Below are 70,937 nucleotides of genomic sequence, written 5' to 3'. Positions count from 1 at the left end.
GGACACCCTTCCGGGCGGCTGATCGGGTTAACTCGCCGATTTGGGGAGGCAGCGTGGATAGATATCCAAGCACCTTCTTGATAGAAGTTATGGGCTCCTTCGCACCAATCACAGCTTTGACGGTCAGCACACTGCCTGTGTACAGCTGTTCCGTCAGCGTATAGATCGCCTTCAGCATCAACACGCTGTCTTCTTGCAGATTGACGACTCTCGAGCCTGTGATTAAAAAACCGGTAAGTTAAACATTGAAGGATTTTGCCCAAGGAAGAGGATAAGATTGGCGAGTTAGGTAAAGCTTACCAAAGATAGCTTGAGTCATGTTGGAAATATGACGCTTTAAGCCGGATAGCTCTTGCTGCACAGTTGCCAGCTTTGCTTCTGCTTTTTCGGCTCTCGTCAAAACTGCACTGTGGTCAACCTGGGTTCTTTCTAACTCGGCTTTGAGTTTTTTCCAGTTCAATCAGAGCCAGCTTATATTTGTCTTCCGACTGAGCTCGGGCATCTTGTTGGTCAACCAAGTTTCTCTTTAAGTCGCCCAGGGCCAGTTCGGTCTGGGCAAGGCTTTCCTGTTTAAAATTTAAAAACAGAGACAAGTCTCAGAATTATTGCAAGGCAATACCCCTGACACTTGGGGGCTAATGTATAATTTTTCGAGGAAAATTATACAGAAATCAAGACCCGGCTCATCATTTTACTGATGACCCGGCCCTTGGGGGTTACTGGTCGCGAAGCTTTTAAAAGACCCGGCGCATCATTTTACTGATGACCCGGCCCTTATTGGTTGCGAAGCTTTTAAAAGACCCGGCTCATCTTTTAACAGAGTTCTTTAAACTCTAGACCTGCATAGTCAGAAAGTTTCGCCTTGGAAGGCCCAGACTCGAGAATTGATGGAGAAGGGGATGTTGTGTGTTTGGAGAGGATTGTCTCTGCCGGCTTGAAGAAACCAAAACCAGTAATGACCACAGCATCTGGGTCATCAGCTGTCGCCATTACGACCGGTGATCTAGGGACATCCGTTGATCCTTTGGGCGACTCAGGAGGGTTTGCTTGAATTGTCGGCTCGTTTTGACCCGGATCCTCTTGAGCCGGAATAGTTTTCTTTGGAGGTTCAGGAGTGGCGTCAGGGTTTGATCCACTGGTCTTCCTCTTCTTTTCTTGCGCCCTAATGAAAGAAATAGGCGTGTTAAAAAATATATACATAAAAGAGTATCATTCTCAAGGATCAGGACAAGGAATTTACCCCGGGACTCGGATCATTGGTGGAAGGGTCGACATCACTGAGTCGCCAGAAGTGGGGGGAGAATCCTGCAGAATTGGTACATTTATAATACTGGCGGGTTAGGACTGTGATCCAAAGCAGCACGAACAATGGTTGCTCACATAAGAAAAGGAGGTACCTCGCTTGGTTTTCTTTTGTTCCTTGTTGGCAAGCCAGGTGTCAGGTCGCCAAAATGACTCCGCGTTTTCCGTTTTGAGGCGTGCTGCGTTTTCTTCAGTAAGAAATTTGGGTCCAAATGGGCATTTGGATGTGAGAGAGGTACTTTTCCACATATTCGCCAGGCCGGCTTAGGTGGAGAAGGAGATGAATCGGAAGAGACGGAAATTACCTCGACAGAGTCTTCCTGGCTCTCGTTATCTTCATTCTGTTATAAAAGAAGCGAGAGATAAGTAAAAGATAAAAAGGTGATGAATGGCGAGTGAAGATGAGGACGGATTGGTACCTCTGAGAGTGCGTCGCCGGCTTGAGATTCGTCGACTTCAGATGGCTCGGCCGCGGCCGATTTGCCTTTGCCTTTGTTTTTCTTGGAAGGCGGCTTAGCACTCTTCATGGCTTGTTTCTTAGGTCTTCTAGACCAGAAATTGTCACCTTTCTGGAAGGGGATATGGCATGAAGTCATGATGACCGTAAACCAGATGAAGTAAAAATTGAGGGCGAGTTAGCTTTGGGTACCTTGGGTGCCGGGTTGATCTTGTAGAAGGGCTTAAGGCCGATTTGGCCGCATTTCGCTGCAGGTTCGCCGGTCAGCTTCCTGATGATGGTGACTATGACTTTTTCTGTCAACGCTGTGTGGAAGTAGCATTGGGGATGATCCAGGGTACCGTCAAAATCGCACATCAGGCCGTCTCGGCGGCTCAGAGGAAGGATCCGCCATTCGACCCAGCAGCGAATCAAGTCAACCCCGGTGAGACCGTTATTCGTCAAAGATCTCAGTTCGGACAGAATTGGGACGAATTCCGACTCTTCTTCCTCGGTGAGCTTGTCAGGGAGCTTGAAGTTGATTGGGAGGCGGCTTGGCCTGTAACCCTGAAGTTTGTTTTCGCCGGCGGGGGATGTTTTCTTGCAGTAGAACCAAGATTCACCCCAGCCCTTGGGATGGCTAGGCATAATGAGCGCAGGGAATGGACTGTCCCGGCGACGCAGGACATTGACCCCGCCGAGTTCCAAACTGGGGCCGTTGTGGAATTCCGTCTGGCGATTCAGGTGGAAGAAGTACCAGAACAGAGGGACGGAAGGCTCAATCCGCAAATAAGCTTCGCAAAGGACTTGGAATTGACTCAGGTTGCTTATGGAATTGGGTCCCAAATCTTGGAGTCGGACGTTCATAAAAGTCAGAGCGTCTCTAAGGAATTTAGATCCGGGCGGTTTAAAACCCCGTTCTAAGTGTTCCACAAACACTACTATCTCTCCTTCCTTAGGGTTGGGTAGGTCTTCTCCCAACCCGGTGCGCCATCCAATGACGTCTTGAGGATCCAAGCAGCCCGTTTTCACGTAATTCGCCAGAACAGCATCGTCAACTTTGGTGGGGAGCCAATCACTCTTGAAAACGGCACCCATGCTACAAATGGGCAAGAAAATGGTATTACGTGTCTCGAGCATTTATTATGTAAGTCGGAACTAGCGTCTGTTTAACCCGCCGAATTGGGAGGCCGGGTTGGATTGATGTGGCGACTTATCGGAGCAGGGCTATTTTCAGAAGCAACGCTACTATGGGTGGTAACATTTATTCTTTCCGAAACACTAAGGGAAGAACGAGGTTTCCAGACAGCTTTTTGCAAACAGTGAAAGAGAAATGGATCTATCCAACAGATATAACAGCTTACGGACGTGGCTAAAACATGAGCGGTGTGTGATCAGGATGGTGACTCATGTTCAAAAAGACTAGTCTGTTGCGAAAATCCGCAAGGGCACAGATGGATAGCATTGTCCGAAACACTGGGTGCCCTAATGGCGCTCGAACTAATCGGTTCAACAGCTAAAATGGCGGCGAACATAGAACTTCGAAGCTATGGCAATGGCGGCGGCAAGAACAAGAACTAAATCTACCTCTAGAGAAGGAAGCAGTGGCCTAACCTGAAGATCTTGGCCGAAGGAGGTTGGTGACGAAGGAGCCTGGCGACGATGATGACGTGCGGGCGGCGCTGGAGTCCCTCGAACGGCGCCGGGGCTCTTCGAACAGCAGCAACTTGCAGGCGGCGCCGGAGCTCTTCGGACGGCAGCGGCTTGTGGGTGGCGCTGGAACTCCTCGAACGGCGACGGTTTGCGGGCGGCGTCGGAGCTTCTCGGACGGCGACGGCTTGCGGGTGGCGCCGGAGTTCTTCGGACGGAGGCAGAGATTGCGGCCGGCGGCGGAGCTTTCGGGATGCGGAGCGTCTTTTCCTCGCTGTGATGATGGTGGAGAAATCGACGGGACTGGTAGGTGGACGGTGTCAGCCCTGTCCCTTCCGCCTATTTATAAGGATGGGCGCGGGGATCGAGGCGCCGTGAGCGGGAACCGTTGAGAAAGACAAGATTCGCCATGATGACATCCGAAATTTTTGGGATAATGATGCGCCCAAAAGATCCGTTGAGATTGTGTTGGAGTTCCCGAAAATCGAGGGCTAAGGAAAATACTGATGGAAAGTGCGTTGGCGACTCAGAGACTTTTTCCGGCACCAATTGGCGAGTTAAGATTTCTGGTGCAAGGAGGAACACAGAAGAGTGAATCGCCTTCGACTAAAATGAAGGTATTGGCATGAAGATTCAAGTCAATTTGGGGCCTAATGTTGGGGATATTGCCTGCAGTTATGACCCGCCAAATATGGGCCGGGTCACTGTTAAGGCGATTCATCCTTTAAGGCTAGTTGGGCCTCTGTCCGGGCGGTTCGAAGTCGCAGGATGGTTATGATTTGTGGAAGGGCTCTGGGTCCGGCAAGACGGCGACTTAGAGACCGCGGTGGTCACGATTTGTAAAAAGGAGGGGACTCTTGTGAACCCTAAGGCTTCGACCTATATATAAAGGCGAGTCTGGAGGGGGAGAGAGAGGTTAGAAATCATCGAGTGCTAGGTTAGGGCGAGTTACGCCTTCCTTGTAATCGAATCCACATCAATACACACCAAGCAGGACGTAGGCTATTACCTCTTCTCGAGGGGCCGAACCTGGGTAAATCGCCGTGTCTCTCCCGTTTAACCCCTTTGAGTCGCCACCAAGGTGCGATGGCTCCAGTACTAAGTCCTTTCACGAGGACATCTGCCGTGACAAAACCACGACAGTAGGCATCAAGACATAAACGATAGAAGCGATAAAACTAGCATGGCAATGATAGTAATGGTATCTGGGGAAATGGTCATCTTGCGTGAGATCCCGCTTGGAAGAAGAACAACTCCGAGAAGTCGGCGAACGAACGTAGTCGAACGGGTCCTCACATTCTGACACGCTTTGTAATGCCCCAAGTGTAGAACCTACCCTTTTTGGACCTACTTCATGTGGGACCACCTTGTGAGAGATTATGATGTTTAAGTTGATACCATGACTTCATGTGTGTTCCTTACTATTTCCTTCTCATGCATGCATGCATAGCATATCATTGCATGCCCTTATCTTGTGTTGTTGCACTATGATTTCTTGTGATGTTAGTAATAAATGTAGGTGGTGATCTTGTGGTTAGCTACCTTGTGATTTCATGTGTTGACGCCATGTGATGATGGTGTGTGGAGTGTAGGAGTGGTTGCTTGGGATTTTCAAAGCTCATTGCAAATTTCAAACCCTTTCCCTTTCCTATTATCTCTTGTTCAAAATTCCATCTTCCCAACAGCAACTTTAAAATGTCTTGTGTTTAGAGGTTATTATGGGGATGATGATGTGATGATGTGGAGTTTTATTTTGGGTCTTGAGGGGGTATATAAATCACAAAACAGTATAATTAATTGTTGTTTTGTATTTATTTAAAAGCCCCCATAAAAATTCCTTTTGCATTTTATTTTAAAAGCTTAGGTATTTTTAGGCCCAGGGACATTTTTGTTTTGATTTTTATTATCAACAGTAGTCCTGAGGGTTTCTTTTCTTTCTATGTTTTTTTACCTAATTAGAAATATCTCCAGGGCTGTTTTCTTTTTTTCCTTATCTGGTGGGCTCCCTCCCACCCAGAGAGGCCCAGTATCTCCTCCCAGGCCCATACCCCTTCGCGCAGCATGCAGCCCAGGAGACGATCTCTTCCTCCTGGCGACGTCACCTCTGTACGAACGCAGCTCCACCTCCCGATCGCCTCCCCTTGATCCTGTGGCTCCAGCGTCTCCCCCGAGGTGATATAAGGTGGAGGGAACCTTCCTCCTCCCCTAGGGTTCCCTCTCCATCTCCCCAGCGCCGCCACCTCCCTCCTTTTCTCTTCCCTCTCCCTGGTAAGCTCTCTGTTGGGTAGAAGCAGAGAGAGAGAGAGAGTTCGGCCGCCGCGTCTACCCCGTCTACTTCGTTGAGCAGCGTCGGCGGCCATGTCCAGGGGCACGGGGATGGTGCCCGCACCCCATTTTCGTCCTCGGTGAGGTCGAGGGTCGTCTACCACGTCGACCAAGAGCACGTCAAGGAGTCGGCTCCGGTGGTCTACCCCGTCTACCTCCGTCGACATCAGCCGGTAGCAGGGCCTTCTCCCGCACGCTTCCCTCCTCTCCGGCCGGCCTCCTCCACCGAGCGGCTCCTCCTTCTTCCCCTGAGGTGAGCCAGCCCTCTCTTCCCTTCTCCCTCGTTGGATCCGACGAGCCGGTTGCAAGAAGCCGTGCAGTGCGGTAGCAGCGTTAGTTGGTGCAGTATGGTGTATTGCATGTCGAGCGCAGTAGCAGTAGGAAGTGCTTCCTCCTCATGGTGCAGCAGCGTAGCGCCTTGTTCTCCCCGCGCAGCAGCAGCAGCGCACCTCCGTGCAGTAGCAGTATCGGCGTCGTTACAGCAGCAGCAGCTCCGGTGCAGTTTCGGAGTGCCAAGCGGGCACCTTTTCCCGTGCTCAGATCGGAAATGGAACCCCTGGGGCCTCCGCGTCCCCCGCCGAGGGTCCTCCCTGCCGTAGTTGGTCGAGAGAGGCGCCGCCAGCTCCCTCTGGTTCGGCCGCCGGCGGGACTCCTCGTAGGAGCAGATAGGCTTCTTCTGTTTCCACAACAGGATAGTGCCAGTCGTCGATCTGTAGCGTGGTGGTAGTGGTAGTGCTGTCAGTGCATGTTGCCTGTAGGAGGGCGTGGGTTCGAGTCCCCCCTCGACACCTTCTTTTTGGGTTGAATTGTTTTCGATTTAGTGATCTGCAGGGAAGCCTTACCCTGCTTATTCCATCTCCTTTGTCAACAGCAGTAGCAGCAGCGCAGTGGATGTGTGTGGTGTGTTGCACCAGGGGCTCTGGGGTTCGAATCCCAGAGAGACCCCAATTCTTTTTCCCTTTTCTTTCTTTCTGTTTTTTTGTTGTTTTCCCTTGCTTTGTTTGCTACTCCATCCCTAGATCAATGGGGAACATATGCCCTTATATATTTTTTTACTTCCCTGATATTTGATGGAGGAGTAAGAGAGAGCATGTATGTAGGGTTCATGTGTGTTAGGGTAGATGTGTAGATTTATGTGTGTGTGAGTGTGTGCTTGAGGGTGAGTGTGTGTGCAAGTGTGTGTGTAACCCTACACACATGCTTGTGCAATTGCACAAGTCCTTGAGATTTAAGCCTTGGTGGTGGTAGTTTTGTGCATGTGAGTGTGTTTCCCTTATGCTTGGAGTTGGGATCTTGCACCATGTGGTGCTAGTGTGTTTGTTGTGTGTGTGAGCCTCACACATGCCAAGGCATGATGTGCCTTGATGTGCACATGAGCAAGCTAGGGTGTGTAGGTGTTGGAATCATGATATGAGTGTAGTTAGTGTATGTACTAACTAGCATGGGTAGGACTAGCTATATGTTATGCTTGACATATGAGTGTGTGTGGACCTTCCCACCTTTGCAAACTATGAACCTTCACATGCCTATATGTGAGAGGGCATGGAGTTTGTGTCTGGGGATAGTTTGGTAGATGTGCTTGTGATGTTGATGTGCATGACACAAACATGGGGTTCAAACCCCCATGTCACTTTGTCATTGTGCACATGAACCCTACCTTTGTAGTTGTTGTCTTAGAAGGGTACATTATGGAGTTGCATATTCAGATTTGTAGCAAGTTTGATCTTTGATTCCATGGAATAGGTGGAGCCCAAGGGCATGAGTTTTTGTGTGATAGTAGTAGGGGTTTTGCTCTACACCATAGTGGTGTCAATTACCTCTTGGTGTTATGTGTGTGCAAACTATGCCTAGACAAAGTGGGCATGTGGCTAAAAAATTCCAGGTTAGTGAACTCTGAAATTTCACAAAGTCTGGGATTCTGGAAACATTTTCTTCTCTTATAGATGAGGATGTGCTGGTCATTCTGTTGAGAACTAGCCTTAGCTCAGTGCTAGGATTTTGAACCTGATATGTTTTTGAAACTTCCTGTCAAATTTCTAATCATTTGGCGTCTAGTAGATTGTGTTTTGATTGCTGTCAAAAGGGCTTCAGACAGAGACAGAAACTCAGGTGCAGGAATTTTCACTAAGTCCCTGAGATCTGATGGTTTTGGGAAAGTTTGTCGCCTTGTATCTTCTAGAGTTTAATTCCTTTTGCTGTGATTCCTGCTGGTGCTTGTAGTGTTCTTGGTGGACAACAGCCACATACATTATTTGTCATGTTTGGAGGCCTGTAGCTATGTTGCATGTAGCTCCCAAATAGCTAAGATGCAGATTATGGCAGATTATGTGGTTTTGTCATTTTGATCAAAGTGTGTGCTTAATTGATGTTGTGGTGTTCTTCCTTGCTCCAATCCATTCATGTTGGGTTGTTACATGTCTTGGCAACCTGGGAATACCAGGTTTGTGCCAAATGTGAGTGTGGTGTTGAATCTTCCACGTAGAGCTTCGTATCTTGTTTCGTTGATTCCCGTTGATCCGTAGCTCCGTTTGCACTGTTCTTTACATGTTTTTGCACTGTTTTCACGAGCCGCATCTGTTCATGTCATTCTCATGCATGTCAAAATATCTTAGTGTACAGTTCTGTACAGAAACTTGCAGTAGTTCTTTTGCTTGTGCTAGTGATAGAAATAGTGGTGCATGCTCAATTTCCATCTCATGCATCATGTGATTGTTGCATCTTGTGGTGCTGCTGTTCATTGGCTGCTATTTTTATGTTGGGTAGCACCGGGATCGGAGAACGAATACGTGGAGTCAGGAGAGTACGTGCAGGACGAACCAGAACCATTCCAAGCTGAGGATATCACAGGCAAGATGATATGACCTTGATTCCATCTCTAGACTTGTTATGTTAGTTTCGTTTCCATGTCATATTGCTCGCTGCCTACCACTGAAATTAAATTGCCTCTTCATATGCCATGAGCCCAAACACCGTACTCCTTCCTAGCAAACTTGTATGGCTAAGTAGGCTTGCTCAGCTACTAATGTTAGCGTTGCTAGTTGCGGGTGTTTTGACTCATGTGATAACATGAGCTTGATATCATTATATTAAATTCTATTATTTATTTAATGCACCTATATAGTTGGTAAATGACGGGAGGCCTAGCCTTTTGCCGGGTGCTTTGTTCCGTTATTACCGCCTTAGTTACCGGCTACTGGTGTTTGATTCCATAATGATCGCTCCTAACACGTTCGGGGTTGTTATGGGGACCCCCTTGATAAATCGCGTAGTGCTAAGGCTTGTCCGGCAGGACCCAACATTGGTGTTAATTTGCTAATAACTTAATAATAATCTGCATAGGGAGTAGCTACCCCGAGGATCTTTAATCAACAAACCCGGTTCAGTGCTCCTCATGAGTGTTGGTCCAAACTGGTCTGCCTGCGGGGCCACCACAAGGAAACTTGAGGTTTGGTACCTGTAGCTAGTTCCATCCGGCGTGTCCTGAGACTGAGATACGCGGCTCTTATCGGGGTCGTCGACACGTCGGGAGGTCCTGCTAGCCTTGTCTGACCTTAGCGGTATATCTTGCGTATAGGAATCCCAGTGAAGCTGTGGGTTCCCCCAGAGTTGAGGTTTTCCTCTAAGGAATCCGACGAGATCACGAGATTCGTGATAGAGGATGCCTTTGCGGCCTGTGTTCGTTTGTGATGGACTAGTTGGAGCACCCCTGCAGGGTTTAATCTTTCGGAAAGCCGTGCCCGCGGTTATGTGGCAACTTGGAATATTTTGGTAACATCCGGTATTAGAGAACTTAAACGTAAATAAATAAAACTGCCAACTGTGTGCGTAACCGTGACTGTCCCTTCGAAGATCTCCCTTCGATCGGGAACACGGTGGGGTTATGAATGCCGTAGGTAGGTGTTTAGGATCACTTAGTGATCAAGTAAATCCGACCGCTAGTGTAGACCACCTTTACTTCTACTTTGCGTAAGTTAGCCACTTAATCAAGCATAGGTTGCTGCAGCCTCATACACTTCATCCTTACCCTACCTAATAACTTGACTAGTTCTGGCACCAAGGTCTTAGATTGCTGAGTCCCCGTGGCTCACGGATTCCTCCGAACCTCCCAGCAGGTACAGGTACCCCAGAGACAGATGATCCCGACGTCACCCAGCTGGCATGGCAGTACGATGAGGAGACAGACCGCCTCTACGTGAACTATCCAGAGGACTGAGGCGTGGTCGTGATCGTGGGCCTGCAGCAGGGTAGCATAGCATTTTCCATGTTTTGTAGTCCGTAGCGGAACTACCTTGATTGTATGTGTGTTGTACTCTGAGTTTAATAAGAAGACAGTTGAATCCCAAATTGTCTACTTTCATTATTTTTGTGCTATGTTATTTGCTTGCAAAACGCTTAGATGCGCTTCTTTCCTATTCGGGGGCCTCGACCCCCAGATCGGAAAGGACAACATCTTGGTCGTTACAAGTTGGTATCAGAGCCTTACGACCATAGAAGCCTTTGTGTGATCGTATTTGGCCGAGTCGAGTCTAGAAAATGTTTTGAGTCGTAGTTATATCGGAGAGTAGGATTCTTTTTTCTCCTCTTCTATGCTCTGGTGAGGTTTCTGTCTTAGGATGTCTTTAACTCTACTCCTTTTCTCGCTCAAATTTTTTTTTAGGATCACGCGGGTATTTGTGAAATCTATATGATTTCGATGTGACGGAATCATGTCCTGGTGCCTCCTATCTGCTCTAAGTATTAGGGGAGTTGAGCTCTAGGGATTATCGCGCACATCGCCATCATTCAGATTTCTGAGTATCTAAGAACGGAGGGTGTTCGTTATTGCTTCAATACGGGTAGTGGTGAGATAATCCCGATGTCCCCAGTTCTGGTGTAGATTGTTCGGGGGTATTACCACACTTTGTATCGTTGTGATCACGAGGATCTGTTGTAGATGAAGGTCCGAGATGTTGGTCGTGTGTTGAAGGATGTGATGCAAGTGATGGGTTAGTTTAGGAGTTGTGTGAAATACTCCTTGTATCCGTGTACCTGATTGCATGACCAGTTATTTCGGGAATTCATAGGTGGGATATCTAGTAGTATCTTATAGGACTATCTTCCTACAGACGCTTGATTGAGGTTTGGGGAAATCTCGGTCATATGTTAGTTCCGAGCAGTTTTAGCTTACACTTGTTGCAGTGGTCCTTATCGGAATTTTGTCGTCTCTTACTTTGAGGATGCACTCTTGCTATGTTGTTCGAGTGCAATGCTAAATTCTATTCAGATATTCTGTCTTTTGATTCAGCAATATCTTCAATTATTCTGTGGACTAATATGTTGTCCGTCTTCAGGATGGCTCCACCAACTCGTCAGACCCCAGCGCGTGAGGATATGCCGCCTCCACCTCCTCCTCCGCCTCCGCCGCTGCCTCCTCCTGTAGAGGCCTGGCAGGCGATGATGGCAGCTACTAATGCAAACACTCAGATGCTGTTGCAGTTGATCCAGGAGAGATCCAATCATCAGCAGGGCAATTTCCAGCAGGGTGGCAATCACTTCGCCAGTCTGAGTCAGTTCCTGTCAAACCAACCTAAGACGTTCACTTCTTGCGACCAGCCGTTTGATGCGGAAGATTGGATCTGTGATATGAACAAGCATTTTGAGTGTAGCAATGTGCGTCCGGAGGACTATGTCAAGTTTGCAACGTTTCAGTTGAAGGGGCAGGCTTCTATTTGGTGGCAGCAGCTTAAGGACTCCAGAGGTGGCAGGGTGATGACTTGGGACGAGTTTTGTCGTGACTTCAGGTCCCACTACATTCCTTCCAGCTTTGTTGAGGAGATGCGTGAGAAGTTCATGCGTTTAAAGCAGGGCAGCAATTCTGTGTACAAGTACAATGTCGAGTTCCACGAGCTGGCCCGTTACGCGCTGCAGGATGTCCCGGATCAGAAGAGCAAGATCTATCAGTTCAGGGGTGGTTTGAAGGAGGATTTGCAGTTAGCGCTTGCTTTGCACGATCCTGAGGAGTTTGATAAGTTCTACAACTTAGCTCTCAGAGCAGAGGCAGCCTTGCTTAGGGTGGAGAACTCCAAGAAGCGCTTCAGAGATTCCAGCTCTTCCTCGACTCAGGTGGTTCAGAAGCAACAGAGGTTTTGGGTTTCTCCTCCTCCTCCTCGGCACTCGCAGCAGTCGAAGCACTCAGGTGGACATGGTTCTTCCCACCCACCCAACCCTGGCTTCCAGCAGAGATACCAGCATCAGAAGCAAGGGCCTCCTCAGATTCAGTTCCGGCAGCCAGCAGATGTCATTTGTCACAAATGTGGGCAGAAGGGTCACTATGCCAACAAATGCACTTCTCAGCTCCGTCTGCCGCCTCCTCCTCCAGGCAAACCTCCAAGCAACGCTCTTGTGAAGTTCAACCCCAAATCAGCTCGAGTCAACATGGTGAATGCAGCTGAGGCAGAAAATTCATCAGATGTGATCATGGGTAACCTCCCCGTCAATGATATTCCTGCTAAAGTATTATTTGATTCTGGTGCTTCGCATTCCTTCATGTCATACCCCTTTGCATTTGGTAATAATTTTGCGACCGAGTTCCTTCCCAAGTCATTGCAAGTTATGTCTCCGGGTATGCGGATGAGCTCTCAGTTGTTCGTCCCAGATGTTTCTGTCAAGATGGGCAATTATGCTTTTCTGGCGTCTCCTATTGTCTTGGGCAAGTCCGACATTGATTTGATCCTTGGTATGGACTGGTTGGCCATGAACAAGGCATCAATTGATTGTGAAGCTAAAGAAGTGAAACTTACCCACTCTTCGGAGGATGTGATTATATTCGCAGCGCGCGATGACACAATCCGCTTGTTCTCCTTGAATGAAAAGGGTGAGATCAATCCCATTGAGCAAGTTCCAGTAGTCTGCGAATATCAAGACATGTTTCCTGAAGAGCTGCCAGGCATGCCTCCGCACCGCGAAGTGGAGTTCGTCATTGAGCTTGAGCCAGGCACAGAGCCAGTGTGCAAACGGCCGTACAAGCTGGGTCCAGAAGAGTTGAAGGAACTCAAGAAGCAACTCGATGAGCAGGAGCGTTTGGGTTTGATCAGACCAAGCTCGTCTCCGTGGGGATGTGGTGTTCTGTTTGTCAAGAAGAAGGATGGTTCGGACCGCTGTGTGTCGATTACCGTCCATTGAACAAGAAGACAATCAAGAACAAATATCCACTTCCGAACATAAATGAGTTGTTCGAACAACTGAAAGGTGCTAAAGTATTCTCCAAGCTTGATCTCAGAATGGGCTATCATAAGATTCGCATTCGCGAGGAAGACATTCCGAAGACGGCATTCAGGACTAGTTTTGGCTCGTATGAGTATACGGTCATGTCTTTTGGTCTGGCTAATGCTCCTCCGACCTTTTGCCGATTGATGAACTATATTTTCTCACCATACACGAATGAGTTTGTCTTGCTCTATCTCGACGACATTCTGGTCTTTTCTGAGGATGAGGAAGAACATGAGAAACATCTCAGGTTGGTGCTTGATAAATTGAGAGAATACAAGTTGTATGCCAAGTTTTCCAAGTGTGAGTTCTGGCTGAAAGAAGTGGTTTATCTTGGGCATATTATCTGTGTCGAGGGCATTAAGGTTGACCCGTCCAAGGTTCAAGCCATTGTTGAATGGGAACCTCCGCAGAATGTGAAGCAGCTTCGAAGCTTTCTCGGTCTTGCCGGATATTGCAGAAGATTCGTTGAGAACTTCTCCAAAATCGCCAAGCCGCTCTCTAGTCTTCTTCAGAAGGGTGTCAAGTATGCTTGGTCTCCAGAGTGTCAACTGGCCTTCGATACACTCAAAGAGAAGCTTATCTCCACTCCGGTATTGGCCCCTCCGGATGATTCCAAGCCGTACCAGGTCTTTTGCGATGCTTCTCTCCAGGGTCTCGATGCAGTCTTGATGCAAGATAGGAAGGTGGTTGCTTATACCTCCAGGCAGCTGAAGCCTGCGAAGAAAACTATCATGTGCACGATCTCGAGCTAGCAGCTGTTGTGCACGCCTTGATGACTTGGAGACATCTCTTGTTGGAGCGTAAGGTTGAAGTTTTCACCGATCACAAGAGACTCAAGTATATCTTCACTCAGCCTAACTTGAATCTTCGGCAAACACGTTGGGTGGAAATGCTCCAAGATTTTAATCCGAGTGTTGAGTACACGCCAGGCAAGGCAAATGTTGTGGCAGATGCATTGAGCAGGAAGGCATATTGCAACAGTATGATTCTGCAACCTCTCCAGCCGGGTCTTTCTGAGTCTTTCAGGAAGCTCAATCTTCAGCTGGTTCCTCAGGGTTTTCTTGCGAACCTTCAGATCTCTCCTACCTTGGAAGATCAGGTCAGAGCAGCTCAGCTACTTGACGCTATGGTGAAGAAGGTCAAGATTGGCGTGGGAAAGAGTCTTCCCAAGTATAAGTGTTTCACTGTTGATGCCAAGGACACTTTGTTTTTCGAGGACCGCCTTGTCGTCCCGAAAGGTGATCTCAGGAAGGTGATCATGGAAGAAGCTCATAACTCTCTGCTCTCTATTCATCCTGGAAGTTCCAAAATGTACCATGACTTGAAGCAGACTTTCTGGTGGACCCGTATGAAACGTGAAATTGCTCAATTTTTAAACGAGTGTGATGTATGTCGAAGGGTGAAAGCAGAACATCAAAGACCAGCGAGCCTCTTGCAGCCTTTGCCGATTCCCGAGTGGAAGTTCGATCACATTGAGATGGACTTCGTCACCGGGTTTCCGAAGTCCAAGAAGGGCAATGATGCTATCTTCGTCGTCATCGACAAATTGAGTAAAGTAGCGCATTTCCTTCCAGTCAAGGAGTCCATTTCAGCAGCTCAGCTAGCAGAGTTGTACACCTCCAGGGTTGTCTCTTTGCACGGCGTACCTATGATGATCTCATCAGATCGCGGAAGTATCTTCACTTCCAAGTTCTGGGACTCCTTTCAGTCTGCTATGGGCCCGAAGATCCGCTTCAGCACAGCGTTCCATCCTCAGACTAGTGGTCAAGTGGAGAGAGTGAATCAAGTTCTTGAGGACATGCTGAGAGCCTGTGTTATCTCTTTTGGCATGAAGTGGGAGGATTGTCTGCCTTTCGCGGAGTTCTCGTATAACAACAGTTATCAAGCTAGTTCTGGCAAGGCTCCGTTTGAAATTCTCTATGGCAGGAAGTGTCGTACTCCGCTCAACTGGTCCCAGACAGGCGAGCGTCAGATCCTTGGCAATGATATGATAGAAGAAGCTGAGGAGATGTGTCGGATCATTCGTGACAACCTCAGAGCAGCTCAGTCCCGTCAGAAGAGCTATTACGATAGCAAGCACCGTGACATGTCGTATGAGCTTGATGATTTTGTCTATCTCAAGGTGTCGCCTATAAAGGGGATGCAGCGCTTTGGTATCAAAGGCAAGCTTGCGCCTCGTTTCGTTGGTCCGTTCAGAGTGGTTGGCAAGAGGGGCGACCTTGCGTACCAGCTCAAGCTTCCGTCAACCTTTGCAAATGTCCATGATGTGTTCCATGTTTCTCAGCTTCAGAGGTGTTTCAAGAACCCCGAGCGCACTGCGCATCTTCAAGATATCGATCTTCAGCCTGACCTTTCTTATCGTGAGCATCTAGTTGCGGTTCTCGAGGCGACTGAGCGCAAGACCCGTAACAAGTCTGTCAAGTTTCTCAAAGTGCAGTGGTCACACCATTCCGATAAAGAGGCTACGTGGGAATGCGAGGATCACCTCCGTTCCGAATTTCCCGATTTCTTTCAGTCTTAGATCTCTAGGTCGAGATCTTTTTTGTAGTGTGGGAGAGTTTGTAATGCCCCAAGTGTAGAACCTACCCTTTTTGGACCTACTTCATGTGGGACCACCTTGTCAGAGATTATGATGTTTAAGTTGATACCATGACTTCATGTGTGTTCCTTACTATTTCCTTCTCATGCATGCATGCATAGCATATCATTGCATGCCCTTATCTTGTGTTGTTGCACTATGATTTCTTGTGATGTTAGTAATAAATGTAGGTGGTGATCTTGTGGTTAGCTACCTTGTGATTTCATGTGTTGATGCCATGTGATGATGGTGTGTGGAGTGTAGGAGTGGTTGCTTGGGATTTTCAAAGCTCATTGCAAATTTCAAACCCTTTCCCTTTCCTATTATCTCTTGTTCAAAATTCCATCTTCCCAACAGCAACTTTAAAATGTCTTGTGTTTAGAGGTTATTATGGGGATGATGATGTGATGATGTGGAGTTTTATTTTGGGTCTTGAGGGGGTATATAAATCACAAAACAGTATAATTAATTGTTGTTTTGTATTTATTTAAAAGCCCCCATAAAAATTCCTTTTGCATTTTATTTTAAAAGCTTAGGTATTTTTAGGCCCAGGGACATTTTTGTTTTTTTTTATTATCAGCAGTAGTCCTGAGGGTTTCTTTTCTTTCTCCGTTTTTTTACCTAATTAGAAATATCTCCAGCGTTGTTTTCTTTTTTTTCCTTCTCTGGTGGGCTCCCTCCCACCCAGAGAGGCCCAGTATCTCCTCCCAGGCCCATACCCCTTCGCGCAGCATGCATCCCAGGAGACGATCGTCTTCCTCCTGGCGACGTTACCTCTGTACGAACGCAGCTCCACCTCCCGATCGCCTCCCCTTGATCCTGTGGCTCCAGCGTCTCCCCTGAGGTGATATAAGGTGGAGGGAACCTTCCTCCTCCCCTAGGGTTCCCTCTCCTTCTCCCCAGCGCCGCCACCTCCCTCCTTTTCTCTTCCCTCTCCCTGGTAAGCTCTCTGTAGGGTAGGAGCAGAGAGGGAGAGTTCGGTCGCCGCGTCTACCCCGTCTACTCCGTTGAGCAGCGCCGGCGGCCATGTCCAAGGGCACGGGGACGGTGCCCGCGCCCCATTTTCGTCCTCGGTGAGGTCGAGGGTCGTCTACCACGTCGGCCAGGAGCACGTCAAGGAGTCGGCTCCGGTGGTCTACCCCGTCTACCTCCGTCGACATCAGCCGGCAGCAGGGCCTTCTCCCGCGCGCCTCCGTCCTCTCCGGCCGGCCTCCTCCACCGAACGGCTACTCCTTCTTCCCCCGAGGTGAGCCGGCCCTCTCTTCCCTTCTCCCTTGTTGGATCCGACGAGCCGGTTGCAGGAAGCCGTGCAGTGCGGTAGCAGCGTTAGTTGGTGCAGTGTGGTGCGTTGCATGTCGAGCGCAGTAGCAATAGCAGTAGGAAGTGCTTCCTCCTCGTGGTGCAGCAGCGTAGCACCTTGTTCTCCCCGCGCAGCAGCAGCAGCGTGGTGCACCGGCGGTGTCCCTGTTGCCGGCGCACCTCCGTGCAGTAGCAGTATCGGCGTCGTTACAGCAACAGCAACTCCCGTGCAGTTTCGGGGTGCCAAGCGGGCACCTTTTCCCGTGCTCGGATCGGAAAAGGCACCCCTGGGGCCCCTGTGTCCCCCGCCGAGGGTCCTCCCTGCCGTAGTTGGTCGAGAGAGGCGCCGCCAGCTCCCTCTGGTTCGGCCGCCAGCGGGACTCCTCGTAGGAGCAAAGAGGCTTCTTCTGTTTCCACAACACGATAGTGCCAGTCGTCGATTTGTAGCGTGGTGGTAGTGGTAGTGCTGTCAGTGCCTGTTGCCTGTTGGAGGGCGTGGGTTCAAGTCCCCCCTCGGCACCTTCTTTTTGGGTTGAATTGTTTTCAATTTAGTGATCTGCAGGGAAGCCTTACCCTGCTTATTCCATCTCCTTTGTCAACAGCAGTAGCAGCAGCGCAGTGGATGTGTGTGGTGTGTTGCACCAGGGGCTCTGGGGTTCGAATCCCAGAGAGACCCCAATTCTTTTTCCCTTTTCTTTCTTTCTGTTTTTTTGTTGTTTTCCCTTGCTTTGTTTGCTACTCCATCCCTAGATCAATGGGGAACATATGCCCTTATATATTTTTTTACTTCCCTGATATTTGATGGAGGAGTAAGAGAGAGCATGTATGTAGGGTTCATGTGTGTTAGGGTAGATGTGTAGATTTATGTGTGTGTGTGTGTGCTTGAGGGTGAGTGTGTGTGCAAGTGTGTGTGTAACCCTACACACATGCTTGTGCAATTGCACAAGTCCTTGAGATTTAAGCCTTGGTGGTGGTAGTTTTGTGCATGTGAGTGTGTTTCCCTTATGCTTGGAGTTGGGATCTTGCACCATGTGGTGCTAGTGTGTTTGTTGTGTGTGTGAGCCTCACACATGCCAAGGCATGATGTGCCTTGATGTGCACATGAGCAAGCTAGGGTGTGTAGGTGTTGGAATCATGATATGAGTGTAGTTAGTGTATGTACTAACTAGCATGGGTAGGACTAGCTATATGTTATGCTTGACATATGAGTGTGTGTGGACCTTCCCACCTTTGCAAACTATGCACCTTCACATACCTATATGTGAGAGGGCATGGAATTGTGTCTGGGGATAGTTTGGTAGATGTGCTTGTGATGTTGATGTGCATGACACAAACATGGGGTTCAAACCCCCATGTCACTTTGTCATTGTGCACATGAACCCTACCTTTGTAGTTGTTGTCTTAGAAGGGTACTTTATGGAGTTGCATATTCAGATTTGTAGCAAGTTTGATCTTTGATTCCATGGAATAGGTGGAGCCCAAGGGCATGAGTTTTTGTGTGATAGTAGTAGGGGTTTTGCTCTACACCATAGTGGTGTCAATTACCTCTTGGTGTTATGTGTGTGCAAACTATGCCTAGACAAAGTGGGCATGTGGCTAAAAAATTCCAGGTTAGTGAACTCTGAAATTTCACTAAGTCTGGGATTCTGGAAACATTTTCTTCTCTTATAGATGAGGATGTGCTGGTCATTCTGTTGAGAACTAGCCTTAGCTCAGTGCTAGGTTTTGAACCTGATATGTTTTTGAAACTTCCTGTCAAATTTCAAATCATTTGGAGTCCAGTAGATTGTGTTTTGATTGCTGTCAAAAGGGCTTCAGACAGAGACAGAAACTCAGGTGCAGGAATTTTCACTAAGTCCCTGAGATCTGATGGTTTTGGGAAAGTTTGTCGCCTTGTATCTTCTAGAGTTTAATTCCTTTTTCTGTGATTCCTGATGGTGCTTGTAGTGTTCTTGGTGGACAACAGCCACATATATTATTTGTCATGTTTGGAGGCCTGTAGCTATGTTGCATGTAGCTCCCAAATAGCTAAGATGCAGATTATGGCAGATTATGTGGTTTTGTCATTTTGATCAAAGTGTGTGCTTAATTGATGTTGTAGTGTTTTTCCTTGCTCCAATCCATTCATGTTGGGTTGTTACATGTCTTGGCAACCTGGGAATACCAGGTTTGTGCCAAATGTGAGTGTGGTGTTGAATCTTCCACGTAGAGCTTCGTATCTTGTTTCGTTGATTCCCGTTGATCCGTAGCTCCGTTTGCACTGTTCTTTACATGTTTTTGCACTGTTTTCACGAGACGCATCTGTTCATATCATTCTCATGCATGTCAAAATAGCTTAGTGTACAGTTCTGTACAGAAACTTGCAGTAGTTCTTTTGCTTGTGCTAGTGATAGAAATAGTGGTGCATGCTCAATTTCCATCTCATGCATCATGTGATTGTTGCATCTTGTGGTGCTGCTGTTCATTGGCTGCTATTTTTATGTTGGGTAGCACCGGGATCGGAGAACGAATACGTGGAGTCAGGAGAGTATGTGCAGGACGAACCAGAACCATTCCAAGCTGAGGATATCACAGGCAAGATGATATGACCTTGATTCCATCTCTAGACTTGTTATGTTAGTTTCGTTTCCATGTCATATTGCTCGCTGCCTACCACTGAAATTAAATTGCCTCTTCATATGCCATGAGCCCAAACACCGTACTCCTTCCTAGCAAACTTGTATGGCTAAGTAGGCTTGCTCAGCTACTAATGTTAGCGTTGCTAGTTGCGGGTGTTTTGACTCATGTGATAACATGAGCTAGATATCATTATATTAAATTCTGTTATTTATTTAATGCACCTATATACTTGGTAAATGACGGGAGGCCTAGCCTTTTGCCGGGTGCTTTGTTCCGTTATTGCCGCCTTAGTTACCGGCTACCGGTGTTTGATTCCATAATGATCGCTCCTAACACGTTCGGGGTTGTTATGGGGACCCCCTTGATAAATCGCGTAGTGCTAAGGCTTGTCCGGCAGGACCCAACATTGGTGTTAATTTGCTAATAACTTAATAATAATCTGCATAGGGAGTAGCTACCCCGAGGATCTTTAATCAACAAACCCAGTCCAGTGCTCCTCATGAGTGTTGGTCCAAACTGGTCTGCCTGCGGGGCCACCACAAGGAAACTTGAGGTTTGGTACCTGTAGCTAGTTCCATCCGGCGTGTCCTGAGACTGAGATACGCGGCTCTTATCGGGGTCGTCGACACGTCGGGAGGTCCTGCTAGCCTTGTCTGACCTTAGCGGTATATCTTGCGTATAGGAATCCCAGTGAAGCTGTGGGTTCCCCCAGAGTTGAGGTTTTCCTCTAAGGAATCCGACGAGATCACGAGATTCGTGATAGAGGATGTCTTTGCGGCCTGTGTTCGTTTGTGATGGACTAGTTGGAGCACCCCTGCAGGGTTTAATCTTTCGGAAAGCCGTGTCCGCGGTTATGTGGCAACTTGGAATATTTTGGTAACATCCGGTATTAGAGAACTTAAACGTAAATAAATAAAACTGCCAACTGTGTGCGTAACCGTGACTGTCCCTTCGAAGATCTCCCTTCGATCGGGAACACGGTGGGGTTATGAATGTCGTAGGTAGGTGTTCAGGATCACTTAGTGATCAAGTAAATCCGACCGCTAGTGTAGACCACCTTTACTTCTACTTTGCGTAAGTTAGCCACTTAATCAAGCATAGGTTGCTGCAACCTCTTACACTTCATCCTTACCCTACCTAATAACTTGACTAGGTCTGGCACCAAGGTCTTAGATTGTTGAGTCCCCGTGGCTCACGGATTCCTCCGAACCTCCCAGCAGGTACAGGTACCCCAGAGACAGATGATCCCGACGTCACCCAGCTGGCATGGCAGTACGACGAGGAGACAGACCGCCTCTACGTGAACTATCCAGAGGACTGCGGCGTGGTCGTGATCGTGGGCCTGCAGCAGGGTAGCATAGCATTTTCCATGTTTTGTAGTCCGTAGCGGAACTACCTTGATTGTATCTGTGTTGTACTCTGAGTTTAATAAGAAGACAGTTGAATCCCGAATTGTCTACTTTCATTATTTTTGTGCTATGTTATTTTCTTACAAAACGCTTAGATGCGCTTCTTTCCTATTCGGGGGCCTCGACCCCCAGATCGGAAAGGACCGCATCTTGGTTGTTATACGCTTGCGGAACTCTATCGAGACGGAGCAACCCGGAAACAAACATTAACACAAATATTCACCACACAATGCTCAACATGATGCACAACCTAATATGATGCATGAACAGATCAACATGCAGGGGATGGCATGGTGATTCACCTCACACAACACTACACGTTAAGTGAAGCTCGATATGCAACGGGTCACATATCGACGAAACTCCACGTTTAATTATTTAATTCACTCCCGATTATTTACACGACAATATTAAATTGTTGTTAACATGGCAAGGGGTGAAGCGGTGATCCTACATGGCATCCTAGTCGGTTAACACGCGGAGCATCGAACGGAGCTACGGCACAAGAGGCATGCAACTCAAGATTATATGCCATGAATGCGTCATGCATGCAAGTTCAAACATCACGGACAAGAAGAGAAAGAAACATGTGTCGCCACGGCGAGCGAGAGGGAACCATGGCGGCAAAACGGAAACGATGCCACGACAACGTTCCTTTCCCGATAACTCGTCGAGATATCATGCCAACTTATAGGAAGCGTTTGCGGGAACGCTAAATAAAGATGGGGTGATCCCGGTTACCGGGTTCCCACGTGTCGAGGGCACGACGAAAAGGAAGACAACGTGCACGGGCAAACACACGGCGCATACATACGACACAACTCATACAACATGCATACGGTTCACGACACGTTCCAACGGTATACCTTCGAAGCGTGCGAATCGGAGGGGTTCGGTTCATAGCGGACGTCATGGAAGTCGTGGAGTTGTGGCACATGGGTCTCGTCGACGGTAGTCATTCGCTTGCGTCGGTAGACGGGCTTCAGCGACGGTAGTCGAACTCATTTCCGAAGATGGTCGGGGTCGTCGAGGACGTAGTTGTACACGGCGATCTTGTCGGTTCCATGAAGGAGGGGATGGCGCACGTGGCGATGACAAGCGGCAGCACAAGCAAGCAATATATACTAGCGTGCAAGCTACGGCACTAGCTAGCTAGCAGGCATGCAAACTACAGCGGCGGCAGCAGGCAACAACTACTAGCAGGCAAGCAAGCAACTAGCAAGCAGTACCAGCAGCATCAGGCAATGATAGCAAACAGCATCCGGCATCCTAGCATCTATCTAGCGACAGCAAGCAACAATCTGCAGCAGCTAGCAATAGCAGTAGCATCAGCTGGCAACTGCTATCAGCACCTACAAGCAGCAACTAGCAGGCAACCACCAAGGCATCAGGCGCAGGCAACAGCAACTAATAGCACTAAGCTGGCAGCAACTAACAACGCGGCAGGCAGGCAAGCAAGAGCAGCAACAGCTAACACAGCAACTAACAACAACATGGCACATCAGGCAGCAGCGGCTAGCAGCCTAGCAGTAACATGCAAGCAAGCACAGCAAAGCAGCGCTGCAGCCTAGCGGCACCAAGCTTTAGCAACAGGCAGCAGCAGCAACGGCTAGCATCAGCAGGATAGCGGTGGCAAGGCAACGGTAGCAGCAAGCATCGGCGGGCACAGCAGCAAAGCACCAGCAACTAGAGGCAAAAAGCAACAACACCAGCATCTAGCAGGCGCGCACGGGACCAAGGCGGCGCGGCGCAGGCAGAGCACGGCAGCGCAGGCGAGGAACGGGCGAGGCCGAGGCCATGGCAGGGCATGGCGGCGCCGGCGGGACACGGGCGACGGGCTGGAGACGGCCACGGCGACGACGCGGGACAAGGCACCGGGGGGAGAGGGAGGGCCCCCGAGGAAAGCGGCGGCAGGGACCGACGGCCATGGCGGGGGTGACCGGCGGTGACCCTAGGGCACGGAGGCGCACGGGGAATGGCGGCGCAGCGTGGGCGCAGGGGGCTCCTGCAGGCGGGCGACACGGCGGGGCTGTTGGCGCGACCGGAGCTAGCGCGGGGGGGGGAGCAGGAGGCCGGCGTCGCGGGGCGAGGGCGAACGGCGCCGGCGGCCACGAGCACGGCGGGGTCGGGGCTAGGCAGAGGAGGGGGATCGGGACGAGGAAACGGGGGAGAGGAGAGGGACGAGGGGAGAGCGGGGGTTCGGCGGCTACGGGAGGAAGAGAGGGAAACGGGCTGAGAGACGAGGGGGGTTGCGCGCTAGGTTAGCAGGGTCCGGCTCGGCCTGCTGGGCCTTGCCGGCTGGGGTGGCTCCCTCTCAACCCCTCTCTTTTTTAAAAAAATATCAGAAAACAATCACAAGAGAAAAATGGTTTTTAACAAAATAAAAAAGGTCTTTTACTCCTTTAAAAAAAATACCCCAACTTTAAAAATAGTTTGGGCATTTTTAAACGAATAAAACTGAAACCTTTTTAGAGAATAAAATAAAACCCTTTTAACAAGAGAATAAAATAAAAGCTCTTTTAAATAAGAAAAGAAAATGATACTCTGTTTTGAAAATAAACAAAAGGAAAAAATAAAGGAAACCCAAGGGGTTGCCCCCACATTTAACAAAGGATTTTAAAAGAAGACGAACGTGTTTTAAAAGGGGTTAAAACCGAAATCTGAACGCAACCACGAAATAAAATAAGAGGGGAGAGAAGGTTTAGGTCCACGGTGCAACAGGGTTTGAAGCGGCTCTGTTGCACCCACTCTCATTACGCCAAGAACAACACCACACACAAGGCACTAACACCCACAACAAGGAGCAACAAGCAACACCGACAAAACACACTTGACATGATGCCATGCATGATGCGATGATGCAAACTGCATGATGATGCCACAAAATAAAATAACCACACGACGGAAACGGAAATCAAGGGGAATCTTCTGGGGCGTCGGTCTCGGGCTGTCACATCACCGCTATCTCTAGGACAGCCTCCACCTCTAGCGGCGACTCAGATCTGTGCAAGCGGCGGCGATGGATTCGATAGTAGAGTTGTTGTTGGTCGTCCTTTACTCAGTGATGCGCCCCCTTCGTCGTCCTCGTGTACAATGCTGGTAAGCAACACCCTCTCTCCCCAATGTTAGGTCATGTTGTTAGGTCGTTAGGCGTGTAGGATCGATTTCCCCGTTGCTCAATGCACCCTCGATGTGAACTAGGTTACGGACGCACGGATGCGCTTGGTAGTTCAGGCAACAGTGTTGATGTCTGTGATTCAGGCATGAGTTGTTCGTCGTGGTGAGATACCTGTCATCACATATGCTCCAATGCTTATGTGGGAACAGGAAAGGACCGCTAATCTGAAGTACATATACAACTACACCGACACAGAGGCTTTATGGATACTTAGAATGAAAAGAGCACCATTTTTCATACTTATCCAGATCTTCGGGAACATGGGGCTTCTAGAAGATAGCATCCACACTAGTGTGGAAGAGCAAGTGGTCGTTCTCGATTCAGGGTTATCCACAACACGTTCAGGAGATCAATGGATAGACCAACTCAAGATACTTCAAGCAAGTGTGGTATGCTATTGGGAAGCTGAGAGGAGAGATGATCAAGTCACCATCTAGCTGGTCTCCTAGCAAGATCCGTACTAGCCCAAGAGGGTATCTATACTTCAAGGTGAGTAATGCAGTATGTAGTTCATTGCTTCATATGCTAGGATTGTTCAAGGTGAGTTTTAAGACAATCTTCTATTGCCATTTCAGGATTGCATTGGGGCAATAGATGGTACTCATGTCACTGTCAGAGTGTCGATGTCACAATCTGTAGCATTTAGGGGGAGGAAGCAGTACACAAGCCAGAATGTGCTTGCTGTTGTTGACTTCAATATGAAGTTCACATATGTGCTGGCTGGCTGGGAAGGGTCAACACATGATGCTAACATACTCAATGACATCATGATTCGTCCTGATGGCATCAACATCCCTCATGGCAAGTTCTACCTAGGAGATGTCGGCTATGCATGTAAACCAGGTGTTCTTCCACCCTTCAGGAAGACCGGGTACCATCTTAACGAGTTCTCTGGTAGGAACTACCCTAGGACTTCACGTGGGTTGTTCAATCTCAGACACTCCATCCTTAGAGTAATCATTGAGAGGGCATTTGGAGTTGTGAAGAACAGGTTCAAAATCCTGGATCAAAAGTCATTCCACCTTTACCCCACCGAGGTTAAGCTTGTTCTTGCATGTTGCATTCTGTGTTGGCGAACGTCGCATGGGAAACAAAAAATTTCCTACGCGTACGAAGACCTATCATGGTGATGTCCATCTACGAGAGGGGATGAGTGATCTACGTACCCTTGTAGACCGTGCAGCAGAAGCGTTAGTGAACGCGGTTGATGTAGTGGAACGTCCTCACGTCCCTCGATCCGCCCCACGAACAATCCCGCGATCAGTCCCACGATCTAGTACCGAACGGACGACACCTCCGCGTTCAGCACACGTACAGCTCGACGATGATCTCGGCCTTCTTGATCCAGCAAGAGAGACGGAGAGGTAGAAGAGTTCTCCGGCAGCGTGACGGCGCTCCGGAGGTTGGTGATGACCTTGTCTCAGCAGGGCTCCGCCCGAGCTCCGCAGAAACGCGATCTAGAGGAAAAACCGTGGAGGTATGTGGTCGGGCTGCCGTGGAAAAGTCGTCTCAAATCAGCCCTAAAACCTCCGTATATATAGGTGGGAGGGAGGGGACCTTGCCTTGGGGCTCAAGAAGCCCCAAGGGGGTCGGCCGAGTCCAAGGGGGAAGGCTCCCCCCCCCCCAAACCGAGTTGGACTTGGTTTGGTAGGTGGGAGTCCTTCCTTCCCTTCCCACCTCCTCTTTTTTTTCTTTTCTCTTTGATTTTCTTTCCTAGGCGCATAGGGCCCTTTTGGGCTGCCCCACCAGCCCACTAAGGTCTGGTGCACCACCCTCATGGCCTATGGGCTTCCCCGGGGTGGGTTGCCCCCCCCCCCCCGGTGAACTCCCGGAACCCATTCGTCATTCCCGGTACATTCCCGGTAACTCCGAAAACCTTCCGGTAATCAAATGAGGTCATCCTATATATCGATCTTCGTTTCCGGACCATTCCGGAAACCCTCGTGACGTCCGTGATCTCATCCGGGACTCCGAACAACATTCGGTAACCAACCATATAACTCAAATACGCATAAAACAACGTCGAACCTTAAGTGTGCAGACCCTGCGGGTTCGAGAACTATGTAGACATGACCCGAGAGACTCCTCGGTCAATATCCAATAGTGGGAACTGGATGCCCATATTGGATCCAACATATTCTACGAAGATCTTATCGTTTGAACCTCAGTGCCAAGGATTCATATAATCCCGTATGTCATTCCCTTTGTCCTTCGGTATGTTACTTGCCCGAGATTCGATCGTCAGTATCCACATACCTATTTCAATCTCGTTTACCGGCAAGTCTCTTTACTCGTTCCGTAATACAAGATCCCGCAACTTACAATAAGTTACATTGCTTGCAAGGCTTGTGTGTGATGTTGTATTACCGAGTGGGCCCCGAGATACCTCTCCGTCACACGGAGTGACAAATCCGAGTCTTGATCCATACTAACTCAACTAACACCTTCGGAGATACCTGTAGAGCATCTTTATAGTCACCCAGTTACGTTGCGACGTTTGATACACACAAAGCATTCCTCCGGTGTCAGTGAGTTATATGATCTCATGGTCATAGGAATAAATACTTGACACGCAGAAAACAGTAGCAACAAAATGACACGATCAACATGCTACGTCTATTAGTTTGGGTCTAGTCCATCACGCGATTCTCCTAATGACGTGATCCAGTTATCAAGCAACAACACCTTGTTCATAATCAGAAGACACTGACTATCTTTGATCAACTGGCTAGCCAACTAGAGGCTTGCTAGGGACGGTGTTTTGTCTATGTATCCACACATGTAAATGAGTCTTCATTCAATACAATTATAGCATGGATAATAAACGATTATCTTGATACAGGAATTATAATAATAACTATATTTATTATTGCCTCTAGGGCATAATTCCAACATTCTGCACAACTCGGTTTTGAAGCGGGTTTTTGATGACTGGTGACTAAGGAGGAAGATGTGACGCCTTGGCCATGGTGTGGACGCATTTGAAAATTATGCCTGAAAGACCAAAAGGATGGGGTGGGCACACACAATATGGCATAACAAAGGCGAGACTCGGATCTGAAGAAGAAGCACAAGAAAAGGAAGCAGCAACAGTAACAGAGGAAGAGGAACAACAACATCAGCAGAAGAGGAATAACAGCAGCAGCAGAGGAAGAGGAACAACAACAGCAGCACAAGAGGAACAACAGCAGCAACAGAGGAATAGGAACAACAAAAAAGGAACATGAACATCAGCAGGAGAGGTAAGAGGTAGAGGAAGAGGAACAACAAAAGAGGAACAACAACAAAAGCAGAAGAGATAAGATGTAGAGGAAGAGGATGCATGATGAACTTTCTCATTCAGCCAATCAGCTCTTAATAATGTGTACTCGTTTGATAGTAGCTAGGATGAACCGTAATTTGTTTAGTAGCTAGTAGTGATACTCAGGTCATGTATGGTAAGGTCACCAATAGTGAAAAATGCTGAGAGCACCTAATGGAGGTTGCAACCAAACAACGTGTGGTATTTGCGCCTGATACAACACGGGCAACGAAACAACAGATCAAAACTAGTTCCTTCATGCAGCTAAATTACATATAGACAACCAATGAATACATATGGTGGTTTTGAGGTTCTTTTTTCCTCAACCAACTCCATCTGAAAATACTATGCAAACACCGCAAAATCGATGCTGTCAACCAAACGCACGCTGATTCCTACTCCCTCTGTTCCTAAATATAAGTCTTTTGAGATGTTCCGCTATAAACTACATAAAAATGTATATAGACATGCTTTAGAGTGTGGATTTACTCATTTTGTTCCGTATGTAGTCTTTAGTGAAATCTCTGTTGAGTAAATAGGCAATTTTCTGAGTAAATTAATCCATGAGATAATTACTAACATGGCATTGACTAGGTTCATGACATACTGATCACGGAGTATACTAGCAAGTACTACGCATATAGCAGAAACATCTACGTATATAGGTAATACTACTAGTGCAGACAGAAACAGGAGAGGGACAAACACATCATACCCTCCGATCGGCCAGTTGGCCGTAGCAGCAGCGGCGGCGGCGGCAGTATCCTCTGTCGTCTTCTTCTCGACTTCCTCGCGGAGACGGTCAGCTTCGATTGGTGAAGACATGGCGATGACGAGGGCGACGCGGACGTAGACGAAGCAGACGGACGGAGGCGAGCAGTCGCGTGATCGCTCCCCAAAAAACTAATCGCCCCTCTCCCGTACAGGAACCGGAGAGGCGAGGTTTCGGAAGCCTGCTCTCCCGTCGACCGTGTACGCGGTAAACGGGACGGAGTCGCCGGCGGCAGCAGCAGTCAAGGAACGAACGCATGAGGCAGATGTGATCTGGTTCTCGTGACGGCTAGGGTAGGCGATAGCCTGCTTATAAAGGCGGCTGGGTGGAGAGACGTGGGCCGAACCCACGTCCGAGTCGGTAACAGCCACGATCCGACGTCTCGGATCGTGCCTTGTCCGTTACGTATTCTTCGTTCCTGACCGGCAAAAATAAGCGCATAGGTATGAGCTCGGCTCGGCTCATTCCCTCAACCCGCAACCCGTGGCGTGGCGTGACGAGGCGTGGCGAGGCGGGCGGCGGAGGAGGAGTGCGCGAGGGCACCTTCTCATCTCACTCTCCAATAGCATGTGGAAGAGAGACCCTTATAAAGGGGTCCAAACTCTCCTCCACTAGCGGGGTGGGACTAAACTCCCACCACCTTGTCAGGCCACCACCTACATGGGCCCTTGGAGATTTTTCTGAAATTCTCTAATGGGCCTAAAGCCCACCTCCAAATTTCAACAATCCCCCACCAGATCTCAAGGGCACATCGTGTTCCCTCGTTCCAATCACTGTTTTAATATACCAGCATTTCAGTGAAGACCTATTAAGGTTGAGCTTCACCTAGAACAAGTAGCTACACCCCTTTACAACTGAACAATGGACTATGCCTTGAATTGTCAGTTTGGCGTAAAGGAGCTTCACCACAAGTCTTACTAATACTAGACTGCCAAAGGTGACCCCTCGGGTGGAGCATATTAGTCACACTCCTTGCCTATTCATGAGTTTACTAGAGATCACCCAAACCTCATAGACTGTGACCAGCAGTCAAGCTCATATAGGTGTGTTCCTCCAAAGATCGCTCTGTAGGACAGCATCTTGCTTACATATAAGCTTTAGAACACATTAAGACAGTAGTCATCCTACCATACAGTATCCGAGAGTATTGCATCTCCAACGGAGTGGGTTAGTAAAGTTACTCTCCTCAGTTCACCACTGGCTTGTTTTCCCAGGTCCTACTTCACGGGATCTCCGATCATATAGGTTGGGTTACTACCATGGCAACTCATGTGGGTCTCATACCCATCTCCCTCGATGCACTATCTATCACAACACGTGATAGCCCTTTAGTAAAGGGATCTGCCAGATTCTTAGCCGTTTTGATATAATCCAACGCTATCACTCCGGAGTTTCTCAAACGTCTGACAGACTTCAATCTCATTCTTATATGTTTGTTGGACTTCATATTGTCCTTTGAACTCTTCACTTTAACAATAACCGTCTGATTATCGCAGTTCATAAGGATAGCCGGAACCGGCTTCTCAACCACAGGTAAGTCCATCAAAAGATCTCGAAGAAATTCTGCTTCGACACCAGATGTGTCTAATGTTGTTAATTCTGCTTCCATTGTCGATCTCGTTAAGATCGTTTGCTTGCAAGACTTCCAGGAAACAGCACCACCCCCAAGAGTAAACATATACCCAGTGGTGGCCTTCATCTCATCAGCATCAGAGATCCAATTCGCATCACTATACCCTTCAAGTCCCGATGGGAATCCAGTATAGTGAAGCCCGTGGTTGACAGTACCTTTCAAGTAGCGCATAATTCTTTCAACAGCACGCCAATGAACATCGCTCGGGTTTGCAACAAACCGGCTAAGTTTGCTCACAGCAAACGCGATGTCAGGCCTCGTTGCGCTAGCTAGGTACATAAGTGAACCGATAATTTGAGAGAATCTCAATTGATCTATAGTTGTGCCTTTAAACTTTCGAATAAGCACACTAGGATCATATGGTGTTTGACAAATTTTGCAGTCTGAATATCCAAAGCGACTCAAAATCTTATCAACATAGTGGGATTGCAGAAGTGTAATCCCACCCTCATCATCTCTCAACAGCTTGATGTTCAAGATAACATCAGCCACCCCAAGGTCCTTCATCTCAAAGTTTTGAGACAGAAAAGACTTAACCTCCTCAATTACTTTGAGGTTGGTTCCAAATATCAGTATGTCATCAACATACAAGCACAATATAACTCCTTCGCCCCCACCATGGCGATAGTATACACATTTGTCAGCTTCATTAACAACGAAGCCAACAGATGTCAGAGTTGTATTAAACTTCTCATGCCGTTGCTTAGGTGCTTGTCTCAGACCATATAAAGATTTCAGCAACTTACACACCTTTCCTTCCTGACCTTCTATCACAAAGCCAACTGGCTGTTGCATATAGATTTCCTCATTTAACTCTCCATTCAGTAAAGCCATCTTAACGTCCATTTGATGAACGAGAAGACCATGAGAGGCCGCCAATGAGAGTAGTACTCGAATGGTGGTCAGTCTAGCCACAGTTGAATAAGTATCGAAGAAATCTTCTTCCTCTTTCTGGGCATAGCCCTTGGCCACAAGCCTAGCCTTGTACTTTTCAATCGTACCATCGGGCCTAAGCTTCTTTTTGAACACCCACTTGCATCCCAATGGTTTGCAACCATAGGGGCGATCAGTGATTTCCCATGTCCCGTTAGCCATGATGGAATCCATCTCGCTACGGACCGCAGCTTTCCAATAATCAGCATCTGGAGATGCATACGCTTCTGAAATAGAAGTGGGATTATCATCCACAAGGTATACGAAGAAATCATCACCAAAGGTCTTTGCAGTCCTTTGTCTCTTGCCCCTACCACGGGCTTCCTCGTCATCCTCCTCAGGATTTTCATCATGTGTTTGTTCATAGTATTCCATAGGAATGACAGGCTCAGGAGTTATCTCAGATTCCTGTCTAGAAGTGCTTTGCATATCTCTCATGGGAAATATATCCTCAAAGAATGTAGCATCCCTCGACTCCATTATTGTACCGACCTTCACGTCAGGTACCTCAGATTTCACTACTAGAAATCTATAGCCTACGCTATTCTTAGCGTATCCCAAATTAACGCAGTCCACAGTCTTTGGTCCAAGCTTACGCTTCTTGGGGATCGGTACATTGACTTTCGCCAAGCAGCCCCAAGTACGTAAGTATGAGAGTGTCGTCCTTCTCTTCGACCACTCCTCGTAGGGAGTGACCTCATTATCTTTTGTAGGAACTTTATTCAGGACATGACACGCGGTCAATATAGCCTCCCCCCACCATGCCTTGGATAAACCCGATGTATCTAACATGGCGTTAACCAAATCAGTTAGAGTACGGTTTTTCCGCTCGGCAACCCCGTTTGACTGGGGTGAATAGGGAGGCGTCCTCTCATGAATAATGCCGTGTTCCGCACAAAATGAATCAAATTCGTTTGAGAAGTACTCTCCACCACGATCAGACCGGACTCGTTTAATTTTCTTTTCAAGTTGATTCTCAACTTCTGCCTTATAGATTTTAAAGTAGTGTAGAGCCTCATCTTTAGTACTTAACAGATACACATAGCAAAATCTAGTGGAATCATCTATCAATGTCATGAAGTATTTCTTTCCACCTTTAGTCAACACACCATTCATCTCACAAAGATCAGAATGTATGAGTTCTAATGGTGCCAAGTGTCTCTCCTCTGCAACCTTGTGAGGCTTGCGAGGTTGCTTTGCTTGCACACATGAATGGCACTTAGAACCTTTGGCTAAAGTGAAAGTTGGGATTAAATCCAGTTTTGCTAGCCGCGACATAACACCAAAACTTATGTGACAAAGACGTGAATGCCAAACTTCAGATTCATTAACACTCGAATGAATATTGTTCACGACTTTATTACAAAAATCTGCAAGAGAAAGGCGGAACAGACCTCCGCATTCATAACCTTTTCCAACGAAAAGTCCATATTTCGTAACTACTACTTTATTAGACTCGAATACCAACTTAAACCCTTCTCTACACAGAAGGGAGCCACTAACGAGATTCTTCTTGATGGCGGGGACATGCTGCACGTTCTTCAGCTGCACGATCCTTCCCGAAGTAAACTTCAGATCGACCGTGCCAACACCAAGAACAGAAGCACTCGCGCCATTCCCCATCAATACGAACCCGTGACCGGTGGCCTGATAAGAAGAGAACAATGATAAGTCAGCACACACATGAATATTTGCACCCGTGTCCACCCACCAATCGGTGGACTGACAAACTGTAAATACAGTAAGTAAATTACCGTACCCAGATGCACCACTTTCATTGTTGCCCACAATCATGTTGGCAGACTTGGAGTCCTGCGCCGGCTTCTTGTACTTGTTTGGGCATTTGTTCGCCCAATGTCCCTCTGAACCACAAGTATAGCAGCCATCTCCCTTCTTATTCTTCTTGAAGGGCTTCTTTCCCTTCTTCTTGAAGTCGGTATTCTGTTGGACATAATTCTTTCCCTTGGGCTTTTGAGAATTGAAGTTCCTCTGATGTACCATATTGGCAGCAGAAGAGCTTTCCACTGCTTTTCCATTGGAGTCCTTTGCTCTCGAGTTCTGCTCAACACTCAGATGGCCGATGATGTCCTCTACTGAGAACTCACGCCTCTGATGTTTCAGAGTAGTAGCAAAGTTCCTCCAGGAATTAGGGAGCTTAGCAATTATACAGCCCGCGACAAACTTGCCCGGCAAATTGCACTTAAGAACCTCTAGTTCCTTAGCTATGCATATTATCTCATGAGCTTGTTCCAATACAGAACGGTTGTCAACCATCTTGTAATCGTGGAACTGCTCCATAACATACATCTCACTCCCAGCATCGGTGGCCCCGAATTTAGATTCGAGCGCCTCCCACAAGTCGTTGGCAACATGCATATGTAAATATGCATCAACCAGCTTATCTCCGATCACGCTAATGACTGCTCCAAGGAATAGGACGGTGGCCTCCTTAAACATCTTCTCATGTTCAGGAGTGATAGTTTCCGTAGGAGTGACACCGGCTACCCAGAACACGTTCATAGCTGTGAGCCATAAGGTGGTTCTCGTTTGCCAACGCTTGAAAAAAGTACCGGTAAACTTATCCGGTTTCAGTGCAGCAGCAAAACCATTACTCGAACAATTCCTACAGAAATTAGGTTTTTGGATTGTTGAGTAAATAGGCAATTTTCCGAGTAAATTAATCCATGAGATAATTACTAACATGGCGTTGACTAGGTTCATGACATACTGATCACGGAGTATACTAGCAAGTACTACGCATATAGCAGAAACATCTACGTATATAGGTAATACTACTAGTGCAGACAGAAACAGGAGAGGGACAAACACATCATACCCTCCGATCGGCCAGTTGGCCGTAGCAGCAGCGGCGGCGGCGGTAGTATCCTCTGTCGTCTTCTTCTCGGCTTCCTCGCGGAGACGGTCAGCTTCGCTTGGTGAAGACATGGCGATGACGAGGGCGACGCGGACGTAGACGAAGCAGACGGACGGAGGCGAGCAGTCGCGTGATCGCTCCCCAAAAACCTAATCGCCCCTCTCCCGTACAGGAACCGGAGAGGCGAGGTTTCGGAGGCCTGCTCTCCCGTCGACCGTGTACGCGGTAAACGGGACGGAGTCGCCGGCGGCAGCAGCAGTCAAGGAACGAACGCGTGAGGCAGATGTGATCTGGTTCTCGTGACGGCTAGGGTAGGCGATAGCCTGCTTATAAAGGCGGATGGGTAGAGAGACGTGGGCCGAACCCACGTCCGAGTCGGTAATCGTGCCTTGTCCGTTACGTATTCTCCGTTCCTGACCGGCAAAAATAAGCGCATAGGTATGAGCTCGGCTCATTCCTGCAACCCGCGTCGTGGCGAGGCGGGCGGCGGAGAAGGAGTGCGCGAGGGCACCTTCTCTTCTCACTCTCCAATAGCATGTGGAAGAGAGACCCTTATAAAGGGGTCCAAACTCTCCTCCACTAGCGGGGTGGGACTAAACTCCCACCACCTTGTCATCCCACCACCTACATGGGCCCTTGAAGATTTTTCTGAAATTCTCTAATGGGCCTAAAGCCCACCTCCAAATTTCAACAATCTCTAAAAAAAACTTATATTTAAAAACGGAGGGAGTACATTTGAATAGTGTGATGGCATCGCACATGTTGATGATGATGGTGTCACCTTCTCATGAGATCCATTCACGTGCATCATTACACACCAGGACAGAATAATAACAATTTTAAAACCAAGTTTTTAGCAGTACTACTACTACCTACTCCATATTAATCACGAGATCGCATCGCCATCTGGGATAATGACGCCCCGGGCCCACCACGGCCAAGTTTATCAGAAATCCCACGTGGGAAGCCCGAGCTCCAGGCCAAGAGCAAGAACAGCAGCCGCATCCTGCCCGATCCCGTCTCCTCCCGGTCCCGTCGCATCATATCACCACAGCCCGAGAGAGATCGATCGATCGAGACCGATCCCATCCGGCCGTAGGAACGCGGCGGCGACGGCGAGACAACCATCATTGGTAAGACGGACGCTTCTTGATTCATTGTCTGTTTCTCTAGGATTGGCTCTTCTTGGATCCAATCCGCGCCGAGCTCGATTGCATCGCGTATACCCCCCCTGAATCTGAATCTGAATCCCCATGTTCATGTTTAATTAATCGATTTCTCGGTGTGCAGGCTGGTCGAATCGAATCTCTTCTTTGGAGCCGATTGGCCGGGCAGGCGAAAAGGGGATCGGTCGGCGGAGCGATAATCCGGTCAAAAAGGCTCCGGCTTTTAGTTAGCGGCGGCGGCGGCGGCAGGCGGCTGCTCTGCCAACGATGGACCCGCAGGTGGCGGTGCGCGGGGGCGACTGGGTGTCGGCGGTGACGCCGCTGCTGAAGCTGCTGTGCCTGACGGTGATCGGGCTCCTCCTCGCGCACCCGCGGGCGCAGGTGGTGCCCAAGGCCACCTTCAAGCTGCTCAGCAAGCTCGTCTTCGCGCTCTTCCTGCCCTGCCTCATCTTCGTGCACCTCGGCCAGTCCGTCACGCTCCACAACGTGCTCCACTGGTGGTTCATCCCCGTCAACGTCCTCATCGCCACCGCCGTCGGCTGCGCGCTCGGCTACGCCGTCGCCCTCGTCTGCCGCCCGCCGCCCCGCTTCTTCCGCTTCACCGTCATCATGACGGGCTTCGGCAACACGGGCAACCTCCCCATCGCCATCATCGGCTCCGTCTGCCACACCACCGACCACCCCTTCGGCCCCGGCTGCCACCGCGAGGGCATCGCCTACGTCTCCTTCGCGCAGTGGGTCGCCGTCCTCCTCGTATACACCCTCGTCTACCACATGATGGAGCCCCCCATGCAGTACTACGAGATCGTCGGCGAGGGCAACGAGATCGAGCGGGTGCCCGAGGAGGAGGAGACGCAGGTCAGCAACTTCAGCCGCCCTCTGCTCCAGGAGGCCGAGTGGCCCGGGATGGCCGAGAAGGTCATGGAGCACTCCAAGACGCCATTCATCGCCAGGATCTTCGCCAGCATCTCGGGCTCCTCGCAGAACACCTTCCCCGACATTGATTTCTCCGAGGAGGGGGGGATCTCCGGCGCCGGCCCTAGCAGCCCAAAGTCTCTCCGGTGTTTGGCGGAGCCCAAAGTGGTCAGGAGGATGAGGGTTGTCGCCGAGAAGACTCCGATTCAGCATGTCCTTCAGCCGCCGACCATCGCCTCGTTGCTCGCCATCATCATCGGCATGGTCCCCGTGCTCAAGGCCTTCGTGTTTGGGGCTGATGCGCCGCTCTCGTTCTTCACCGACAGCCTGGAGATCCTGGCTGCTGCTGTGGTTCCCTCGGTGATGTTGATTCTCGGAGGCATGCTTGCAGAAGGCCCAAATGACAACGCCCTTGGTAAGCGGACCATCATAGGTATAATCGTCGCAAGGCTTCTGATCCTCCCGTGCATTGGTATCGGCATCGTGATTCTAGCAGACAAGTTAAACCTGCTCGTTGAGAACGACTACATGTATCGGTTTGTGCTCTCACTGCAATACTCCACCCCAAGTGCCATCCTTCTCGGCGCGATCGCGAGCCTGAGGGGTTACAGCGTTAAGGAAGCATCTGCGCTCCTCTTCTGGCAGCACATCTGCGCGGTGTTCTCTCTTTCCATCTACCTCGTCGTATATTTCAAGCTGTTGTCGTACATCTGAAGCCTCGCAAAACCGGTTTATAGCAGTCATCATGCGAGGTGATTCCCAGGAAAAGGAGTGCTTGAATGAATTCTCAGCCATGCCTCCTTGTGGTTAAGAAGTGTATCATAATTTGCTAGTGATTGTATTTCTATCACATGTATTATTATTCGAGAACAGGAGATACACTTTTTGTCGTTAATTACTGTCGATACATTGGGTCTGTACATGATTTTGATCTTATTGCAATATTGCACCTTTTGGCTGCCATTGCCAGTTTGTAGAACAGCACAAGTTGTCAGTACATTGGCTGTCTGATCATGAAGTGCAAATGTCTGGTGGTCACAGCAGTGTGATAAGTTTGAGTAGCATCTAAATTTCTGTCGATCATCATCTAAAGCAGATAAATTATTCTTGTGCATGAATGAAACACAAATTAAGCTGAACCTTGAAGTAATGACCTTAAATTATATCCATTGTACAAGGTGCATGAATGAAGCAAAAACTGCTGATTGTTATTTCCTGGTGAGATCTGGAGGACAGAGCAAAAACAATCAGACATGACAGAATGGTGAAAAGTGAGCCAATAAAGAACCACAAATAGGGCAAAACTTTAAATTTTTTTCTTGAGGTAAATAAAGGTGTCCAGCAACTCCATGCAACTTTCTGGTTTCTACTTGCAAGAACAGGAAGAACAAAAAGGCATGGCACTAACATATGCATCACTGTCATCAACTGAATTGAGTGGCCACTTTTGATTTTCTTTCTGCAGGTCTGGGCTGGCCACTTTATCTTGAGATCCAGACATGCCGTTGAATTGCAATCCACACATAGCTTTCAGGTTGGATTGCTGACTGGAAAGGTGAGTCCCAAGGCCACTGTGTGCACCAGCATTGCCAGTATTCTTTCCATGGATGCAGAGAGTGGAGTAAGAAAAACAACTCAATTAACTTTTCTTGTTTGCTCGCTAACCTATCGTCGACGATCTTCCAGAATTGGTGACCAGGTTTTCCAGAAGAGCGAGATCGTGCGATTCGCAAGCTTCGACGAGTGGTCTCTTGCTATTTCGGTGGAGGAGTTAATTTCCGTGCGAAGCAACGTGTCACGCTTTGGCCATGTGGGAGACAAGTGTAAGTACAGTTCAAGCAATAACTTGGTTAATAAGCAATGCAAAAGCAACTTCAAGGTACCCTTTCAGATGCCAAGGCAGTGATACGCTTACAACTTCTAGGAAGCAGGGATTTTCCTCGATTTTCCTACTGTTTACTCTGAAAAAAATTCCTTTTGCAACGCGAATGGTCCTGAAAATCTATGTTGTCTCTTTATGCATCCTCCTTTTGCCTTTTCCTATTTTTCCCTGCTCCTACTTTTGAGTCACCAGCAACACAGAAAAAAATAATTATGTGGACAGAAAAAGGCAGGAGTCCCCGGGAGAGAGCCGTATATAAATCGAAATCCACGGCCTAGGAGGAGTTGTGATCCAGCCCCAATTCCTCTGTGATCACTTGCTTGGATGTGCTGTGTCAGTTACAGTGACCCCTCTCCTCCTCTTCCTGCCGAGGAGAAGAGCAAAGAGGAGGAGGAGCAGCGGTGCGGCGCAGCCATGGAGGTGGATGCAGAGGCCTCCTACAGCTATGGCTTCCTCCCCCAAGGCAGGCACCAGCCCTGCTATGCCCCACCCCCTCCTCCACCAGGTATTTATTCTTCCTCTCTGCTCCTGCTAACTCTTGTTTGGTTTTATTTCACTCTGAGAACACGCAAAACACCCGAACGCCGTTTCGGTATGAGGCGACGCGTTGCCGTTTGGTTTCTGATCTGATCCTTGTTTCTTCATGGTTTATTGGATCCATCCATTCATGCTTTCTCTTGAGAAGAGGCTTGTTCTCGGCGGTTCTTGTCGCAGGTTCTTGCATTTCCTTTCCTGTTTGTCAGGGGTGCAGCTATACTTTCTGTTGAATCTTTCGTAACCTTTTTTCGGATTCTGCTTTCTGTTACTTCTGCTTTTATGGTTGCTTGCAAATAAAAAAAAATTAGGGGCGTTGCTTTTGATCATGTCTTGATCAGATGTAAAAGGGAAATTCTATATTTCTTGCTTCTGGTTTTCTTGGCATACGAGAGAATGATCTGAAGTTGGATGCTTTATTCATCCTAGCTTATGAAAAAGTTTCCACGTCAGTGATATTGAGAAGTTGATTGCACTTTTGAACAAAAATTAAGACAGATGATTAGATTAGATCAGTGATATTGCTCTTGAATCTTTCCTAACCTGTTTTCAGGTTCTCTTTTCTGTTACTTCTTTTTGCGGTTTCTTGCACGCACACACACACACACACGCACACACACACACACACACACACACACACTGGAAGCATTGCTATTGGTTATGCCTTGAACTCTTGATCAGATGTAACAAGGAAGAAATTATTTCTTACTTCTAGTTTTCTTGGCATATGAGAGAATGATGTAAAATCAGGTGCTTTAGTCATATTATTCTATCGCATAAAAAGGTTTTCGCGTGAGTGATATTGAGAAGTTGACCGCACCTTTTAGCAAAAATCAAGACAGAAGGATTATATTAGATTATATTAGATCATGTTGGATTGGATTTTCTTAGAGCAGCACATCATCTGATTTTTTGTTGTTGATGTTACTCAGAAGATGGTGAACTGTGGGAGTACTTCCCTTGCCCTTTCTGCTACATCGAGGTTGAAATGCCCTTCATCTGCAGCCATCTGCAGGAGGAACACTGCTTTGACACCAGAAATGCTGTAAGAGAAATATATCCCTCTTTTTTCCCTTTCCCTTCTCTCCGCAAATGTTTCTTGGAATTACTAGTACTCCCTCCGTCCGGAATTACTTGTCGTAAAAATGGATAGAAATGGATGTATGTAGAACTAAAATACATCTAGACACATCCATTCCTCGGACAAGTATTTCCGGACGGAGTAGGGAGTAGTATGCAAGGCATTGCGTATTAATTTTGATCAAAACATAGCCTTAAGGTCCTAATCTGTTCCTGCTGGAAATGCATTTAAAAATGCTACTGTGTGTTCGTTTATAAAATTCCAAACTGCTCCATTATTATAGCTCCTGATAACACAGAAACAGAGTGTTTTTTGCCTGTCCCTCCCCTAAACAAAGTGGCAAATGGCTTGATTGATTCTATGATAACAGTTTGATATCACTGTTTTTCTCTCTACGATGCTGAATCACTAAACTGTTTTTTACCGCATGATCTTCAGGTTTGCCCGATATGCGCCGAGAATCTAGGGAAGGACATGTCCGCGCATTTCAGATTCCAACACTCGCATCTTCTTAAGGTATGTACTATATCTATCTATCACTCCTCCCTATCTCAGAATCGCCGCCATTCCAGGAACCAAAAAAAAAAAAAAAAACTCATCATCTGATCATGGCAGAGGAGGAAGCCTTCGAGGCCGAGCAGCTCACCATGGCCAGCAGCAGCAGCACCATCCCCATATGAAGTGAACCCCTACCCCTACATGATGAGCAGCAGGCCATGCCAGGACCCTGAGCCTGACCCACTGCTCTCCCAGTTCATCTGCCGCGGCAGCACCGACAAAACCGAAACCGAGCTGGGATCACGCGACGGAGCAAGCCAGCACCATCGCCCGAGCAGCGCTCATCTGTTAGCGGATACCCAGAGGTGAGGAAGATGATGGTTGACTGTTTTTTTTTCAGAGATTTGTTGTGGCCAAGCTCAGTCAATAATGGTGTTGCCTTTTGTTTTCAGGCCTGTGAGCCGGCTGGAGCTGGAGGAGAGGCTGCAGAGGATTGAGTTCCTTGCTGAGATCATCACATCAACCATTCTTTAGTTAAATTATAATCTCTAATTGTGTTGATGTCTAGGGTTTCTTGACCAGTTTTAAGCCTGTGTTTTATGATCCAGATGTACTATGTAACCTTGGCTATCTATCTATACAAAATTTGCATGCTTTGCACTTATTTTCATGTTGCTAATTTGCTTTTTTCCTTCAATTAATGTGCTTCTTTGGTGTAAGTACTGAGAGGATTAACATGCACAACAGTGTTCCATAGAGATTTTTCTAAACTGATTTTCATTTGTTTGCGACGTAAAATAATTTTAGTTCAAAATACAATTCAAGGAAACTACTGAGAGGATTAACATGCACATCAGTGTTCCATAGAGATTTTTCTAAACTGATTTTCATTTGTTTGCGACGTAAAATAATTTTAGTTCAAAATGCAATTCAAGGAAACGAATAGTAGAAGAACTGGAGCAAAACGAGTGAATGGGAGAATGCGCACAGCAAAAAGGGAGGCAACAAAATTAACCTGATATGATATGATATCTTTGTATTGCTCTACACGTATCATCAATATCATCACCATTCACCTAAGCTCGCTACAATAAGGGCTCTAGAGATGACAAAAAAGAGGGGGGAGGGAGGATTAACAGGGGCGATATACGGCGACCTAGTGGACAAATGTTACGTTGGGAGGGGTGACACCCATCATCTCGTAATACGCCTTGTCGGCCTCCGCGATCCTCGTCTGGAAGATCCCCCACTCTTTTCGGCAGCGCTCCCGCACCCCTTCCCATGGCGCCTTCCCGTTCTCCGCCAGTCCCTGCAAGTTTTCGATGGCAGGAATGAGTTTGGCAGTGCGTGCTAGGTTTTGCTGTTCTATGATGGGGCCTGGTGCTCAAAATACGCTTTTATGATTCTTCTTACCTGGTTCCCAAGAGAAGGAACCACTTGGTGTACAATCCACTGGGAGTCAACGACACCGATTTTCTCATGAGCAGGCTGCACAGAGTATAAATACATTAATCAGAGAGATAGAGATAAGATGGTCAAGAGCTATTTAAATGATTATAGTGTTAGCAATGGAAGTAGTCAGAAATATATCAATGTTTGACAAGGGCGTGTGGTTCATACCTCCACACATTTCCTCAGAGCAAAATCCAGACCCCATCCATGAACCAAGTCATTCTGCAACAACAAGCGGATGTTAACCACATTAGGTGCAAATGTAAGAGAAAATTAGATGATGAAAATATGTTATACCTGAATCATATGCCATACACATCTCCATGCATCTCTGGAGAAAACCGGAGCCATAATTTCAACAAAACTGCACATCAAACATACACAGTTAGGCCATTTTCCACGTATATCAGCGACCAAGGTAACACAAGTCAGCTGCGGAAGGCAAAATACATACGCGGCACATGGTGGAAGATGAGGATCCGTGCACCAGCCTGGCCTCTCCTCGGTATCCCTGTTAAAACCAAACCACCAATCAGGTAGGTATGAGACGAAAGGTAAGGCAAAAACAAATTTGTGTATCTCAGAAGGGCAGACAAGAATTCTTCAACTTACTTGTGAACCTCGCGATCCCCTCTTCTTTTGGTCATCTGCCATGTCAATCCCTTATCTGGCTCCAAACCAGGTTGCGAGATTTCCAGCTGATATTTCTTGACAAGTTTGATATACCTACAATGTAAACCATGTTAGCAAGTCACCTGACGCTGCAACAGAACAATGTGTTATGCTAAGTGAAGACTGAAAGCATACTCCTCTCCATTGAAATGATCAACTCCAAGGTCCTCATCCCAGATAAATATATACTCATAGGGTGCCACGATATCAGGGTGCAAGAATCTTTTGGCATACCACCTAGAGGCGAAGAAATTAATCAACTTTTAGATTCCCTGTTCAGATTACAAATTTAATAAGAAAATACATAAGCATCAGGGAGTACCATTTCGCTTGTTTCAGAACACTAACATGAATCGCTCGTTTTGACCACTCAAATTCCTCCCATTCAGTCACATGGCCATCGTAGTGAAATAACAGGATAGCAAAGTCATCAGAAAACTGCAGGAACCAAGAGCTCAAACAATTAGGCAGATAACCAAGTTACAATATCATGGTATTTGTACATTAATAGATAAAAGGTAAAGATAACACGACAAAACAATGCCCTGTACCGAAGTACTGCGAAAGGAAACAGTGGAAGTAATAAAGTGAAAGTAAAAAATGCCCAGAAATATACTGCAAAAGGAAACAGTGAAACACGACAAAACAATGCCCAGAAAAGAAACAGTGTAAGTAAAAAAGATAACCTGGGGACACTCGGATAATTGATATATTATAAATGTCAAAGTTTTACCTTCTGGACTGCTCTATTTATGTTGTCCTTCTGTGCAATTCCAACAGTGAAAGTAACAAGGTACTTTGGCTTGAAGGGTAGGTCCTGCGAATTCAAAGTCAAGCAAATTTTGTGAGGGCTAACTCAACCACTGAAATTAACTTTGATGCCCTGTAAATGCGATTGTGCAGAAATTAAGATTACATTAATTAACTTTGATGAAACATGAAAGCTAAAAATGCAAATTCTGGGCTTAATAAAATCAGTAAAGAAATGCAGGGCATAGCACTGGTCAGAACATTATATGGAATTAACAGAAGCACACAAAATGTCAGTGCACAACAGCGTGCGTCGATTGTGCAAGAACGATCACTTTGAAATTATGAGACAACAATAGACACGCATAACTATGTATCAGATGACAAGAGCAAATATATGCTAATTATTTGAGAACAATGTGATAGGCAGAATACATCATGGTCAGCTTTTTGAGGTGGAATATTATAGTACATCTAGTGGAGAAAGAAAGGAACACATTATTCTCTTTGAGGCGCAGCATATAAGGTGGAAAAGAAAGAAGGAAAGGCATCCCTTGAGCTGAAATATATCCATCCAGGTGGATGCAGAAAAGAATAGCAGCTACCTCAGCCGGGTCTCCCCATAGCCTGTGCTTATACAAATCAGACTCTGATGAAATGATGCCAGGTGCTAGCATCTCTGCGCCCCTGGGGTTTGTTGGTACATATATCTATGATCATCAAGAAAGATCGAGGTTAGTTCAAAATGTTAGGATATGAGTTGTATATACTTATAATAAAAGATGTAGAAACAGAGTTGGAGTAGAAGAATTCAGCGAGTTACCTTCATGGTAGTGTTTGAACTAGATTCAGTAGCATTTCCCCTTGCGTTTCTAGCAGAAATCCAGGCATGATTCAGTATAGCCTGAGCCGTGAGTCCAGAGTTCTTGTCTTCTATGTAGGAAACAATGCTAGAAGGGAAGTGAAGCTGCAAAGCATGTTTGAAAGAGTCAACCTTCTTGAAATGCATACATGCAGTTAGTGCAGTACGTTGATAAGAGGTACTAATTTGTATACCTTTGTTATGCTGACTGTTGGGAAGGAGATTCCGATGAAGAAACCAAAGACCACCCCGACGATCGTGACGACGACAAGCCTCATGCTCTCGTTGGGTTTCCTACTATGCACACTGCAGGGGCAGCAAGTTAAGGGTCAAGGAACAGGGCAGCATAATTAAAAAGAAAAGATAACCAAGAGGAGAAAGGAAGGCATGCAAACCTGCGACCAACTATCGGGAGTTTTGCCATCGCCTAGTACACCAGCGCGGGGACGGGGGATCGAGTCTTGCGAGCGGCAGCTGCTACACATTGCTCGGCAAGAACATAATGCTGGCGCCAACCCCGGAACGCGGACCTGAAATACAGTCGATGCTTGCGTCGGAATCAGTTATGAAACAACACATCCATCCGCGCTAGAATTGAACCCCTGTTTCATAGGCTTCAGTATTTATTATTACTAGTCATTACTGGCTGCCAGTTATAGACGCATGCTTCCCTAACTTGGATGCAGTAGCTACCGGTCCCTGCCAATTATACACGGTTCCCTTAACTTGGATGCATCGTCCCTGACTTTGAAACAGCACTTACTGGTCGGGCAGCCAGGATCAGCGTGCGAACACCATGAGGCGTGCGTGCGTGCGTGCTGGCTGATTCACAAAGCTTGGAGATTTGACATGGCCGTGTGGGAAAAGAAACTTGCCGGGTTCATCAAAGATGGTGCAGCTCTGAAGTGAACTTGTAGCCTAGTACAGTACTACTAGTTCTACTACTAGTAGTAATACTGACGCGAATCGATTGGTCCGGTCCTGGCCGACCGACGAACACAAGGAACAAGGTAGGGGGAGGAAAACCCTACCTTTTTTGGTTGGACAGCCAATCTATCAATCGGGAAGAGAAGCTGGTCAAGCAGGAAATCCAATAAACCCCCCATGGGAAGAAGATCGCCGTACCTGTTGGCGGCGGACCGATCCGGCTCCGGCGCGTCCGGCGTCCGGCGTCCGGCGTCCGGCGGCGGAATCCGGCGCGGCCGGCTGCGGGAGCGCCCGCGCGCGCGTGCGGCAGGAGGCGGGGGGTGGTGCCGCGGCGCGCGCGCGTGTGGGTGGGGTGGCGAGAGGGGATGGCGGATGGCGACGGCGGAGATTGGGATTGAAGAAGAAGGGGGAGGGAGGGAGGGGGTGGTGGGCAGCGAAATCTTCTGGTGCGTGCGATTCGCTGGCTGGCTCTGCTAGGTGGCTGCCGTGTGGGCCCTAACAGCCGGTTTTTTGCATTTGCTGTTACAAAACAAAAATTACCAACTCCTGCTGCTGCCCTGCTTAAACGCCCAGCAATTCGATTAGGGTTCCGCCGTTTTGGTCCATGCACACGTGCGATGTACTATGATTCTCATTATTGTTTTACTAATACAAATGCATGTGGGTAAAAATTAAATATGCAAACATTCATTTATGTATTAACTCGTGTCCCTGTTGGAACATGTCAAAAAACAAAGCTTTTATGATGCCTTGTACTACTGGCAACACCGCTGGATTATGCAAACCAACCTGGATGGTTAGAGGGAAAGTGATACCCCAGCCCATCAGGATTCAAATTCTGGTGCTTGCTTTATTCATGAATTTATTTTAGGATTTTCGATGATACGATTTCAGTGGAAGGATACGCGTACGGTGATTTCGTAAAACTCAAGATGTCATGCCGGCTCAATCTCTCTGAGGTGCTCATAGAGATGTGCATATGTGCGTTCATAGAGATGCGTGTATATAAGCGTTTGTGTGTGTATTGTGTAAAAAAACATTGCTGGATTATGCAGAAATGACATAAAAATGTACATGTTTTCACTATAAAAAATGCACATTTCAGAACCTATTTTTTATACGCAATCATTAGCACATCAAGAATTTTGAACCATACAGAACAAAGGGAAAGAACATGTATGAAATTGTCGCTAAATTTTAGCTGGAGCTTAGCAGCTTAATTGAACCAAAGGTGTCTAACAATGAAACTGATTTTGTTTGATTGAACTGAAGACTTATGATTGTGTAAGAATCACATGAAGATACATTTGTATTTGTAGCACCAGTAATACCTGTCTCGAAATAGGTTTAGGGCTCTTGTGTGTATATAAGTAGTATTCGGACTGCTATATGTATCAAAGTAGGATTCAGACTTTTTTTAATTTAACTGGAGACATGAGACTCTGTAAGAATCATGTGAAGATATGAGCAGGAATTGTGTAGGGTTTGGTTGGTTCCTGGGTCGTGGTTCGACTCCCATTGGACGCACCCATTATTTTGTCACTTATTAAAATCCGTGGTTTGATTATTAAATCTAAATATTTTTTTCCAACTAAAACCAGTACCGTGGGTTTATTTAAAAAAATTAAGGAGGATTTTGCAAAATGTCACGACAGACTAAGAATACCTATTTTCTTTATTAATAGGTTTATTAGAGCAACTTCAATGCGTCGATTCAAACGACTGACACTTTTATCCGTATTTTATTTGTTTGGATCGACCGCCCACTCAACGTCCGTCCTGTTTAAGATTTGCGTCGGTGGTACACTCAACGCCCGTGACCAATATTTACTGGTATGATCGGCTGGTCGTCTTTTTTCAATAAATATGCACACGTTTTGTATTATTTGACAAGCAAACACATAAAAACGGAGATGGGGGAATCCTATGTGGTTTAATCATATAGAAATCAAACAACTAACGATGAATACATGAGCTTACAAAAAGATGAACACATGGGCTTAGACTGATCGTAATGGGAGTATCATAAGTAGTATCTTGCATGTCAACTAGACATATTTGATGAGATGACATAGAATTAAATGAAAAAAGAGGGTTTAGTATCATATTAAATATTGTGGTACTATGCGTCATCATGGTAATAAATAAACTATTCTATGATACTAGCATATGATACTATGCATTACGGATATAATATCATACACTAATATCATGTATATGATACTAGTATATGATACTAGTATATGATACTCTCATTACAAAACTGAAAGGACATTAGCATTCATTGGCGCCCCTCGAAATCAATAATGCTCGAGTTTATCGTATATTCATTGATTGGGGTGCTCATTCAACATACTTACCATTAAGACACTAGAGTTGAGCATTGCACCTTCGAGGTGGTAAACTTTAAGATGGCCTACAACATGCTTTTGGACCGTCCACAACTTGCATTTTGACACTTAGTTATGCTTACATGATGTTCGACAAATTGATGCCCGTAACTCTAGGCACATAGGAAAATACATGACGTGGTGGAGAGAGAAACGCAAAACTGATCAGGTCCGTAGAAATAAACGACGGTTTTTTCTTGTACTAATCGCTGCTTACTGACGGCATATTTTCCATTGTAGCGAGGCTGTCGTGTGCATATTGTGCGCCGGATAGATCTTGTGCTCCAATTTCTCCCGCGAATGATCAAACAGAGCATGCTTTCTTCTCCACAATCGCTGCTCAGAGTCGTGATTTGCAAGCCCTTCAATTCTCTTTCTACACCACGCCTCTCAATCGAACCAAGATGTGTTCAACCTGTCTTGTGGTGTGTCCTTTTTTCAGCTCCTGAGAATGGAGCGTCAATCGACGCGGGTCTTTGCATCGTCGGAGCGTCAGCAGGTCACCACGGCCGAGCACACAACCGCCGTTCCTCACTACACAGCGGGGGACAAGCAACCATGGAATGATGCAGCTGCTGCTGTTTAATTAGAGCATCTCCAACAGTCGTGTTAAACTAGCGCCGCGCCGCGAGCTAGGCCGTTTTAGCGCGCGCGCGACGCGGCGGGAGGCTTCAGCGGGCGCGCAAAAACCGCACGCGCACTATAACAAGTTGGGCGCGCGGTCGGATACACTATCCCGCGCGGTGTATTTGGGGCGCCGGTTTCCGCGCGCGGCACACTCGAGCGCTCGCGCCGCACTCTCTCCTCTCCTCCTCCTACGCACCGCGCACGCCGGCGCCCTGCCACCCATGGACGCGCACACCGGCACCCCGCTCACCCCGTTGTACAGCCGCGACCCCCCCCCCCCCGCCCCCGCCGTTGCCGGAAACCCTAACGCGGGGAGCATTGGCGTCGCCACCGCCGGAGCTCCGCCGAGCGTCGGCCTCGCGCGCAGCCTCTTCTTGCCGCCGTGGATGACCACGGTGACGGGTGGCGTCGCGCCGGCGCCGTCCCGTGCCGCCGCCGCACCGTCGAAAATGCCATATATGTTAAAATGCCCGGCGAGTCGCGCACGCTGTACTTTTGCGCGCTGCTGGAGCGGCGCGCGCGCTGCATTTTAATGCGGCTGCTGAAGTCAGCGCTGCGCGCCGTGCCAAACCAGGCGATGGGCGCGCGGCAAACCAGTTTTTTGCGCGCGGCGCGTTCTGTTGGAAATATGAGCAATTTACCATAGGATTTTATTACAAGAAGAACTAGGAAAAACATAACCAACATAACAACAACGAAAGAAGGCAAGCTATATAGAAATGAGAAGACAAAAGACATGTGCACATAGGATCCAGAAAAGAGCATATGTATAACCGTTCTACAAAGACAAGGTATCATATGGAGTAATGAGTAGAAACGGAACATATCTAGCAGAGAAACTATAGCAAAAAGGTGTGATAGGAATTCAAAGAAGAAGCACATGAGTACGTACTGAGTTGCAGCAGCAGGAGTATTGGTGTTGGCGTTGTCGTTGGCCATGGTACCGAAGAGGTGGTCGACGTCGGGGAAGTAGTCGTCGTCCGGGAAGAGATCGTCGGTGTTCGTGATGGAAGCCAGTAGTCGCGTTGAGCGCTCCCCAAAAAGTTTATCGCCCTTCTCCCGTACAGGACTCGAACAGACGGAGTTTCGGAGGCCTACTGTCCCGACGAACGGTGCACGCCATAGGACGGGATGAGGAAGAACGTAGCAGCAGCACAGAGAGAAGAACCGGTGGCGAGTGGGAACTTCTGATGCGTAGTCTCTGAAGAGGAGCGACCTCTCTTTTATAGGCGCAGGAGAAGGAGGCGAGAGGCCAGCGACGGGATGTGAAGCAAACAGACGCAGCGACGGAACTGCGGCGTGTGCTTTCAATATCCACTACAGCAGAAAACGTTCAGCTTCTCCGAGTGGCCTTTCATATACCAGTCGTGCGTGGCAAAATTTTAGTTCGGCTCGGCTCATTCCCGCAACCCGCGGCGCGTCGTGACGAGGTGAGGCGGGCGGCGGAGGAGGAGGAGCGCGCGTGTATGTCTCTCTTGTTCTCAAGCTCATACATGTGTGGAAACAACCTCCCTTATATGAAGGTCCAACTTCCACTAAACTAGCAATGTGTGACTAAACATTTCCACCTCTTGCCTTGCACAAATGGGCTGCATGGGCCTCTAGGATTTATTAGGAATTTCTGAAATTACATATTGGGCTGGCCCATAAATACACAAAATTCCAGCAATCCCCCACCAGATCCCAGAGGCACACAAAATTTGCCTTTGGTTCCAAAACACTGTTTTATATACCGATACTGCAGTGGAGACTGTTAAGTTGAACTTTCGCCTAGAACTCTATGCTACACTAGTAAGCAACTTGAACAGTGGACTAGGCCTTGAACTGCAAGTTTTCTGCGAATCTAGCTTCACACAGATCCTTGACCGATACTAGGCTGCCGTGGGACTTCCCCACGGATGGAGCTTATGCGTCATACTCCGAGACCTTTCGTGAGTATACTAGAGAGCACCCTACTCTCATAGATTGCGACGTTTAACAATCTGACTCATATAGGTATGTTCTTCAAAAGATGTTCTGCATGACAACATCTCTGCTTCAGTAAGCAACTTAGAACATATTAAGATGTATATCAACCTGCCATGCAGTTTAGGAAAGTATTGCATCTTCATGGAGTGGTATCATTAATGATAAGGATACTTTCCTCTCAGTTGACAAACAACTTGTCTTTCACATCTAATTCACGGGATCTCCGATCACAAAGAATAGGTTACCACTGTGAACAACTCAAATTGTGGGTCTCATACCCATCTCCGTCGATGCATTATTTATCACATTACGTGATAGACCCTTAGTAAAAGGATCTGCCAGATTTTTAGATGTTAGAATATAATCCAATGCAATAACTCCAGAGTTTCTCATTTTCCTGACAGATTTTAACCTTCTCTGAATGTGTCTTGATGACTTCATGTTATCCTTTGAGCTGCTCACTTTCGTGATCACAGTTTGATTGTCGCAGTTCATAAGGATACCAGGTACTGGTTTCTCAACAATCGGCAAGTCACTCAAGAGCCGACGAAGCCAATCTGCTTCGACCGTAGCTGTATCTAGTGCTGTGAGTTCTGCTTCCATTGTTGACCTTGTTAAGATCGTTTGCTTGCAAGACTTCCAAGAAACAGCGCCGCCTCCAAAAGTGAATACATATCCGCTAGTGGCCTTTATCTCATCAGCATCAGAGATCCAGTTTGAATCACTATACCCTTCAAGCACCTTTGGGTTTCCAGTATAGTCAATTCCATAATTTGCAATGCCTTTCAAATAACGCAAAACTCTCTCTAGAGCTTTCCAATGCACATCTCCTGGTTTTGAGACAAACCGACTCAGTTTGCTAACAGCAAAAGAGATGTCAGGTCTTGTAGCACTGGCTAAGTACATAAGCGAGCCAATAATCTGAGAATATTTCAATTGATCTCTAGCAATTCTTCGATTCTTTCGAAGCAGCACGCTCACATCATATGGTGTGGGAGAGGACTTGCAGTCACTATACCCAAAGCGACTCAAGATCTTTTCCACATAATGAGATTGACGCAATGTAATCCCGCCATCTTCGTCTCTCAACAACTTGATGTTCAGAATGACATCAGCCACTCCTAAATCCTTCATCTCAAAACATTGAGATAGGAAATCCTTGACCTCTTTAATAACATTCACATTTGTTCCGAAAATCAGTATGTCATCAACATACAAGCAAAGGATAACTCCCTCGCCCCCACCATGGCGATAGTACACACATTTATCAGCTTCGTTTACTACAAAGCCTGCAGTAGTTAGAGTTCTTTCAAACTTCTCATGCCACTGCTTTGGTGCTTGCTTAAGTACATATAGAGGTTTCAGCAACTTGCATACTTTCCCTTCCTGACCATGTACTACAAACCCATCTGGTTGTTCCATGTAAATTTCCTCATCCAACTCTCCATTTAGGAAAGCAGTCTTAACATCCATTTGATGAACGAGAAGACCATGTGAGGCGGCTAGTGAAAGTAGTACTCGAATAGTGGTCAGTCGAGCCACGAGTGAGTAAGTATCAAAGAAGTCTTCACCTTCCTTTTGGGTATAACCCTTAGCCACGAGCCGTGCCTTATACTTTTCGATAGTACCATCAGGCCTAAGCTTCTTCTTGAATACCCATTTGCATCCTATAGGTTTGCACCCATAAGGACGATCAGTGATCTCCCAAGTTTCATTTGCCAAGATGGAATCCATCTCACTACGGACTACCTCCTTCCAGTAGTCAGCATCTTCATACGCATAGGCCTCTGAAATAGAACTGGGAGTGTCATCTATGAGATACATAAGAAAATCATCACCAAAGGACTTTGCAGTCCTCTATCTATTGCTTTTGGTAGGAACTTCATTGTTCTCCTCCACAATATTTTCAAAGTGTTCCGTCGAAATGATAGGTTCAGTAAATGTGACTAATTCATGGTTTGATGAATTAGGCATCTTCTGATTAGATGAGGTAGCTGTATCATTCATGGGAAAGATATCTTCGAAGAAAGTCGCATCATTCGACTCCATGATTGTACCGACATGCATGTCAGATACCTCAGATTTTACAACCAAGAATCTATATCCAATGCTATGAAAAGCATATCTCAGAAAAACACAATCCACAATTTTTGGTCCTAGCTTGCGCTTCTTTGGGATTGGAACATTGACTTTTGCCAAACAACCCCAGGTTCGTAGATAAGAGAGTTTTAACCTTTTCTTTTCCCATTCCTCGAATGGAGTTATCTCTTTGTTCTTTGTGGGAACTCGATTTAGGACATGACATGCAGTCAATATCGCCTCCCCCCACCATGCCTTGGAGAGACCCGATGTGTCTAACATGGTGTTAACCAAATCAGTTAGAGTACGGTTCTTTCTTTCGGCTATCCCATTTGATTGAGGTGAATAGGGAGGCGTCCTCTCATGGACTATACCATGTTCCGCACAAAAGGAATCAAATTCATTTGAGAAATACTCTCCACCACGATCGGACCTAAGCCTCTTGATCTTTCGATCAAGTTGGTTTTCTGCTTCAGCTTTATAGATCTTAAAAAAGTTCAAAGCCTCATCCTTAGATTTCAAAAGATACACTCGGCAGTATCTAGTGGAGTCATCAATTAGTGTCATGAAATATTTCTTTCCACCTTTTGTCAAAATACCATTCATTTCACATAGATCTGAATGTATGAGTTCTAGTGGTGCAAGATTCCTCATTTCAGCAGTCGTGTGAGACTTACGAGGTTGTTTGGCTTGCACACAAACTTGACACTTAGATCCCTTGACGGTGTTAAAGCTAGGGATTAAGTTCAATTTGACTAGTCGCGACATGCAACCAAAGTTAACATGACAAAGACGTGAATGCCACACATTTAATTCACTATTGTTGTAAACATGATTAACAACTTTATTGCAAACGTCTGCCAAGGATAAACGGAACATGCCTCCTGACTCGTAGCTCTTACCAACAAAAGTTCCATACTTGGATATTACAAATTTATTAGACTCAAAGACAAGCTTGTAGCCATCTCTACACGAAAGAGATCCCCTAACAAGATTTTTATTGACGGAGGGGACATAATGCACGTTCTTCAGCCGCACGACTTTTCCCGAAGTAAACTTCAGATCGACCGTGCCAACACCACGAACAGAAGCGGGTGAACCGTTGCCCATTAGGACGGTGGAAGTCCCTGTGGACTGATAAGATGAAAACATGGAAATATCACCGCATATATGCACATTAGCACCCGTGTCAATCAACCAATCGGGAAAATGACATACTGAAAGAATAGTGGGTAATATACCATACCCAACATCCTCCACATCAGTGTCAACAATGATGACATTAGCAGACTTGCCGCCTTTCCCATGTTGACGTTTGTCATAACGATTAGGGCAGTTAGGTGCCCAATGATCAGGATCTCCGCACACCTGACAAACACCTTTCTTTTTGTCATTCTTCTTCTTGAAGTTGGTGTGCTGTACAGCCTTGTTCTTCCCATCGAACTTTGCTTTACCATCGAACTTGCCCTTGTTCTTGAAATTGTGGGGCTGGAAGTTTTTCTTCTGTACCAGATTGGCACTAGAACCTCCCTCAATAGCTCAGGCACGTGTGCTTTTGCTCTCGCCTTTTCTTCCACATCAAGAGTACCTATGAGATCCGGAACGGAAAACTCCTGTCTCTTATGCTTCAGTAAGGTAGCAAAGTTCCTCCACGAAGGAGGAAGTTTAGTGATGATGCCTCCGGCAACGAACTTGTCCGGTAGCATGCAATTAAAGTGCTCAAGTTCTCTTGCAAATGGCTGTATTTCCTGAGCTTGCTCAACCACGGAGCGCTCTTCAGTCATCCTGTAGTCATAGAATTGTTCCATGATGTACAACTCAGTGCCAGCATCCGAGACCCCAAACTTGGCCTCGAGTGCATCCCACATATCTTTTCCATTATCAATTGACGCATAAGCATCAACTATGTTCTCACCAAGAACGCTCAAAAGAGCAGCCTTAAACAAGGTATCCATTTTCTGAAAGGCTAGCTCCTGTTGAGCATCATGATCTCCTTCAGGTTTGCCAAGAGTGGCGTCATAGCAGCTCATGGTTTGAAACCATAGGACAACTCTCACGCGTCACCTCTTATAGTGAACACCCTCAAACATAGGAGGTCTCATGGAAGCAGCAAAACCACTCGGGGTAAATTGCCTATAATAAGGTTTTTGAATTGTTGGAAATATGAGCAATTTATCATACGATTTTATTACAGGAAAAACTAGGAAAAACATAACCAACATAACAACAACGAAAGAAGGCAAGCTATATAGAGATGAGAAGACAAAAGACATGTGCACGTAGGATCCAGAAAAGAGCATATGTATAACGTTCTACAAAGACAAGGTATCATATGGAGTAATGAGTAGAAACGGAACATATCTAGCAGAGAAACTATAGCAAAAAGGTGTGATAGGAATTCAAAGAAGAAGCACATGAGTACGTACTGAGTTGCAACAGACCTTATCGCCCTTCTCCCGTACAAGACTCGAAGAGACGGAGTTTCGGAGGCCTACTGTCCCGACGAACGGTGCACGACGTAGGACGGGATGAGGACGGAACTGCGGCGTGTGAGCTTCTCCGAGTGGCGCGGCGTGACGAGGCGGGCGGCGGCGGAGGAGAAGCGCGCGTGTATGTCTCTCTTGTTCTCAAGCTCATACATGTGTGGAAACATCCTCCCTTATATGGAGGTCCAACTCCCACTAAACTAGCAATGTGAGACTAAACATTTCAACCTCTTGCCTTACACAAATGGGCTGCGTGGGCCTCTAGGATTTATTAGGAATTTCTGAAATTACATATTGGGCTGATCCGTAAATACATAAAATTCGAGCACGTTCGGAGCCTATCGGAGATGCTATTAGGCGAGTGTTATCGAACCTGACGCAAACACACCGCAGATCACAAAGAAACCAGTTCAGTTTAAAAAACTTATACAGTATTTAGGAACGGAGGGATATCATGATCTAGTCACTAGTGTCACATCATCAACATTCAGCCACTGCTTCCATTGCCAGATGCAAACGATCTGCGAAGTACTACACACATAAGCATTAATCCCTCAGCTCGATCGCTGCCATTAATCAGTCTCATAACTTTTTATTCACCGGAGTACCACCAAGTCAGACAGGAAAGCTACCATTAATGAGCTAGCTAGTGGTGGCCCGGGGGAGTGTAGATGGGCGTGCCGCAGTACTCCGTCGGGCACTCTGGCGACGGCGGCGCTCCGTATTCCGGCGCCGGCTGCGGGTACACCGGAGCGGCAGGAGGGTACGTCGTCCCGTAGACCGGCGTGGGGGTGGGAGCTGGGCACTGGCATCCCGGCGCCGGAGTCGGGGTGCACAGGCATCTCGGCGTTGGCGGCGCCACGTAGACTGGAGTGGGGCACTGGCATCCGGGCTCCGGGGTCGGGGTGCACCGGCATCTCGGCGATGGAGTCCCGTACACCGGCGTCGGGGAAGGGCACTGGCATCCCGGGTCCGGCGTAGGGGTGCACTGGCATCTCGGCGTCCCGTACACGGGCGCCGTTGGCGGAGCGTACACCGGCGTCGGCGTCCCGTACTCCGGCGCCTCGGGAGGGCAGTCCGGCGTCGGCGTCCCGTACACGGGCGACGTGGGCGGAGCATATACCGGCGTCGGCGTCCCGTACACTGGTGGAGCGTACACCGGCGTCGGCGTCCCGTACACCGGTGGATCATACACCGGCGTCGGCGTTCCGTAGTCCGGGGCTGGAGGCGGGAAGTATTCCGGCACGGGCGTCCCGTAGACCGGCGTGGGAGAAGGGCACTGGCACCCCGGGGCCGGGGTAGGGGTGCACAGGCACGCCGGCACCGGCGTCCCGTACACGGGCGGGGCGTACACCGGCGTCCCGTACTCCGGCAAGGGCCTCATGCGCCGGTGCGCGAAGAAGGGCTTCCTGCCGAACCCGCGGCACGGGAAGCAGATGTTGGCTGACGCGCACTCGGGCGCCGCGGCCGTCCGGCCTCGCGTCGCCTTGCCGGCGACGGCGACGAATGTGCCCTCGGCCGCGCCCTCGGACGGCAGCGGCACGATCCTCGACGGCTCCTGCCCGGGGCAGGGCGCGCCGCTCGCCGCGCTCTGGAGCTGCACGAGGCACTTGGACGCGCCGGCGCCGGCCGGGAGGGGCACCGCGAATGCGCCCGTGCCGTCGAGGCTGGCGACGGCCTTGCTCTCGTACTCGCCGGCGCCGGTGCCGTTGCCCTTCTTGCAGGTGATGGCCACCTTGAGGCCCTTAAACGCCGCCTCGGCGCCCATGCCCTTCCTCCCGCAGCCGGCGCACTGGGCCATGCCGAGGACGACGACCGACGACGTAGCGCCGTCGCCGCCCGTCGCCGCGGCCGCCATCAGCACCCCAGCGCAGACGATGAAAACGCGGAGCAGCAACCTCCCTCCACCGCCTCCTTCCATGGCGCCCGTTGTCTATCTACCTGCAGGCCGCTGCACCTCTGCAACTACTGCAAGCGAAGTGAGGGAGCCATGGCGAGCGTGGTGTGTATATAGACTCCAGCAGCGGGCGACGGACGATCCATGGAAGATCCATCAATGAAGAATTACTGAACACACAGCTCGATGGATCTTCACGTACGCGTAGAGCCGTAGAGGCAATCAAACAATCAACCAATCAATTTAACTAGCGGCTACAGAAGGGATGGATGGAATTGAATTGAATGCGCAAGCCGACCGATCGAACTTGGGGATGCCGCCATTAATCTAATCCAACTGTTGGAGCACATGCCGCCATTATTATGCGTACACACGTAGATATAGTGTACTGTGGAGCTCAATCAGGGGTACAAGAGTGGGGACGATGAAGCTGGCATCTATGGAGGGTGACGCCATGTTCATGCATGGCAGCTCAGGGAGTTGCATGTGCTGCAAGGAGAAGGAGAAGGAGAGTGGTCACGTGTCAATGATCCATCTATATATCTATGCTCATGTTTCCATTAAGTTCCTTTTTGGCCGGCTGTAAACTTAAATTTCAATAATTCTCTCTTGAAGCCATAATTTCATTCTCTGTTGCTTGTTGTAGATGATTAGGTTTAGGTGTGCAACACTCAATATTGATAGGTACTATACAAGGAACTAGGAATAGGAGGTGGACCCAATGACACAATATACATGCATAAATATATAGTGGGAGTGTCTGTTTTACATCCGGATGAAATGCAATTAGCTTTCATCCAAATTTTGCATTCAATAAAAGCATGACACTTGTCCCCTTTCCTGTTTCCTGTGTCATCTTTTTAAACGGGTCCACAACTTTTTGAACCCGGATAGAAAAACACCTAAAGTAGGTAATCGAAATAACAACAGGTACTGCATGTCCAGACAGAAAAAAACACCTAAAGCCAGCTGCTTGGGCACAGATATTAAGTGTAAAAAACCACTTCAGCTAGGACTACGCACATGCTAAACATTAGTTGGCAATGCCTCTCTACAAAAAATTCAAAGAAACCCAGATTAGTCAAAGAAAAAAATAAAACTAGAAATGAGGAGACGAAATATAACAGATGAGAAGGAAAATAAGAACATACATGAAGAAATAAATTAGTGAGAAGAGATTTGACGCAGCTGTTCAAGGGGTTGAAAAACATCTCATTTGCATATTTGATCCTAAGATTTAAAATGTCTGCACTAGATAAAAGGTTTGCCATCTGGGTTCTTGGTGTGAATGTCTCCATATACTTTAGTGTGGAGACACCACAATCATAGCTGAAAAGTTACAAAAAACACAAATAAGAAAAGAAGCTTTCATATAGCCTATATAAAAATAAATAAAACAATAAAAGCATAAAAATAATATCAATTATCTTGCTTAGGAACTGCTGGGTATAGCACATCAAGCTCTTCGAAATCAATCCTTCTATGCATCATAGGAGCGCATGCCAAAAACTGCTGAAATTATTAATCTGTGTTGGAACTAACAAAATTGGCAAAACATACCAAAACCAATTTACTGAAGAAAACAAAAATAACTAAAGAGCTATCAATTAGTACAACGGTCTAGGTTTTACATGGGAAAACGACTAAAGAATTACAGTGTGAATCCACCAAGACTTACAGTGTAAACACAACTAGAATTACACAGTAATGCCAATAGCAAAATGACAGTGTAAATCTACTAGGACTTACAGTGTAATTCCAAGTAGAATTGCATAGTAAAACCACTAACAAAACTACTATGTGACTTCACCAAGACCTACAGTGTAAACCCAACCAGAATTACACAGTAAAACCAGTAAGAAAAATACTATGTTAATACACTGAGAATTACAGTGTAAATCCAAATAAAATTACACAGTAAATCCACGAAGAGTTACGGTGTAACCCCAACTAGAATTACACAGTAAAACCACTATAAAAATTACAGTGTGAATCCACTAAGAATTACACTGTAAGCCCAACTAGAATTACACAGTAAAATCACTTTCAAAATTACGATGTGAATCCACTAAGAATTACACTGTAAACATATAATAGAAAAAACATGAACACAAACAAAAGATAGAAAGAGAGAACTTGAACATACAAAGCTCAATCTCCACAACAGATAAGCGTTCCAAGCACCCTCAAAAGCATTACGGACAATGGTTGGATTCCTTGTGTTTGGATTTTGTTATTCAGCATGCACTCCTGCACCAATTCAGATAACTACTTCGTCAGAACCATGAGAGAATAATCTCAACATTCAGAATTACAGTGTGAATAGACGAAGAATTACACCGTAAAAATTACAGTGTGAATACACGAAGAATTACAGTGTGAATACACGAAGAAGACACATAGCAGAAATGCACTAAGAATTACGCTCCCAAAAAATCACTATAAAGTTACACTAAAAACACTAGAAAATTGGGAGTAAACCACTGTAAGTTGCACACTAATGACATTGTGATAAAAACTACACTGAAATTACAGTGTAATAAACACTTTAGTTCTCAAGGTGGTGGTTGTGATTATTAGTAGAAGCATGGCGGTGCTAGTGGATCAAGTAGTATAATGGATGGTCATGCTATAACTGCCGAAATGCATTACAATATCATAAAATTATAGTGGAAACCAACTGAGAGTTCATCAGCTACAGTATAAAACACACTTAGGATATCAGTGGAATTGGATTTGCACTGTAAATCATACTGGAATTTCAGCTAAAAAGAGGAAAGTTGCAGTGGAACCCCACTGAGAATTATAGTGAAAAATCTCCTGAGAATTAGAACTAAAAATCCACTAAGAATTACACTTCAATATCCAAAAAAATTTACAGTAAAACTATTAAGAATTTATAGTGTAGAATCTACTAAATACAATGTAAATCCACTAAGGATTACAGTGTAGAATCTACTAAATACAATGTAAATCCACTAAGGATTACAGTGTAAATCCAATGAGGGGAATCCAATGCAGCAATCTCGCATAGTGTAAATCCTAAAAAGATGAGCAGTGCATCTAACAGTAAAAACCACATGAAGCATCCGGGAGCATCAATTATACAACACTACAAAACTGCATGCACAATTATTATTCTCTGTGGAAAGAAAAAAAACATACCAATCCAACCTAAGGTTGTTAGAATCAGTTCGTTTGAGCCTTAATACTTGCTACCTCCAGGATTAACACCTACTAGCACTTGATGTAGGCAGGATTAACACTGCACTCTATTACAACCAACAAGCACCAAACAAACGTGAAGACACTCAACTCTAGGTTTGATTTGCTGACCCACTGTACATCACAACAGCAGGGGAGTGACAACTATAATTAGAAGCTGCTACTACAGGCCACTAAATATGGGTTAGCGGATGGAGTGCCTGGTTCTGCTGCTGATTTGCAACAAGGACCAGCTGGGCAACTTGGAGCAACAGATTAAATCGGCCGAATACAAGCAACTAAATAAATCAAAGAAGACAATAGGTGCACAACCCTAAAATTAGCTGCGAGTACGAAACTCAATGCGAGACAAGAACACGAACCACACGCATCGGAGAAAAATGGATAGATCTGACCATAATTTTCTACACGCGGCTAACAATACACATGAGGATCCAGGCAAAAATAGACAAACATACCGAATCACGATGACCACATGTGTCGTTGGGGAGAAACGAAGGGCGGACATTGGTGCGGCGGTCGCGAGATGCTGCAGACAACAGCGACAGACAGAGGGGGAGCCAGAGGAGGGGACGGGGGTGGGCAGCCGGACGGGCGTGAAGCCGCTAGAGGGAGAACGTCGGGCGCCTGACCACCATCGAGCGGATAGGGAGCCACCAAATAGCCATGGATTTCTCTCTCTCTCGAGTCTGTTCTGTTGTGTGTTGAAAATTACAAGGAACGAGGAGGAAGGGGAAGAGAACCCGGCCGGCCGCTATAGGGGTCAAAATGAAAACAATTCAAAAAAAGAAAAAAAGAACGGATCACACGAGGAAGAGAGCGCGCTCGATAATGCGAGTCCGGCCGACTCAGTTCACAACGAATCTCACAACCAGATCCAACGGCTGACAAATCGGATGAACGTCAATAATTTTCATCCGGATGAAAATTAGCACTCCCGAATATATATTCAACACCCCCCTTCACCGTAGTCGAAGCGTCACCAGAGACATAGAGACTGAAACGAAACTCCTCGAAGGTGGAAGTAGGCAGTCCCTTAGTCATCACATCGGCAAACTGTTGTGCGTTCGGAACTTGAAAAACCCGGATGTGACCAAGGGCGACCTATTCGCGCACAAAGTGGATATCAAACTCGATGTGCTTCGTCCGACGATGATGAACGGGGTTGGCGGAAAGATACACAGCAGAGACGTTGTCACAGTAGATAACCGTGGCCTTGGTGACACCGTGATGCAACTCTTGTAGAAGTTGTCGAAGCCAGGAACACTGGGCAACTGCGTTAGCCATTGCTCGGTACTCGGCATCCGCGCTTGAGCGCGAAACGGTTGGTTGTCGTTTGGACGACCATGAGACAAGTGAAGGATTAAGATAGACGCAGTAGCCGGACGTGGAGCGTCGTGTGTCAGGACAGCCAGCCCAATCAGCATCAGAATAAGCGACCAGATCCAAAAAGGGAGAAGCCGTGAGTGTGAGTCCGAGGGACATCGTGCCACAGATATATCGGAGAATCTGTTTCGCGGGCGTCGAGTGGGAATCACGAGGAGCGTGCATATGGAGGCACACCTGCTGCACAGCATACTGCAAGTCTGATCTGGTGAGTGTCAGATACTGAAGAGCACCAACAATGAAGCGATAGAATGGAGCATCCTACGCCAGGGAACCCTCCTGAGCAGAAACATGGGCTTTCGTGTCAATAGGAGTAGCGATAGGATGATAGTTGGCATACCAGCGCACTCAAGCAGCTCATGCGCATACTTCTGTTGATGAAGGAAGAAGCCGTCAGGTCGCCAAACAACATCAATGCCAAGGAAGTAGTGAAGAGCCCCCAAATCCTTGATGGCAAACTTGTTACGCAGCCGTAGAGTAATCTGCTGAAGAAGAGCTGCGGAGGAGGCCATGAGGATGATGTCATCGACATATAGTAGCAAATAAGCAGTCGTGTCGCCGTAGTGGAGAACAAATAATGAGGCGTCCGAGCGAGTAACACAGAAGCCCAGTGTCTGCAGAAAACCGGCGATACGCTGGTACCAGGTGCGTGGAGCTTGCTTAAGGCCGTAGAGAGACTGGGACAACAAGTACACATGACTAGGCACGTGGAGCTTGTTTAAGGCCGTAGAGAGGCCGGGACAGGAAGCACACATGATTGGGATGAGTGGCATCAATGAAACCAGTGGGTTACTCACAGTAAACCTGCTCGGCAAGGTTACAATGGAGGAAGGCATTGGAGACATCCATCTGATGAACAGGTCAGCCACGAGAGACCGCTAACTCGAGAACGGTGCGGATCATGCCTGGTTTGACAACCGGCGCAAACGTCTCGATGAAGTCAACACCAGCTCGCTGACGGAAACCGTGGACCACCCAGCGAGCCTTGTAGCGCTCAAGAGTGCCATTGGAGCGGGTCTTATGGCGAAAGACCCACTTGCCGCTGATGACATTAGCGCGAGGAGGCTGCGGAACCAAAGTTCAAGTGCGATTCCGCTGAAGGGCGTCAAACTCTTCCTGCATCATAACAAGCCAGTGAGCATCATGGGGTGCGACCCGCACAGAAACAGGAAGTGGTGACGGCTCGGAGCTGGATGCTGCAAGAAGGTACTCGTCGTTGGAGTACCGCAGGCTCGGTCGGTGAATACCGACCCTAGCCCGCGTCATGGGGCCGGCTACTCATGTGTCGGCCGTAGAGGAGCCGGCTGCAGAGGGGACGTCTGCAGACGGGCCCTCGCGGAGGACGTCTGTAGACGGGCCAGCTGCAGAGGGGACGTGTGCAGACGGGCCGGCTGCGGAGGGGCCGACCGCGAGGGACTGGCTGTTGGGTGACCGGCTGCAGAGGGGCCGACCGCAGAGTGGCCGGCTATAGAGGAGCCAGTCGTGGAGGAGTCGGTCATAGCTCCGGAGGAGCCGGCCGACCCGGAGTCCGAACGCACGGTTGTTGAAGAAGCATGGTCGGCAGTCCGGTCCACGGCGAGAGAAGCGCCGAAACCTGGCGGTGGTGAAAGGGCCAACCGAGACCGTCCACCACAGGTGGCTGTCGAAGGGCCGCGTGGTGGCCGGCGTTGATGCGACAGCTGTAGGTACCTGCTGAAATGGAAACACCTTCTCGTCAAAGTAAATGTGTCGCGAGGTGAAGACACGATGGGAGACGGGATCATAACATCGATATCCTTTGGTGTTGGATGGGTAGCCAAGGAAGATGCATGCAATAGAGCGAGGGACAAGCTTATGGGGCATGGTAGCGGCGATGCTAGGGTAGCAGAGACAGTCGAAGATGCGAAGCTCAGCATAAGAGGGTGGGGAACCAAAGAGAAGATGATGAGGTGCAAAGTTGCCGTGAGTATGGCAAGGTCGTATGCTAAGGAGAAGGGATGCGGTGGCGAGGACGTCAGGCCAGAAGCGCGGAGGCACATTGGCATGAAAGAGAAGCGTACGAACGCAATCGTTGAGAGTGCGTAGTACGCATTCAACGCGGCCGTTCTGTTGCAAAGTATAGGGATAAGTGAGACAAAATATCGTGCCATGTGTGGTGAGGAGAGTACGAACAGCCAGGTTGTCGAACTCCTTCCCATTATCTGTTTGGAACGCAAGGATGACACGCCCAAACTGCGTAGAGACATAGGTTTAAAAGGCAGCAAGGGTGGTGATGGCATCTTACTTGCGCCGCAATGGGAAGGTCCACACATAGTGCGAAAAATCATCAAGGATGACGCGATAGTAAGAGAAGCCCGTATTACATAGATGTCCACACATCACTATGAATTAACTCAAACTGGTATGAGGCAACATGAGAAGAAGCATGAAAAGGGAGACAAGTATCTTTGCCAAGACGACAAGCGTGACAAGAGTGATTCCCATTTTTATTACATGTGAAAGAAAAACTATGAAGAATATGACGAAGGGTGGCTGGGTTAGGATGACCCAAGCGAGCATGCCAAAGGTCCACGCCGGTGGCGAGTGCAACAGGAGCGGCGGAGCTTGAGGAGGCAGTGGAGCCGACCGGGTAGAGGTCTTCAGGACTGTCACATCGGTGAAGCACCATCCGGGTACGGGCGTCCTTGACAGAAAAACCAAACTCATCAAATTCAACACTAACGGGATTTTCACGTGTAAAGTAGGGAACGGAAACAAGATTTTTGATAAGGTCAGGTGAAAATAAGATATTGGATAAATAAAGTGGGATGGAGGAGGAGGGAAAAGAATCATGTCCTATATGAGTAATGGGTAGAGAGAAACCGTCACCAATGGTGATGCGAGTAGAGGTGTTGACGGGATAGGAGGTGTGGATGGTACCAGGATGAGCAGCCATGTGGGCCGTAGCACCGATATCCATGTACCAGTCATCACCGCCAGTGTAGTTTGCCGGTGTAGGGGCGGAGTGCAGCGCTGCGAGTAGAGACGGCTCCCAAGGGGCCGGGGGAAGCCCACCTGACTTCGCCGACTGGACTGGCAGGGGCGACGGCTGCCCGCCTGACTGCGCCGGCTGACCGAGTGAGAGTGGGTCGTACGGCGCTACGTACGGCTGGGGCGTGGCATAGAATGCCTGATGCGACAGGGGCCGGGGTCCGAGGAGACCGGGAGCAGGAGCACGGGAACCGGCATGGAATAAGCGTGTACGACGCCAGTCCATGGATTCTGCCCGGCGTAGCATGGAGCCTGCTGCTATTGTTACTACACCACGACACTACATTCCCTACGGACGGGTGTTGGGAAAAGTCAGTATCGCCGATCGACTGTTTGTCAGGAAAACTTATGACAAACAGTCGGTCGGGAAATCTAACTAACAATAACAAACAGTCGGTCGGTAATACCAGAAACTTTCCTGTCGAGCGGTAGATCGGGAAAGGTCTTGTGCCCATTGGATCGTCGGTCGGCAAATAATCCCGACCAACAGTCGGACACTAAATGGGCCTAACGCGGGAATCACCAAATTTTAGCGCCAATTCAGCCCAACTCGCGGTCTTTTTCCCCTATTTTTTCCCGTGCCTTATCTTCTCCAACACAAAAATCTCCCGTGCATGCCTCACCAGCCCCGCCGCCCGCGCCGTCCCCCGCCGTCCCCAGCCGCCCGCGCCGTCCCCCGCCGCCCAACTCCTCCCCGCGCCGCGCCGTCCTGCAGCTGCTACACCCCGCCGCGTCCTGCAGCTGTTACGCCGCCCAGCGCCGGCCCCCGCACCGGCCCGTGTCGTCCCCCGCCACCCCCACTGCCCTGGGTCGCCCCGGTCTCCACCACTGCCCTGTGCCTCCCCTGTCGCTACTGCCCCGCGTTGCCTGCAGTAGTTTGCCAGGTTAGGATTAGTTGTGGACATACTATTAGGTTTGGGTTGCGAGGTTAGGTATAGATTAGTTTGCTTATTAGCATTAGTTGTGGACATACTATTGTAAATCTAGGGAACCTATTTATGATAAGGACTGTGTACTATCATACACTTTGTGGTTCTTTTTAGCACATATTTTTAGGAGTTCGTGGGATGGGTTCTATTATTTGCCTTGCAGCTCTCAAGTTTAGTTGTTGTAAGTTTTAATCATGTACCTGTTTGTGCTATTTTAATGAAGCCTCTCGTCAGCTATAACACAATCTTAGTAACTTATATGAGGAGCCTGAAAAACTTGATGAGGTGAGGGGCAAGTTAGAATCGGTAAATTGCAATTCAATAAAATTAAGGGGGTGATAGCTCTGAAGTACTTAATCACTATTATTTTTAATAGATGCACAGTTTTCAAACTTTCTCACATTTAGTTGAGGTACAACTCCTCTCTGTGACCTTACTTAAACTATCTTGTTTTCTTGCAGGTAGCACAGAGAACCACTACTCGTACTACTGAGCGGAGGAAGAAGATCTAGTAGTAGAATATTTGGTACTTAGCAATCAGCTTGTGGTATTTGATTTTACCTAGTAGAATATCTGTTAGTGAAAAATTGATGAGTTTAATAACAAATGTCGACTCCAAGATTTATTGAATTTGTTATCTTAGTGTATTCCTAGCATAACCCAATGGATGTTGCCCATGAACATAAATTGAAGGTTTTGCTTAGGCTTCGGTTCTTATGCAATTTTTTCTTCAGGAGGCTGCACCGTGGGAGCTCATCTTGAAGAGATCATCCACTGACGTGCTTACTGCATTCACTCAAGTGAGTTCCTCTGCCCCACTCAAGTCCAGATGCCGTCCATATGTGTGGATGCCATGAATATGTAGAGATGCCTCCTAATGTTTGACACTAATTTTTGTAGTGTGTAACTAGGTTGGTTATTAGTATTCTTGTTACCAAGTGTGAAGCTAGCTACCATGGATAGAAGTTGGATGGATGCACATAGGTATAATGCCACATATATTTTTTAAATTTCTTAGATGCCGAAACTTTATATAACACACTGCACATGTACACTTGCATGTAGGCATACAAAGAAGTACTTACATGGGCTCGCCAAATTCCTAGGCTACGCATTTACTAAATCATCAGTCGAGAATAAAATCTTATGTCCTTGCAAAAACTGTGTGAACTCGTACTGGAGAGAAGAATCTGAAGTCCGTGAGCACCTGGTATGCGAGGGATTTGTAGATGGCTACAAGCAGTGGATATTTCATGGTGAACGCGTCTCTTCTTCTGCCATTCCTCCAAATCTAGATGAGGGCGGCGATAGGGATGAGGACGATGATATATTCGATTTGCTAAGAGACCTTGCTGCTGGTTTAGATAAAGAGGGAGATCTTGAAGATGACTGTGGTTTAGACCAGGATGATTCTTTTCTAGAATCTCTTCACAAACTTGAAGCTGATTCTAAACAGGAGCTATATCCAGGCTGTAAGAATTTCTCAATGCTCCGTTTCCTGGTGAGACTTCTTCACACCAAGCTGCTTGGTGGATGGTCCGATAGAAGTTTTGATCTGTTGTTAGGTCTACTAAAAGATGCTTACCCTGAGTCTGTGATACCCAAAAACTCGAATGAAGCCAAAAAACTTGTCAAGTGCTTAGGACTTGGGTATGTTAATATCCATGCATGTGAAAATGACTCCATTCTATTTTGGAAGAACAATGCCAATGCTAATTCATGCCCAGAATGTAAGGCTTCACGATGGAAATCTGAAAGGAAGAGTGCAGATGGGAAACGTGTCCACAAGGTTCCTAAGAAGGTTCTTCGTTACTTCCCAATAAAGAAGAGGCTTCAAAGGTTGTTTGTGTGTTCCAGAACTGCGGCTCTCACAAGATGGCATGCAGAAGAGCGCACACAAGATGGCTCGATTAGGCATCCTGCAGATTCTCTCCTATGGAAAGACTTTGATGAAAAGAATAAAGATTTTGCAGAAGACATCAGAAATCTTAAGCTTGTAGTATGTGCAGATGGTTTTAATCCATTTAGATCCATGAATCTTAGCTATAGCATTTGGCCAGTACTATTGGTTCCTTATAACTTTCCACCCTGGATGATTATGAAGCAATCAAATTTCATTCTATCATTGTTGATTCCTGGCCGAAATGCTCCTGGTAGTGACATGGATGTCTATCTTGTGCCACTAGTTGATGATATGGTAGATATGTTTGTTGATGGTGTTAGGACCTATGATGCTTCAACCGGAGAGTATTTTTAGTTGCGTGCTGCCATAATATGTACAATTACAGATAAACCGGGTCTTGGGTCTTTGGTTGGCTATGCTACCTCTGGAGAAGGAGCTTGCCCTGAATGCCACTCCCATGTATGTTCTCTTAGGCTGAAAAATGGTAGCAAGACTTGCTACATGGGGCATCGTAGGTTCTTACATGCAGATCACCCCTTGAGGCATGATACACGCACATTCAGTGACATAGAACTTGGGACAGCACCCGTTCCACTTACCGGTAGGAAAATCTTAGAGCTAACAGAAAATATTCAAACCAAGTTTGGGAAGGACCCTAAAACAAAGAAGCCTAGAACTAAGAAACGCAAGAAAGGGGATCCGCTGATCATTTAGAAAAGAAAGTCTATTTGGTTTAAACTGCCTTACTGGAAGGATTTGAAGATGCATCATAACTTTGATATCATGCACATTGAAAAAAATGTGTGTGATAACATAGTTAACACTTTGTTGGCCGTGAATGGAAAAACCAAGGATAACATTAATTCTCGATATAACCTTGAAGCACTCAATATTAGAAAGTATCTTCAACCTATTGATCTTGATGATGATGAAGTTTTTTTCCCTCCGGCGCCTTACGCAATGGAATCTGATCAGGAGAGGACATTTTGCAAAGCATTTAAAAATGCCATGTTTCCTAATGGTTATGCATCTCACATACGCCGTAATGTGCATGTTAAGGAGAAAAAGATAATTGGGTTAAAGAGCCATGACAACCATGTCCTTTTGCAAGAGTTGCTGCCACTTACTGTGAGAAGAACATTACCAGAAAGAGTGAGTGCGGTATTGATTCGTGTGAGCAGATTTTTCAAGCAAATGTACTCACAGGTTATTCGCATAAGTGACATGCAAAGGTTGCAGGCTGAAATAGCTGAGACCTTGAGCCTTCTTGAGGCTATATTCCTCCCTTCATTTTTTGATATTATGGGGCATTTGATGGTTCATCTTCCAGCCCAAGAAATGATAGCTAGTCCAGTACATTTTCGCAGCATGTGGGCTGTAGAGAGGTATATAGGAAAGCTCAAGGGACATGTACACACTAGAAGTCATGTGGAAGGATCAATTGCGGAGGGCTATTTGTTTGACGAGAGCTTGACATTTTGCTCATGCTATTTAGATGGTGAGACTCGGTCCAACCGAGCTAGGAATGGTGGAGGTTTGGATATGGAAGTTGATGATACATCTCCTTTCTTCCACAACATTGGTCGAGGGCTGGTCGGAAAGTGCATGGTGATGTTAGATAACAAAACTTGGCCGCAAGCACACAAATATGTCTTGTTCAACTATGACAACATAGAACCATACCTAGAGTAAGATATTGCTTTTAAGTTATTTTTTTCTTCCTTGTCGGTTGATAAATGTAGCCTATATATGCAGCAAACATATGGAGTACCTTTCTTCTATTGGTGTTCGAAGTCATCGAGAAGTCAATCGTGTGCATTATGAGACCTTTCATGAGTGGTTTAAAATGCACGTAAGTGGGCATGTGACTTTGTAAACCTACAATACATAATTCCATTGTAGAGTAACATTAGCATTTTGTAATCACCGGTGGCAGAAATGGGTGATGAAGCACCACACGAGATAAAAATATTAGCTAAAGAGCCAAACATGGTCGCGATGAAGTATAGTAGCTACACTACAAATGGGGTAGACTTTCATACACAAGCATACGATGAGGGTCGGCCGTTTCAGAGTAGTGGAGTAGCTATTGTTGCACAAACCACGTCTTTTGCAAAAGGAGAAGGTGGCAATATTAGTGTAAGAAACAAGACATATTATGGCATTATAAAGGAAATTCTTGAGTTAAACTATCAACATGAAGGGAAAGTAGTGTTGTTCAAATGTGATTGGGTTGATAATCGTGTAGAAGATGAATGGGTAAAAACCGATCAGTTTGGGATCACTTCTGTGAATTTCAAACATGTATTGAATACCGTTGAGAAAATATCAGATGAGCCCTTCATATTAGCCACACAAGCAACTCAAGTTTACTATGTTGAAGATCCCATTGATGCTGAGTGGTCTAGTGTTGTTGTGCCATCATTGTATGACATAGAGGAGTCTGAAGATGACAATGGTAATGTTTTACGTGTGACGTTGCCTGATCCATGTACTGCCATACGTGTGAGTGTTGCGGATGGAGGCATTGGTTCTGCTAGGACAGATATAGATGGACTAGTTCTTAAAGCTAGTGATATTGAAAAAAAGTAAGTGTTGTGTACGATCCTGTAAGTATTTCGAGTGATGTACATGTACTCATATAATGTGTCTTGTGCAGGAGGAAAAATGGCAAGCGCAAACGGAAAAGCTAAAAATGGCGGGGTCATGGTGGATCAACTTAAAGCGGTAGAGTATGAGCTACAGAGAAGTAAGAACATTGAAGAAAATGATAAACGGCTAGCAGCGGTACGAGCAACAAAAGCTTCTATGCAGGCAAATATGGAGGCAAACCAATCCTCCAAAAAGAAAAGAAAGGTGAATTTCCATCAGAATCATTTTCTACCTGAAGAAAGCAAATGTAGCTTTCAACACTAACTATATATCTATGTAGGGCGCACCTGTAAAGCGCGAATGAAGGGCGCGTTTTGAGGTCTATGGTATCAAAAGATCAAGATCATGTAGATCCTGAGCATCAGCCTTCCAAAGGTATTGTAGTATAGTTGCTCATATTGTATCCTAATGTCACTTGCTAGAATTGTTGTATGACTATGTTAATTTTCTTGCATGAAGAAATTACTCGTGAGCTTGATGATGAAGGTAGTCAAAAGAAAGGTGGACGAAAAATTACTCGAAAGGCTAACATATATGCTAGGCTCAATCAACCCAAAATCCATATTCCACTTAATGGGAATGGCCAGCCTGTTGGGCCAGATGCCACTGAATTTACCAATTTCATTGGTACTTTGGTGAGGAAGCATATACCACCTGCAGAGTTAGATTGGCGAGATGTTGATGTAGAAAAGAAGTTGTTGGTGTGGGAGACCTTCAAGGTACAAATGGGCATAGTTTGATTAACGTACACTATTTCAATTCTTGTCTAACCGAGTTTCCTGGTTTCTCTCTTTTTAATAGGCATTTTATGATCTGGATTCATCCGCTTTGAGCTTTGTTATCAACACTTCACACATAAAATGGAAGGATTGGAAGTCAGATTTGAAGAGGCACAAGTTTGATGCTGCACTCACTGATGCACAACTTATGAAAAGACGTGATAGTAGAATTAGTGAAGCTGATTGGAAGGCCCTTATTACTTACTGGAGATCTTCGGTATTGGAAGTAAGCCATCCCGCTGAATCATAGTATACATGCAGCACTCTGTCAACATGGCTACTCATAGTATAAATCTGCTTTCCTTTCTTTCTTCTTGTAGTCTCGCAGTGCTATCGCAAAGAGGAATCGTGACAAGGCAGTGCCTCATACATCTGGCAGCAAGAGTCATGCCCGTGTTGCCGATGAAATGGTAAAATAGTTACCCCCGTCAAAAACTAGCAAGGCAACCCGCGCAAATGCGCGGCTAGATTTAATTTGTATTATGCTATTTTAATGTTTATATATTTATCATATAATTTACAATTTTTCGCTTGACATTAGACACACATTTGAAAGAATAGAAAATAGGATACCAACAATGCATGATATCAAAGTTATTTCGCCCATGTGTGAATTGTCATTCACCTTAATTTACTTTTTCATGATTTTATTTTAGGAAATGTTGCATTTCACCCCTCTTGCTTTCTTCCTTTTTCCTCTTCCTTTTTAAGATGCAGTCTGCTTGTATAGTGTACAAGTTATTCTTTTAATGGAAGCACAATAGAAGCCTCCCCTATTGACTGATTGCTCAAAAGAAAGTAAATCCGGTTATATATGTAATCTTGGATGCATGACAACTGTAGGTCTATGGTTAGTGTCCCACCATGCATAATTATAGCTTTTGTATTAATATATTGTTGTCTCGCATGCATTCTTCCACTTTCCATGTTGTTTAGTTTTTCACCAGTTTTGTGAATAACTTTTCATTTTACAATGAGTGTCATTGTTGGTGGTGATATAATTTTATTTTATTTTTCCAAAGTCATTCATCTGGTCTTTAACATATATGTTGCGTGTCCATAAAAGGTTACCAAGTATCTACCTCGTAGCCACTAAGCCACTCTTATCACAATCTGTTCTTATATTTACACATTTTTCCATTATCTTATACCTTTCTACACATTCAAATGACTTGTTGCTTTAGACCTTATTGTTGAAATCACAATATCATATATTTTGTTCATAGAATGTGCTAACCACTTATATATTATTATTATTATTCAACATTGTGAATGGCTTGTATGGGATTATGCTACATTAATACACTATT

The 70,937-nt window shown here is 47.0% G+C and overlaps 4 protein-coding genes across 6 annotated transcripts; 2 read left to right on the top strand and 2 right to left on the bottom strand.

Annotated features, from left to right (window-relative positions):
- Positions 1-34,471: 34,471 nt before the first annotated feature.
- On the top strand, positions 34,472-36,618 carry LOC123445672 (protein PIN-LIKES 2). 2 transcript variants are annotated; one of them, XM_045122696.1, is made up of 2 exons: positions 34,472-34,691; positions 34,849-36,618. In XM_045122696.1, exon 2 carries the CDS (start codon positions 34,992-34,994, stop codon positions 36,351-36,353), a length of 1,362 nt encoding a protein of 453 aa, XP_044978631.1. In that variant the 5' UTR covers positions 34,472-34,691; positions 34,849-34,991; the 3' UTR covers positions 36,354-36,618. The 2 variants fall into 2 exon arrangements, with proteins under 2 accessions (XP_044978631.1, XP_044978632.1); XM_045122697.1 differs by having other exon boundaries at positions 34,690-34,778.
- Positions 36,619-37,472: 854 nt separating this feature from the next.
- LOC123445675 (protein DEHYDRATION-INDUCED 19 homolog 5-like) lies at positions 37,473-40,298 on the top strand. 2 transcript variants are annotated; one of them, XM_045122700.1, is made up of 5 exons: positions 37,473-38,026; positions 38,991-39,100; positions 39,575-39,652; positions 39,752-39,999; positions 40,087-40,298. In XM_045122700.1, the coding sequence occupies exons 1-5, from the start codon at positions 37,846-37,848 to the stop codon at positions 40,166-40,168; spliced, it is 699 nt and encodes a 232-aa protein (XP_044978635.1). In that variant the 5' UTR covers positions 37,473-37,845; the 3' UTR covers positions 40,169-40,298. The 2 variants fall into 2 exon arrangements, with proteins under 2 accessions (XP_044978635.1, XP_044978634.1); XM_045122699.1 differs by having other exon boundaries at positions 37,487-38,026; positions 38,988-39,100.
- Positions 40,299-40,631: 333 nt separating this feature from the next.
- On the bottom strand, positions 40,632-44,549 carry LOC123445674. Its single transcript, XM_045122698.1, has 14 exons — positions 44,496-44,549; positions 43,766-43,900; positions 43,565-43,676; positions 43,332-43,475; positions 43,114-43,218; positions 42,492-42,575; positions 42,081-42,196; positions 41,894-41,995; positions 41,699-41,812; positions 41,541-41,597; positions 41,384-41,450; positions 41,255-41,308; positions 41,048-41,122; positions 40,632-40,943 (listed from the first exon to the last, which is right to left on the bottom strand). The coding sequence occupies exons 2-14, from the start codon at positions 43,792-43,794 to the stop codon at positions 40,791-40,793; spliced, it is 1,212 nt and encodes a 403-aa protein (XP_044978633.1). The 5' UTR covers positions 43,795-43,900; positions 44,496-44,549; the 3' UTR covers positions 40,632-40,790.
- Positions 44,550-54,297: 9,748 nt separating this feature from the next.
- On the bottom strand, positions 54,298-56,287 carry LOC123441128 (proline-rich extensin-like protein EPR1). Its single transcript, XM_045117642.1, has one exon. The coding sequence runs from the start codon at positions 55,766-55,768 to the stop codon at positions 54,494-54,496; it is 1,275 nt and encodes a 424-aa protein (XP_044973577.1). The 5' UTR covers positions 55,769-56,287; the 3' UTR covers positions 54,298-54,493.
- Between the last annotated feature and the right edge of the window lie 14,650 nt (positions 56,288-70,937).

The sequence above is a fragment of the Hordeum vulgare genome, chromosome 3H, assembly GCF_904849725.1.
Source record: "Hordeum vulgare subsp. vulgare chromosome 3H, MorexV3_pseudomolecules_assembly, whole genome shotgun sequence".
NCBI lineage: Eukaryota > Viridiplantae > Streptophyta > Magnoliopsida > Poales > Poaceae > Hordeum > Hordeum vulgare.
The sequence above is the reverse complement of the archived record's forward strand: the minus strand, read 5'-3'. Positions and strand labels throughout refer to the sequence as shown.

Excerpts from the sequence above, each read along its gene's own strand:
- LOC123441128 (XM_045117642.1), bottom strand. The coding sequence starts at position 55,768 with ATGGAAGGAGGCGGTGGAGGGAGGTTGCTGCTCCGCGTTTTCATCGTC.
- LOC123445672 (XM_045122696.1), top strand. The coding sequence starts at position 34,992 with ATGGACCCGCAGGTGGCGGTGCGCGGGGGCGACTGGGTGTCGGCGGTG.
- LOC123445675 (XM_045122699.1), top strand. The coding sequence starts at position 37,846 with ATGTGCTGTGTCAGTTACAGTGACCCCTCTCCTCCTCTTCCTGCCGAG. Across the intron at positions 39,653-39,751 it reads AACACTCGCATCTTCTTAAG|AGGAGGAAGCCTTCGAGGCC; the intron begins GTATGTACTATA and ends TGATCATGGCAG. Across the intron at positions 40,000-40,086 it reads CTGTTAGCGGATACCCAGAG|GCCTGTGAGCCGGCTGGAGC; the intron begins GTGAGGAAGATG and ends TTTTGTTTTCAG.
- LOC123445674 (XM_045122698.1), bottom strand. The coding sequence starts at position 43,794 with ATGGCAAAACTCCCGATAGTTGGTCGCAG. Across the intron at positions 41,996-42,080 it reads GTTCTGAAACAAGCGAAATG|GTGGTATGCCAAAAGATTCT; the intron begins GTACTCCCTGAT and ends CTTCGCCTCTAG. Across the intron at positions 41,451-41,540 it reads CATCTTCCACCATGTGCCGC|TTTTGTTGAAATTATGGCTC; the intron begins GTATGTATTTTG and ends TTTGATGTGCAG.